Source organism: Hyla sarda, chromosome 8, assembly GCF_029499605.1.
Source record: "Hyla sarda isolate aHylSar1 chromosome 8, aHylSar1.hap1, whole genome shotgun sequence".
Classification (NCBI taxonomy): domain Eukaryota; kingdom Metazoa; phylum Chordata; class Amphibia; order Anura; family Hylidae; genus Hyla; species Hyla sarda.
Genome location: NC_079196.1, coordinates 178,562,975 through 178,635,063, shown reverse-complemented (window position 1 = coordinate 178,635,063; position 72,089 = coordinate 178,562,975). Strand labels below are relative to the sequence as shown.

The 72,089-nt window shown below is 42.5% G+C and overlaps 1 protein-coding gene across 3 annotated transcripts; it reads left to right on the top strand.

Moving 5' to 3' along the window:
• Positions 1 to 15,952: 15,952 nt before the first annotated feature.
• On the top strand, positions 15,953 to 64,702 carry LOC130285036 (uromodulin-like). 3 transcript variants are annotated; one of them, XM_056536135.1, is made up of 17 exons: positions 15,953 to 15,974; positions 17,103 to 17,147; positions 20,983 to 21,138; positions 23,475 to 23,713; positions 26,094 to 26,216; positions 27,362 to 27,539; positions 27,623 to 27,760; positions 29,663 to 29,677; positions 33,456 to 34,253; positions 38,279 to 38,383; positions 42,732 to 42,940; positions 54,691 to 54,848; positions 57,326 to 57,571; positions 61,404 to 61,566; positions 61,682 to 61,760; positions 63,197 to 63,220; positions 64,436 to 64,702. In XM_056536135.1, the coding sequence occupies exons 3-17, from the start codon at positions 21,024 to 21,026 to the stop codon at positions 64,501 to 64,503; spliced, it is 2,658 nt and encodes an 885-aa protein (XP_056392110.1). In that variant the 5' UTR covers positions 15,953 to 15,974; positions 17,103 to 17,147; positions 20,983 to 21,023; the 3' UTR covers positions 64,504 to 64,702. The 3 variants fall into 3 exon arrangements, with proteins under 3 accessions (XP_056392110.1, XP_056392111.1, XP_056392112.1); XM_056536136.1 differs by lacking the exons at positions 15,953 to 15,974; positions 17,103 to 17,147 and adding an exon at positions 20,269 to 20,361; XM_056536137.1 differs by lacking the exons at positions 15,953 to 15,974; positions 17,103 to 17,147; positions 20,983 to 21,138 and adding an exon at positions 21,481 to 21,544.
• The last annotated feature ends 7,387 nt before the right edge of the window (positions 64,703 to 72,089 follow it).

Here is a 72,089-nt window from a genome sequence, read left to right as displayed (position 1 = left end):
GCAGATGTTATTACCCTAGGGGTAGAAGGCATTAACCGCTTGTATTCGTGATGCCAGGGCGTGGTTTCCTCTGTATGGCTGCTGGATCCTTGGCTAGGCGCGGGGCAAATAATGATCACGTTACGGAACAACAGCAGCTGTACTGAGGTAGACAGAGGGAATAGTCTTTACAGCTCAGTTAGGCCCAAGGAGATGACCAGTGATTTAAGGAGACTTGAAGGCTCACTGGGACTTGTAGTTGATTTGGACTGAATTATGCAGACCCACGCTGAGTTTAGCAGACTTGACCAACTTGTCTATGACTGACTAGACTTCACCCCTGTGGTAGCTTACCAGGCTTTGACGTTCACCTGTGGGGCACTTGGTGATGGAAGCGTGGCTGCGTGACCAGGCCTTGGGTCTCTTCAGGACACCAGACACTCTCAGGTCTATATATATATATATATATATATATATACACACACCTATTCAATTAAACATCATGATTGGTTTATTACCTTGCAGCCAGTCTGGACAATTGAACGCCAGCAAACCTTACAATTCCCTGCTGGAGGTTTACTATGGGCGTGGTGTAATCATTTCCAGCCTGTGCGGCAGGTCACCCGATGCGTGTCACATGAATCATCTGATCCTACTAGATCAGTCACATGATTGCAAACTGTCACATGATTACAGGCTCTGGTTTAGTCCTATATCAATCACATGATTCCCAGCTTTGTCATATGATTCCATCACATGATTGCAAACTCTGGTTCAACCCAGTCAGACACCAAATACATACCACATGATCAGAATGGCCAGGGGACTCCAAAACCTAATTATAAACTCGGATATCTCAGTGCTGAAGGGGGTCAAATAATGATAGGTATGTACAGATTTAGGGTAATAAATCCTTTACAGTCCGGCCATTACTTTATAGCCTAAAAAGCACTGACCGGTCTGCTCTAAGCACTTTTTCTCTTTGGTGTGTTTAAAGGGGTACTCCAGTGAAAACCTTTTTCTTTTTGAATCAACTGGTGCCAGAAAGATAAACAGATTTGTAAATTACTTCTATTAAAAAATAGAAGCACTTATTAGCTGCTGAATACTACAGTGGAAATTATTTTCCGTTTGAAACCCAGAGCTGTCTGCTGACATCATGAGCACAATGCTCTCTGCTGACATCTCTGTTTAACTTTCTGGCACCAGTTGATAAAAAAAAAAAAAAAAAAAGTGTAAAGAAGAGTACCCCTTTAAGTGTCCATGTAATTAAAAAACAATTCTTTTTACATGTCACAGAGAGATGTCAAAAGTTTTGATTGGTCAGGTTCTCAGTGCTAATACCCCTCCAATCATAAGAGAGGGAAGGAGTGTGCGGTAGTGGCTCTGTGTCATGTCAAAAGTTTTTTAAATGACAGGGACACTTTAACAAATCAAGGAAATAATGTTCTTAGGACAGAAGGTTTCTGGTTGCCCTAGATATACACACTGCATTAACATCCTTGCTGTCACGATTCGGCAGGCTGGAGGTGGATCCTCTGTGCCAGAGAGGGATTGGCGTGGACCGTGCTGGTGGACCGGTTCTAAGTTGCTACTGGTATTCACCAGAGCCCGCCGCAAAGCGGGATGGTCTTGCAGCGGCGGTAGCAACCAGGTCGTATCCACCAGCAACGGCTCAACCTCTCTGACTGCTGAAGATAGGCGCGGTACAAGGGAGTAGACAAGAGCAAGGTCGGACGTAGCAGAAGGTCAGGGCAGGCAGCAAGGATCGTAGTCAGGGGCAACGGCAGGAGGTCTGGAACACAGGCTAGGAACACACAAGGAAACGCTTTCACTGGCACAATGGCAACAAGATCCGGCGAGGGAGTGCAGGGGAAGTGAGGTATAAATAGGGAGTGCACAGCTGAACACACTAATTAAGCCTGCTACGCCAATCAGTGGCGCAGTGGCCCTTTAAATAGCAGAGACCCGGCGCGCGCGCGCCCTAAGGAGCGGGGCCGCGCGCGCCGGGACAAGATTGACGGAGAGTGAGTCAGGTACGGGAGCCGGGATGCGCATCGCGAGCGGGCGCCTCCCGCATCGCGAATCGCATCCCGGCTGAGAGAGGTATTGCAGCGCACCCGGTCAGCAGGTCTGACCGGGGCGCTGCAAATGCGAGGATGTTGCGAGCGCTCCGGGGAGGAGCGGGGACCCGGAGCGCTCTGCGTAACAGTACCCCCCCCTTGGGTCTCCCCCTCTTCTTGGAGCCTGAGAACCTGAGGACAAGACTTTTGTCTAGGATGTTGTCCTCAGGTTCCCAGGATCTCTCTTCTGGGCCACAGCCTTCCCAATCCACCCAAAAAATTTTTTTTCCTCTGACCGTCTTGGAGGCCAGAATCTCCTTCACGGAGAAGACGTCAGAAGAACCGGAAACAGGAGTGGGAGAAACAAGTTTGGGAGAGAAGCGGTTAATGATGAGTGGTTTAAGGAGAGAGACATGGAAGGCATTGGGAATACGAAGAGAAGGAGGAAGAAGGAGTTTGTAAGAGACAGGGTTAATCTGGCACAAGACTTTGAAAGGACCAAGATAGCGTGGTCCCAGTTTGTAACTGGGGACACGAAAGCGGACATATTTAGCGGAGAGCCATACCTTGTCTCCGGGAGCAAAAATGGGGGGAGTTCTTCTTTTCTTATCGGCAAATCTTTTCATCCGGGATGAAGCCTGTAAAAGAGAATTTGGGGTCTCTTTCCATATGGTGGAAAGATCACGAGTCACTTCATCCACAGCGGGCAAACCAGAGGGCAAGGGGGTAGGGAGGGGGGGGAAGAGGGTGACGGCCGTACACCACGAAAAATGGGGACTTAGCAGAAGATTCGGAGATTCTGAAGTTGTATGAGAATTCGGCCCATGGTAGAAGATCTGCCCAGTCATCCTGGCGGGAGGAAACAAAATGCCGTAAATAGTCACTCAGGACCTGATTAATTCTTTCTACTTGCCCATTGGATTGGGGATGATAAGAAGAAGAGAAGTTTAATTTAATCTTGAGCTGTTTACAGAGGGCCCTCCAGAATTTAGAGACGAATTGGACGCCTCTATGCGAGACGATCTGCGTGGGCAAACCGTGAAGATGAAAAATGTGTACAAAAATTTTTTTGCCAACTGAGGCGCAGAAGGAAGACCAGGAAGAGGAATAAAATGTGCCATCTTGGAAAATTGATCAACGACCACCCAAACAACTGTGTTGCCACGGGATGGGGGTAAGTCTGTAATAAAGTCCATACCAATCAGTGACCAAGGCTGTTCGGGGACAGGCAGAGGATGAAGGAGACAAGCAGGCTTCTGGCGAGGAGTCTTATCCCGGGCACAGACAGTACAGGCCCGCACAAAATCAACAACATCCGTCTCCAGAGTCGGCCACCAATAAAAACGAGAGATGAGTTGCAAGGATTTTTTGATGCCCGCATGGCCTGCGAGGTGGGAGGAGTGTCCCCATTTGAGAATCCCGAGACGCTGGCGTGGAGAAACGAAGGTCTTCCCTGGAGGAGTTTGCCTGATGGAGGCTGGAGAAGTGGAGATCAGACAGTCAGGAGGAATGATGTGTTGCGGAGAGAGCTCTACTTCCGAGGCATCCGAGGAACGAGAGAGGGCATCGGCCCTAATGTTCTTGTCGGCAGGGCGAAAATGAATTTCAAAGTTAAAACGGGCAAAGAACAACGACCACCTGGCCTGGCGAGGGTTCAGCCGTTGGGCAGACTGGAGATAGGAGAGATTCTTGTGATCAGTGTATATGATAACTGGAAATTTTGATCCCTCCAGCAGATGCCTCCATTCCTCAAGCGCCAATTTAATGGCCAGTAGTTCTCGATCCCCGATGGAGTAGTTTCTCTCCGCCGGAGAGAAGGTCCTAGAAAAAAAACCACAAGTAACAGCATGCCCGGAAGAATTTTTTTGTAGAAGGATAGCTCCAGCTCCCACTGAGGAGGCATCTACCTCCAATAGGAAGGGTTTAGATGGGTCAGGTCTGGAGAGCACGGGAGCAGAAGAAAAGGCAGACTTGAGATGTTTAAATGCGTCTTCCACTTGGGGAGACCAGGACTTGGGATTGGCATTTTTCTTGGTTAAAGCCACGATAGGAGCCACAATAGTGGAAAAGTGTGGAATAAATTGTCTGTAATAATTGGCGAACCCCAAAAAACGTTGGATAGCACGAAGTCCGGAGGGGCGTGGCCAATCTAATACAGCAGCTAGCTTATCTGGGTCCATTTGTAGTCCCTGGCCAGAAACCAAGTATCCTAGGAAAGGAAGAGATTGACATTCAAAGAGACATTTCTCCATTTTGGCATAAAGTTGATTGTCTCGAAGTCTCTGAAGAACCATGCGGACATGCTGGCGGTGTTCTTCTAAGTTGGCAGAAAAGATCAGAATATCGTCCAGATAAACCACAACACAGGAATATAAGAGATCACGAAAAATTTCATTAACAAAGTCTTGGAAGACGGCAGGGGCGTTGCACAGGCCAAAGGGCATGACCAGATACTCAAAGTGTCCATCTCTGGTGTTAAATGCAGTCTTCCATTCGTCCCCCTCCCTGATGCGGATGAGATTATAAGCACCTCTTAAGTCCAGTTTGGTAAAGATGTGGGCACCTTGTAGGCGATCAAAGAGTTCCGAGATAAGAGGTAGGGGGTAGCGGTTCTTTACCGTGATTTTATTAAGTCCGCGGTAATCAATGCAAGGACGTAGGGAGCCATCTTTTTTGGACACAAAAAAAAATCCAGCTCCGGCAGGAGAGGAGGATTTGCGGATAAACCCCTTTTTTAAATTTTCCTGGATGTACTCTGACATGGCAAGAGTCTCTGGAGCAGACAGAGGATAGATTCTGCCCCGGGGTGGAGTAGTACCCTGGAGGAGGTCAATAGGACAGTCATAAGGCCTGTGAGGAGGTAAAGTCTCAGCTTGCTTTTTGCAAAACACGTCAGCATAGTCCATATAAGCCTTAGGAAGACCGGTTACAGGGGGAACCACAGGGTCACGGCAGGGAGTACTGGGAACCGGTTTAAGACAGTCCTTGAGACAAGAAGTACCCCAGTTCTTGATTTCTCCTGTGGACCAATCAAGGGTTGGGGAATGGCGTTGAAGCCACGGTAATCCAAGAAGAATTTCGGAAGTGCAGTTGGAGAGGACCAAAAATTAAATTTTTTCGTGATGAGGTCCGATGCACATTAGGAGAGGTTCCGTGCGGTAACGCACGGTACAGTCCAATCTTTCATTGTTAACAGAATTGATGTAGAGGGGTCTGGCGAGACTGGTCACCGGGATGTTGAACCTGTTGATGAGAGAGGCCAAAATAAAATTTCCTGCAGATCCGGAATCCAAGAAGGCCATAGTAGAGAAGGAGAAGGTAGAGGAAGATATCCGCACAGGCACAGTAAGGCGTGGAGAAGCAGAGTTGACATCAAGAACTGTCTCACCTTTGTGCGGAGTCAGAGTACGTCTTTCCAGGCGGGGAGGACGGATAGGACAATCCTTCAAGAAGTGTACAGGCACAGATTCTCCATGCGGCGTCGTGTCCTCTCTTGAGGTGTCAAGCGAGACCGGTCAACTTGCATAGCCTCCACGGCGGGAGGCACAGGAACGGATTGCAGAGGACCAGAGGAGAGAGGAGCCGGGGAGAAAAAACGCCTCGTGCGAACAAAGTCCATATCCTGGCGGAGCTCCTGACGCCTTTCGGAAAAACGCATGTCAATGCGGGTGGCCAGATGAATAAGTTCATGCAGGTTAGCAGGAATTTCTCGTGCGGCCAGCACATCTTTAATGTTGCTGGATAGGCCTTTTTTAAAGGTCGCGCAGAGGGCCTCATTATTCCAGGATAATTCGGAGGCAAGAGTACGGAATTGGATGGCGTACTCGCCAACAGAAGAATTACCCTGGACCAGGTTCAGCAGGGCAGTCTCAGCAGAAGAGGCTCGGGCAGGTTCCTCAAAGACACTTCGAATCTCCGTGAAGAAGGAGTGTACAGAGGCAGTGACGGGGTCATTGCGGTCCCAGAGCGGTGTGGCCCATGACAGAGCTTTCCCAGACAGAAGGCTGACTACGAAAGCCACCTTAGACCTTTCAGTAGGAAACTGGTCCGACATCATCTCCAAGTGCAGGGAACATTGCGAAAGAAAGCCATGGCAAAACTTAGAGTCCCCATCAAATTTATCCGGCAAGGATAATCGTAGGCCGGAAGCGGCCACTCGCTGCGGAGGAGGCGCAGGAGCTGGCGGAGGAGATTGTTGCTGGAGTTGTGGTAGTAGCTGCTGTAGCATCACGGTCAGTTGAGACAGCTGGTGGCCTTGTTGCGCTATCTGTTGCGACTGCTGGGCGACCACCGTGGTGAGGTCGGCGACAACTGGCAGTGGGACTTCAGCGGGATCCATGGCCGGATCTACTGTCACGATTCGGCAGGCTGGAGGTGGATCCTCTGTGCCAGAGAGGGATTGGCGTGGACCGTGTTGGTGGACCGGTTCTAAGTTGCTACTGGTATTCACCAGAGCCCGCCGCAAAGAGGGATGGTCTTGCAGCGGCGGTAGCAACCAGGTCGTATCCACCAGCAACGGCTCAACCTCTCTGACTGCTGAAGATAGGCGCGGTACAAGGGAGTAGACAAGAGCAAGGTCGGACGTAGCAGAAGGTCAGGGGCAACGGCAGGAGGTCTGGAACACAGGCTAGGAACACACAAGGAAACGCTTTCACTGGCACAATGGCAACAAGATCCGGCGAGGGAGTGCAGGAGAAGTGAGGTATAAATAGGGAGTGCACAGCTGAACACACTAATTAAGCCTGCTACGCCAATCAGTGGCGCAGTGGCCCTTTAAATAGCAGAGACCCGGCGCGCGCGCGCCCTAAGGAGCGGGGCCGCGCGCGCCGGGACAAGACTGACGGAGAGCGAGTCAGGTACGGGAGCATCGCGAATCGCATCCCGGCTGAGAGAGGTATTGCAGCGCACCCGGTCAGCAGGTCTGACCGGGGCGCTGCAAATGCGAGGATGTTGCGAGCGCTCCGGGGAGGAGCGGGGACCCGGAGCGCTCGGCGTAACACTTGCTATAGTGGGAAACTTTCCTTAGTGCACTACCTATCTATCTTACTGGAACTAATTAGGTGTCGGAACTGTGTATACGTCACATGCAACCTAATCCCAGGTACCCCATTGGGGCTTAAGATTTAGGGGGCTTATCTAGTCATTGCATACATGATAATCTTGCCATGTATGTGAGGCATTGGTCAGACCTCTTGGGACCCTTATTTTATGATTTTTTTTAAGTCACTGAATACGAATGATATAGGAATGCCCTTCACATGTGAAATACAAGAGCACAATCTTAGGATTTTTTTGGAGTGTGATGGAGGCATCAGTACAGAGATATATAGAAAACCCACTTCCACTAACAGCTTTTTGGAATGGAGGAGTTTCCCCCCAGGTCCACTAAAGAAAGGGATACCAGTTGGGCAATATATCTGGGAAAAATGAAATTGCTCAAATATAGAATCATTTTTGAAAGAAAGTAGTCCTCTATATCAAAGATTCTTTCGCGAGAGCCCGTGATACTCCTAGAGAATTTTTACTTAATGAAAAAATAACTTCAGAAACTAAAAAACAAGTACGATGTATCGGTACTTTTGACCAGAGTAATCATGAAGTGATGAACATCTTACGGAAATATTGGTCCCTGCTGTTAGCAGAAGATGACTTAAAGGAAGTGCTGACATCCTATCCCTCAGTAATGTACAGAAGGGGGAAAACATTAAGGAACATACAGTGAAGAGTTTTTATGTCGAAGGTGCAACTACTTTATGGTTGTGATCAACCGCCACAGGGTTTTTCCCATGTGGATGGTAGGAAATATGAGATTAGGGACTATATAAACTGCCAAACAGGGGTAATATATATTGCCCAATGCAATTGTCCTAAAATATACATAGGAAAAACAATACATCAACTACGTAGAAGGGTTTCCAAGCATTTGAGTACAATACATACAATTGGTGATACACCACTGGTGAGACATATTTTTGAATGTCACAGGGGAGATGCATCTGATTTAAAATGTTGGGGTCTGGCGAGACCCAGATTGAGGCAGAGAGGCGGAAACTTGGATAAGAAGTTACTTTGTGAAGAATTCAAGTGGATCCACAGATTACAGAGTTATCGAGGTAATACGAGTAAAGGCTCACACAGTCGCGTAAATGGAGTGTTGGGACTTTTTTGAGGAGTGATTGAGGTTGGAACTTGAGGTTATAGGGAGAGGAAAACCCCCAAATAAAATCAAAATCAGAGAGGCTGGGTGCAGTGAATAATGAATAATTCTAAGTTTAGTAATATGAAATTTGACAAGTACAATAGATGTCATTTGTTACCAGCCCTGCAAATGGGGAAATTAATCCAATGGGAACAGAACAAAGGATGGAAAATGTGGGCTATGCACATAATGGGATTAGAACTACTTACCTGTTTAAAGTGGAGAATCAGTCCCGGATCCTCTTGATAAAGCCACGGACATGGCAAAACTGTTGAGGGGGACCTTTAGTTTTTAATAAGCAGTGTAGCCCAAGCATGTCCTAGCGAACTGCAGACACTAGTGAGTGCAACATAGAGACAGTTACAATAAACAGGCCGGCTCGTCTGAAAGAGTATAACTACATTTTACTCAATGAAAACTTAGAGGCTATATCTGTTTTTTTAAATCACTTGGTGTGTGAGTTAATCAATAAAATAATAAAATATATATTTTAAGTGGTGTGGGAAATTTGTTTTTTTTTTGGACCACCGATTAGTTGGTCTATGAGTAAATTAAAGACCTCTTGGGAGATCCCCAGAAGGATCCCATCTATATTGGATATGTTTAGTTCAACTTTTTAATATAGTACTTTGTTAATTACTTTGTAAGAAATGTCATTGTTATCTGAAATACAGCATATTAACCCCTTAAGGACCCAGCCATTTTACACCTTAGGACCCGGCCATTTTTTTGCACATCTGACCACTGTCACTTTAGACATTAATAACTCTGGAATGCTTTTAGTTATCATTCTGATTCCTTGATTGTTTTTTCGTGACATATTCTACTTTAACTTAGTGGTAAATATTTTTGGTAACTTGCATGCTTTCTTGGCGAAAAATCCCAAAATTTGATGAAAAATTTGAAAATTTTGCATTTTTCTAACTTTGAAGCTCTCTGCTTGTAAGGAAAATGGATATACCAAATATTTTTTTTTATTCACATATACAATATGTCTACTGTATGTTTGCATCATAAAATTGATGAGTTTTTACTTTTGGAAGACACCAGAGGGCTTCAAAGTTCAGCAGCAATTTTCCAGTTCAGGTTTGAAGTGAATTTGAAGGGTCTTCATCTTAGAAATACCCCATAAATGACCCCATTGTAAAAACTGCACCCCCCAAAGTATTCAAAATGACATTCAGTCAGCATTTTAACCCTTTAGGTGTTTCACAGGAATAGCAGCAAAGTGAAGGAGAAAATTCACAATCTTCATTTTTTACACTCGCATGTTCTTGTAGACCCAATTTTTGAATTTTTACAAGGGGTAAAAGGAGAAAATGTATACTTACATTTGTAGCCCAATTGCTCTCGAGTAAGCACATACCTCATATGTCTATGTAAAGTGTTCGGCGGGCGCAGTAGAGGGCTCAGAAGGGAAGGAGCGACAAGGGGATTTTGGAGCGTACGTTTTTCTGAAATGGTTTTTGGGGGGCATGTTGCATTTAGGAAGCCCCTATGGTGCCACAACAGGAAAAAAAAGCCCACATGGCATACCATTTTGGAAACAAGACCCCTTGAGGAACGTAACAAGGAATAAAGTGAGCCTTAATACCCCACAGGTGTTTCACGACTTTTGCATATGTAAAAAAATGTAAAAAACATTTCAATAAAATGTGTGTTTCCCCCCAAATTTCTAATTTTTGCAAGGGTTAATAGCAGAAAATACCCCCCAAAATTTGTACCCCCATCTCTTCTGAGTATGGAGGTACCCCATAAGTTGACCTGAAGCGCACTACGGGCGAACTACAATGCTCAGAAGAGAAGGAGTCATATTTGGCTTTTTCAGAGCAAATTTTGCTCGGGGGGGCATGTAGCATTTAGGAAGAACCTATGGTGCCAGAACAGCAAATTGCAAATTGTGGATTAATTTAAATATCATGATGTTCGGGTATCACAGGTACAAAAAGATTATGAGAAAAATAATGAGTCCTCTGGTGACAAAATTTTAAATAAAAATTAGGGACTGGTGTGAATTACCAATATCTCAATAATTTGTGTAAGATGATACTAATGCCTCAATTATTATATTTATAGATTCCAGAGAAATTCTTCTGTAATATTAATAGAATTTTTAGGGATTTTATTTGGGAATCTGGCATACCAAGAAATAAATTAGAAACATTCTAAAGGGCTAAAATAGATGGAGGATTGGCAATGCCAAATGCCTGGTTATATTATATATCTGCGCAAACACAACCTCTAAGAGGATGGGGTATAGAGGACAATGTCCTAAAAAGTAGTAAGTATTAAACTGGTGCCATGAGACTAATAATCCAGTGGAGGCATTGGAAGCCTGGATATTTAAAGAACTACCCACTGTAGGGTCTATGCATAAAATATGATGGATGAGACAATTGCTGCAGATTGAGGGACATACAAGATATACACAGATATGGCAAAATAGGTTATACCCGGAAATAGGGAAAATACTAAAGGTAGAGATGTGGGAAATGAAGGAGGTTAAGGAGAATGGTATTGTTGATGGACAATGATTATTTAAAATCTTTTCTTTAGTTACAGGAAGAATTTGATTTGTCACAAGCTAGTTTTTTTTTTAGTTACTTACAAGTTATAAGTGCGATTAATGTTCAAAAACAAAAAGTGGCAGTTTATGATAAAAAATCCTTGATAATTGATATAATATCTCAAAAGGAACTATCTCAAGGATATATATTGGCTTGTTAAAAAAAAATACACAATGGAATGGAAAGAAAAATGGATAGAGGATATAGAATCAATTACAGAAGTAGTGGAGGGAAATCCTTGTAAATATTCCTAGAACCTCGATTAGTGAGGCAAAATGATTATCTAATATATATTTCATACATTGGGTCTATCGTACACCAAAAATTCTATGACGAATGGGAATAAAAGAGGATGATAAATGTCCTAGATGCCAAGGTTTGGTTCATATTATGTGGAATTGGTTCATATTATGTGGAATTGCCCCAAATTGAGAAGATATGGAGAAAGCGTACTGGACTTGATTGAAGGAATATATGATATATGTACAGATAAAGAAATGTTAATCTGCTTATTAGGATGTACATTATTACTGACGTTGTCAAAAGAAATACAACTGGCCATCTTAAGGATGTTAAAAGATGCTCGTAGGGTGATCACAGCATTTTGGAAGGATAGAGATCCCCCTAAGGTACAATAATTTATTAATAATATGAATGTTAAAATGGAAAATTATGTATACCAGAAAAACATAATAATAGGAGAGAATATTATGCCACATGGGAAGTATTTAGAATACTTTAAAATAACAAAATTCAGTTTTGTGTTAATTAGAAGAAGTGGCTAGTTGATGACCAAAGTGTCCTCGCTTTCAGTTGGGAGATGGGTAGGGATAATGAGGGGTTGATTGGAAGGGGTTAGGGTAAAGGTTTGGTTTTAGGTTTTTGTGTATCGTGTATATGTTGTTATGTCTCCTCTGGCCAGTTTGTGCATGCTACACTCTGTCTAGCTTAGTGTTAATGATTCGAGCCAATCAGAACCTAGGAAAGGTAATATCTAGCCTTCTCAGGCCTTCAGCCTGGATGCTGATTTTAACAATTGTTCTGGGTTTTACTCTGTAAGGGTGCGTTCCCACAGGGCGTATACGCAGCGTATTTGACACTCCGCAAATTTTACAGCAGCAGCGGGAAATACGCTGCGTATTCCTTGCTCACTATACACACAGGGCTTTCCTGCGGCAGCCCTATGTGTATAGTGAGTTTTGGAGTCGGGGCCGTGTGCCGGCGTGACTGGGACTAGCGGCTCCGCCTCCAAAACTCACTATACACATGGGGCTGCCGCCGGAAAGCCCTGTGTGTATAGTGAGCGAGAAATACGCAGCGTATTTCCCGCTGCTGCCGTAAATTTTGCGCAGCGTAAAATACGCTGCGTATACGCCCTGTGGGAACGCACCCTTACACTTCTATCTGTGTCTATGCACATTTTGTGTGTGCCATGGCTTTCTGCCCAATGTTAGCTTTTAGTTCTATTCTGATATTCTTGTTATTATGTGTATCTGGTCGGGTTTAGTATGTCCCCTTTGTACCTTGTTATATATTTTCTTTTGGTGTGTGTTCACCCCTACTTCTATGAGTCTTGAATCTTGACCCCTGTTCAGACCTGTTAGTGCTTTGAGACTTTTTGAATCTGTTTAGTATCTGTTCCCATGTTTAGATGTGCTTTGGATTTTAAGTTTCTCCCAAGGTAAGATATTGTCTGACACAGTGGTGTGCCCACTAAGTTGGAGTCTATTTGTATTTTGTCTCTCTCCATATTATTGGATTTTGTTGTTGTAGTTTATCTGGTTCCTCCTAGTGTTAGATTGGTTTCCTGAGGATCACTTTGTCTCTAACATAGGAATCAGTTTGCTTTGTATCTAGTTTGAATTAGTTCTGTGTATTCTGTTCTTGGCCCATGTTCAGACCAGTGGATCTTTGAGTGTTTTTGTGTCTGTTCTTGTTATCCAGTATTTGCATATCATTGAGTTATATAGCGTCTGTCTTTAGTCTGATTTTGTTAATCCCATCTGTTACCGTGTTTCCTCAATGTCTGTTTTTTGCTACTTTGTATTCCTGCTGTAATTCTGTGTTCTGGTTAATTGACTGTGTGTCCCCGACCTGTAGATTTCTTGTTTATTGTTTTGATTATGATGCCCCTGCACCTTAGTTAGCGAAGCACTGGCTCACAGTTGTGAGCTGCCATTAGGCCTCTTGTGCAATTAGGCAGGGAAAGAGGTTCAGAGTCAGCTTAGGGCACACTCTTTCCTGCCCTTCTTGACACATATTCATGACATATGTAAGCTGCATTTCTGGTTTGTTTATAGAAAAGAACAATAATAATAAAAAATATAAAATAAAAAAAGCTGGACTTCCTTCTCATGTACAATTCTGAGTGCGTAAATGGAAAACTTGGCCAATCATTTAAGATTGTTGGGGGGGGGGGGGGGGTAGTTAAATGACTGCTGCACCACCTCACAGCTGCACTCAAGGCCAGTGCCTCACAGATTCTTAGTTGTTTCTTGTTGCTGGGTTACACCCGGCTGCCTGGACTGGTCAGCTGACCTTGATTGGAGCACCTGTTCTGGCTCCATATAAGCTGGCAGTCTACTCCCAATCCTTGCCTGCTATAGAGCTTTGTGTCTCCCGACCTCCATCTGCACTGTAGATTATTATTTTGACTGGACTACCCTCACTTATTGTAAGTAGGGACCGTCACCGTGGTTACGGACCCACTACCTACGTAAGTAGGCAGGGACAGGGGGAGTGGGTGAGAATAGTGTGCAGTCCTTCCCTGCCTAGATGTGACACTAACTCGCCACACTCTAGCTACGGCCCTGCCATGATGACTTACATGGATGCCATTATACATGCATTCACCACCTACCTAGATCATACCCTGACCACTCACATAGACAGATGGGGTGGCTGGATTATGTGGCAAGCCTTGTGGGGGGTGTAGGGTAGTTAGGGTGTTGCTGTTCGGGATAATAAATGGTGCTGTTAACCCTTGTCACTCGTGACGCCAGGGTGAGAGTTAAATACTGTAATCTTGATAGGCCTATTGCCACACTTCCCAAGAGCAATAGGTGATGCAGAAATAAAGGATTGTCCACAACCACTGTTAACTGAAAACTTGCTGGAACTTTTACTGAAGAATTTCTGTACATGCAGAAATAGTAACAGTCCAAATAACAGAGTCTCTACAGATGTAGCTGAGCAGCGATTGACAGTTGGTTGGGATCAGATGAGCTCAGTTTAGCTTCTTAGGGATTTTGTAGCATAGATCCGCTGGATTTAAGGGTGCGTGTAGGTGCAGTGATCTTGCGGTGAGTAGCGGGGAATTGCTTAGTATATCCGCTATGTTATAGGCCGAGGCCGCAAGGCTTTGGCCTGGTAAATCATCTTGTAAGCTGCGGAGGTCCTACCTCTTCCAGAATCAGCAACCCAAGAGAGAAGAGAGATGCTGCTTGCTTGGCAGCACAGGAACAAGAGAGCGATTAATGGCTGCTGAGTCGTTTTGGATTGGTCCAATCAGGTGTCACTCACCGTTACATTGCATTGTGGGTGATCACCTGACTACAAGTACCAAAGGTCCTTTAGCAAAACCATAGATTTCTGAACCTAATCACATGACCCGCAGGTCCTGCTACGCTGAACAGGTAGGCATCTGAATATAAACATATTTATACTTATTTTTATATAAATTCCTATATAAACATGAACTAACTAAGGGGTGACAAGGGAATAACTATAGAAGAGGGACCCCAACATTCCTAGGGACTCTGACTATGGGGACCTCTACAAAGGTAACTTAGGAAATACGGTACCTGGACACCACAAAGACATATGCACACAATCACCACGTAGTCACACATATAACACACAACTACAGTCACACGTACAACACACAATAACCTCAGTCACACATACAACCCACAATCACCATATAGCGACACACACAACACATAATAACCACATAGTCACATATGCAAACAATAACATACATAACACACATACAACAAAGCTATAACATGCATGCAAACATACATAGTCACATATGTACACATTCCTACAGAAATTAATGGTTACTTGCTTTGCTGCTGGTGAGGCCTGGAAAACACATACAGTGACATGACAGGGGGTTGTGTGGAGATCACTTCATCATATTGTCAAGGACCTGTCCCTGTGTAAATCATGGAACTGCAGGAAGATGTAGGACAGTAATGGGTTAACTCCTCCTCTATGCTTCTCACTTCCATAAGTTCCTGTGGGTTTAGTGCAATATGCACCATTTTACTTGTTGTTGGTTCTGAGGTACCTATATTTCTTATACAGATATGTGGTTATGCACAGTGCACTTTGTATAGAGTGACCAACCTAGCAGTTTGTTATTTATTATATTTCATGCTTCTCAATAAACAATTTATATAGAATTTTTTGTTATGCATAGTCTTCTTCCTTGGTGTTTATACTTTGCTACTGGCACTCCATAAACTGGGTTTACTAGACCCTATTTAAGAGTTTAAAACTGCAGCTCTCAGCATGTCTAGACAGCTGTTGGCTGTCCATGCATGCCGGAAGTTGTAGTTTTGCATTACCTGGGGGACCACATTTTGGAGACCACTGCACTGCTGTATGGATCACTGCTCACTAGCTTGTGTTCTGACTTCTCTGGTTCCCTTGGATATTTACAGTCAATATTACAGTCAACATTACAGTTAAGATTACTATAGGCCAATAGCAGTTGACATTTAGAAAATTTAGTTTGTTCCTATAAACTATTTATAATGTATAACATTTTAACAAGACACTTCAAATGGCTGAATTTTGTTGGGAACACAGGGGACAAGGAAATGCAGTTATAAAGGGTAATTCCCATTCTAAAGTATAAAAGCAGGTCACATTGAGCTCCAGTGTTCACAGAGACTACAAAAAAAGGCGCCTACATTGAGTAGACCTTGCTGCATGCATAAATAAATTCAATGTTTCATGACAGCTAATAGGAAAAATAACCATGCATCTACTATATCTGACCTTCATCCTTCAACTCATTGCATTAGGTGAGTGCAGAATTTGGAGCTCAATTTGTTAGCACTTCAAAGATTATGATACGGCATGTGCTATGTTTTACTTTATATTTTCCATTCTTTGATGTAACAGGAGACCCTACAACAACAACCTCATATATTGGTAAGTATGAAGTCTATTATACAGATGTGCAACTGAATTGTATCAGATTAACCAAAAGAGATGGATAAATCCATAGTCATGAGTTTTATAATACTGCATTTTCAGAAGATTAACTAATTCTCAGTAAGCAAGGGCTTCTGCGCCCATTTAGGAACCAGAATGAGGTAGAACTGTTACCTCAAAGACTGCATCTGCCATGTTTGACCTTATTATTTCCATTCTATACAGTAACAGATGACGGTACAACACCACAACCAACCCCATACGTTGGTATTTATTCAAACTATAAGACAGAAGTTGAACCGAACTGTATATGTTGCCACCTATCACATTTATCAAAAGAGATGGACATATCCATAGTTGGGAGTTTTATAATACTGGTATCTTTTTATGCAGCAGAAGCTTAAAGGGGTACTCCATTGCTAGACATCTTATCCCCTATCCAAATGATAGGGATCTCATAAAACATCTTCCCTGGAAATGTGGGCTGGAACAGACACCTGATGCGACAACTTCCTGACAGAGCAGCCAGCATAATGTGTTCTGTACGGGACATAACAGAAGGCTTTGGAGTGGCTATGGTCATTACGACCCCTCCATTCTAGTCTAAGGGAGAGACAGAGATACAGAGTTCACGTATCTCTGTATCTCCCATAGAGATAAATAGAGGGGGCACGTCCACCACAGCTTTGGGCAGTGGTTGTCAGTAATCCGGGATGGAGTGGAGATTGCTTCATGCTTGTGAACTATTGGGGTGCCATGCAGAAGATTGTGAAGGGTCCCAGCGGCCGGACCCCCCGCGATCAAACACGTATCCCCTATTCTGTGCATAGGGAATAAGCTGCTTAGGGGTGGAGCATCCCTTTAATTAATTCCTAATTCTTATTAAGCAAGGGCTTTTGGGTCCCTTTAGGAACCAGGATCAGGTGGAACAGATACCTCTGCACTGTAAGCAAGAAGTTCTGTGGATAGATTCATAGACATATAGTACAGATAGGTGTTTGTGTAGATTACCAATACTACTATATTTTCTAGAGAATATTTGTACTTGTATGTCTGTGACACCGTATGTACTCAATTTAGCATCTATATCGATTAATAATTCCTGTTTTCTGAACACCTTTTCAGTTGCTGATACTTCAGATGTGGAAAGAAATTGTGCTGTAAACACAGGTAAGATGTCCTTTTTCTGACATTTTAGTCTATCTTAAAAAAAGAATTGGAGTCTTTTATTTTCTTCTTCATGCCAAGGCCCAACTGACACCTGGCCCCCTCCTTTTTACAACGCATTAGTCTCAGCAGTGACGACTCACTCAGCCAATCACCAACTGCAATGGTGTCCCGCCTCAGTTGGTGATTGACTGAGCGGGCCACCTTCCGAGGTTAGTAGGTCTCAGAAAGTGGGGGCCTGGGGGGGTTCACCAGGGAGAGTCAGGTCCTGTGGCTAGGGTATACGTTTTTAAAGGATGGACAACCCCTTTAAGAGCTGCACTCACCTCATCGTCCAGGATGTGTGTCCCTGATCCCCAGATGGTTCCCCTTGTCCTGTGACCACAAAATAAATCTGCCATGTTTACGACACCAGCATTGACATACTGTGGATTTGAAATGCACACAACTGGTCAATTTCAGCCCAGATTTATTTTTCACGATTTTCAGTCTGCAACTGTATATGGGGTGGATTAAAAATGTTAAAAAGTTCCCTGAGACTCACATGATTAGACGGATTTCTGGAACTCAAATGCCGGAGTTGCCAAAGGACCTCTGACTTCAGAGTTCTGGGAATCCGTCTACCTAGGAAGTTTAAATGTATCCTGCCACTGGAAAAAAATAATGTAAATAGTTTTCCACCGGAGTACCTCTATAACTCCTCGGGGACGGAGGGCATACCTATACGCCCTCAACCCACTCCATTTCTATAACGCAGGGCCAACCCGTGGCCCCGCATCATAGCGAGTCGGGCCTGGCCTCTAACAACAGCCGGGACAAGTGGCTAATAGCGCGCGGCACTGATCGCGATGCCACGTGCCCTTAACCCTTTAGTTTGAATCACCCCCCTTTTCCCAATCAAAAAAACAACTGTGTAAATAAAAATAAACATATGTGGTATCGCCATGTGCGGAAATGTCCAAATTATAAAAATATATCATGAATTAAATCGTACGCTCAACGACGTACGTACAAAAAAATTCCAAAGTCCAAAGCAGCGTATTTTTGGTCACTTGTCTAAGGTGTCATTTTTACCGAAAAATGTACTACGTAGAAACGGAAGCCCCCGAAAGTTACAGAATGGCATTTTTCTTTTGTCGCACAATTATTATTTTTTCTGTTTCTCCGTAGATTTTTGGGTAAAATGACTGATGTCATTACAAAGTTGAATTGGTGGCGCAAACATTAAGCCATCATAGGGAATTTTATTTGCAAAATTGAAAGGGTTATGATTTTTAAAAGGTATGGAGGAAAAAACTAAAGTGCAAAAACTGGAAAACCCTCCGTCCCCAAGGGGTTAAGCACTGACACACTGGGACATTTCATCCAAACATTATTACACTATGGGAGGCTCTCCGGTGCCAGAAAGTTAAACAGATTTTTCAATTAATTCTATTAAAAAATCTTAAACCTTAAACCAGTACTTATTAGCTGCTGAATACTACAGAGGAAATTATTTTCTTTTTGGAACACAATGCTCTCTGCTGACATCACGAGCACAGTACTCTCAACTGACATCTCTGTCCATTTTAGGAACTGTCCAGAGCAGCATATGTTTGCTATGGGGATTTTCTCCTACTCTGGACAGTTCTTAAAATGGACAGAGATGTCGGCAGAGAGCACTGTGCTCATGATCTCAGCAGAGAACACTGTGTTCCAAAAATAAATTAATTTCCTCTGTAGTATTCAGCAGTTAATAAGTACTGGAAGGATTAAGATTTTTTTACTAATTTGTTCAACTTTCTGGCACCAGTAGATTAAAAAAAAAAAAGTTTTCCACTTGAGTACCCCTTTAAAACAGCTATGTTAGCTGTGTAAGGGTGGGTTCACACTACGTTTTCTCCCATACGAGAGCGCATACGGCAGGGGGGAGCTAAAACCTCGCGCTCCCGTGTGCCTTCGTATGTGCTCCCGTATGTCATTCATTTCAATGAGCCGGCCGGAGTGAAACGTTTGGTCCGGTCGGCTCATTTTTGCGCCGTATGCGCTTATACAACCGGACCTAAAACTGTGGTCAACCACGGTTTGAGGTCCGGTTGTAAAAGCGCATACGGCGCAAAAATGAGCCGACCAGACTGAACGTTTCACTCCGGCCGGCTCATTGAAATGAATGACATACGGGAGCGCATACGAAGGCATACGGGAGCGCGAGGTTTTAGCTCCCCCCTGCCGTATGCGCTCCCGTATGGGAGAAAACGTAGTGTGAACCCAGCCTAATGTGGATGCAGCAGTTACACTCAAAGTTAAAATTGAAACACAAACATAAACAAATAATGATGCTCTTAGAACTGACTACATCATTATTTACCCGAACCAAACCATTTTGAAAAGTTCTGCAAGCCTGGTGAACCAAACTTTTGAAAAGTAACAGTGTCGCTCAGTAAGTCTTTATCTATTTTCTTGTACATGCCAGAATCTGACAAGACCTGAACTGTGACAAACATTTAGGGTGATTTATCATTTAGTCCTTTTTTTTTTTTTTGCCTGACTCCGCACAAAATGTCGCATGTGTGCCTAAGCACTTTTTTTTTTTTTGCAACTTTAGTGGGTACCCATAAAGTTGCAAACAGCCTTACCTAAGTAACTTTCAGTTTTTACTTTTCAGTGTTTGCAAATTTATGAAGTGCGAATGTCGCACGTAGGAATAAAAAAGTTGCAAAGCCAAGCCGTATCACACCTTTATGTGCAAAAAGTCACTGAGGAGAAGAGGAATCATGCAACATGGTGTTCTTAACTGGTTAATTGTTTTTTGCTTATGTGTGCCAAATTTTTCAACCCCCCTTGATAGTATGAGAAATGTGTCGCAAAAAACTAAAGCAAAAAAATAAATAAAAATGACTACGGAACTCATTTAACAAAGACAGCAATGATAAATTCCCCCATTGTGTTTTTTGGTGCTGTATCCATGTATACTAGAATGATATGCAGCATAGTGCATAATGTGTGTGTCCTTTTGGGCAATTGTAAGGGGACATTATGGGGGATATTTATCAAAACCTGTCCAGAGGAAAAGTTGACCAGTTGCCCATAGCAACCAATCAGATCGCTACTTTCATTTTAAAAAAAGTCTCTGCAAAATGAAAGAAGCAATTTCATTGGTTGCTATGGGCAACTGGGCAACTTTTCCTCTGCACTGGTTTTGATAAATATCCCCCTATATGCAGATTTTTAAACCATGGTATACATGGTATCTTGCGTTTTCCTTGCATTTAGTTTACATTCTATTATATCAGTACAAAGTGTTTGGGTGTATCTGTGATTTTTTGGGTTTCCACTAAACACGTTAAAGGGGTACTCCGGCCCTGAGACATCTTATCCCCTATCCAAAGGATAGGGGAAAAGATGTCTCATCGTGGGGGTCCCGCCGCTGGGGACCCCTGCAATCTCAAACAGGTGGGTGGTGAATACAAGATTGCGGGGGTCCCCAGCGGAAGGTCCCCCACGGAGAGACATCTTATCCCCTATCCTTTCGAGTACCCCTTTAAGTTGTACTGTTCCTGTTGAAGACTTTATCAAGAGGATGTTATAATTGAATAAAAAAACAGTAAGAAATTTTATTATACCAAAAAAAGTGCTGGACTTTTTTTCTTCATTTGGATTGAAGCACTGCCCTTGTGGAGTCTCTGTGCACTCCTGACTCTCCTCTATACACTAAGCTGCTTATACATTTGTATTCTATAAGACTGTTGTAAATTTTGAAAAAATATATTAAAATTGCCATTTCCAGGAGCCGACCAACATATCAACATCTATTTTTTGGATTTTGTATTATAATCTTACATTTCTTTGTCTCCTCTAGAATCTTCATCTCTCACTTACCTGGTGGACACAACAGGATCCATGTATGATGATTTTATAGAGCTGAAGATTGTAAATAGTTGGCTACTGGACCGTGTGACCGCCAGGTTCCCTTGTGGTGTTCGCCAGTATACTATGGTGGAGTATAATGATCCAAGTATGTTACTAGGTTTACATTGCACTGCTGGATTGACATACTTCTGGTCATAGTCATTATTGGAAATGTTTAAGCCAGACATATAGAATGTGCGCAAATATCACAATCAAAATAACTAGGGAGAATAGAGAAAAAGAAAACATTAAGGGGGAGAGAAAACCTGTCCAGAGTAAAAGTGACCAGTTGCCCATAGCAACCAATCAGATCTATTCTTTCATTTTTCAGAGGCCTTTTCAAAAATGAAAGAAGCGATCTGATTGGTTGCTATGGGCAACTCAGCAACTTATCTTCTGGACAGGTTTTGATAAATCTCCCCCTAAAAACTGAAGGGATAGACAAGCAGAAAGACAGAACAGGAACCTTAGGGGAATGAGAACCCTGGGAGGATGTCTGGTTCCAATACAGTGTACTAAATAAGTTATTCAGCATTTTAGAAAATGTCAATAGGCCAATATATCACCAAGTAAACATAAACGTAAAACCATGGCAAAAAGTAAATCTTTACATGTGATCTAATCCCACACAGGGTGACCAGATAAAAAAAAAAACAACACCCATTAACGCCCAAAAATCGCTAATATCTGCCTATTCCTCCCATACAGACTATACAGACTTACAAAGTAATAGTACCTGCTTTGTGCCCACATATAAAGCTATAGGCCCCTATATATAGTTGCAGGCCCCTCCTGTGCCACATACAGTACAGACCAAAAGTTTGGACACACCTTCTCATTCAAAGAGTTTTCTTTATTTTCATGACTATGGAAATTGTAGATTTACACTGAAGGCATCAAAACTATGAATTAACACATGTGGAATTATAGACATAACAAAAAAGTGTGAAACAACTGTAAATCTGTCATATTCTAGGTTCTTCAAAGTAGCCACCTTTTGCTTTGATTACTGCTTTGCACACTCTTGGCATTCTCTTGATGAGCTTCAAGAGGTAGTCACCTGAAATGGTCTTCCAACAGTCTTGAAGGAGTTCTCAGAGATGCTTAGCACTTCTTGGCCCTTTTGCCTTCATTGGGTTCAGGTCTGGTGACTGTGGAGGCCAGGTCATCTGGCACAGCACACCATCACTCACCTTCTTGGTTAAATAGCCCTTACACAGCCTGGAGGTGTGTTTGGGGTCATTGTCCTGTTGAAAAAAAAATGATGGGGAAACTAAACGCAAACCAGATGGAAAAGTATGCCGCTGCAAGATGCTGTGGTAGCCATGCTGGTTCAGTATGCCTTCAATTTTGAATAAATCCCCCACAGTGTCACCAGCAAAGCACCCCCACACCATCACACCTCCTCCATGCTTCACGGTGGGAACCAGGCATGTAGAGTCCATCCGTTCACCTTTTCTGCACAAAGACACAGTGGTTGGAACCAAAGATCTCAAATTTGGACTCCTCAGACCAAAGCACAGATTTCCACTGGTCTAATGTCCATTCATTGTGTTCTTTAGCCCAAACAAGTCTCTTCTGCTTGTTGCCTGTCCTTAGCAGTGGTTTCCTCGCAGATATTCTACCATGAAGGCCTGATTCACACAGTCTCCTCTTAACAGTTGTTCTAGAGATGTGTCTGCTGCTAGAACTCTGTGGGGCATTGACCTGGTCTCTAATCTGAGCTGCTGTTAACCTGCGATTTCTGAGGCTGGTGACTCGGATGAACTTATCCTCCGCAGCAGAGGTGACTCTTGGTCTTTCTTTCCTGGGGTGGTCCGGATGTGAGCCAGTTTCTTTTAGCTCTTGATGGTTTTTGTGACTGCACTTGGGGACACTTTCCCCCTAGAATATGACATATTTTCAGTTGTTTCACACTTTTCTGTTATGTCTATAATTCGACATGTGTTAATTCATAGTTTTCATGCCTTCAGTGTGAATGTACAATATTCATAGTCATGAAAATAATTAAAACTCTGAATGAGAAGGTGTGGCCAAACTTTTGGTCTGTACTGTATATAGTTGCAAATCCCTTCTGTGCCATCATATGTAGCTGTAGACTCCCTCCTAGCCCCTGTAGATAGTTGTAGTCCCCCTCTGTGCCCTCATATATAGTTGTAGGCTCCCTCTGTGCCCCCATATACAGTATCGTTGTAGGCCCCTTCTGTGCCTCCATATATAGTTGTAGAACCCCCTTTAATTCCACCATATATAGTTGTAGGCCCCCATTCTCTGCTCCCATATATAGTTGTAGGCCCCTCCCCATGCTATCTGATACTTTTTGGTTCACTGGACATCTTCTTTGAATTAATCTGTATTAGTGCAATATTCCATTGAGGGAAAAAGTAAAAGAAGATGATCCTCTTTAATGATATTCTACATTTTTCCTCATTGATTTCACAGCTTTTGGACCTGTTAGAATAACTGAATCAAAGAAACAGTTTGCAGATTTCTTCAACAGTCTGGTGGCCAATGGAGGTGGAGACTGTCCAGAGCTGGCAATGCATGGACTGGAACTGGCATTGGAAAACTCCCCACCCAATTCTTTCATCCTGGTACTAACAGATGCATCAGCTTTAGACTACCTGAATACAACCCTGATAAACCATATCTACTCACTAATCGATATTACAAAATCCCAGGTATAATATATTAATATTTATCATAAAATTGTTGTTGATGATGATGATGATGATGATGATGATAACATTCTAAACCTAATATTTTAATCAAATCACAGTTTCCCCTAAGCTGGGTATAAGATGCAGTCAGGAATACTGTGCATTCCCTGCTTAATAGTTTTTTCCTTCACATGAGCAGATTTTTGTGCAAATTTTCTCCAGCCGATCTGCTGCTGATTTTCTGCTTCTTATGTTAAAGGAGTACTATGATATTGAAACAAATGTCACCATAGAATAGGGTATCTAAATACCTTTAAATATAGGTGTTGTTCTCCAGAATCGGTCCAGCGGTTCTCTCGTTACAGCCCACGGTAATTTTGCTTACTTCCGGGTACTGTACGTCTCAAAGTGACGTCAGAATTGATGCTACCCAGCATTCCTAGCGCCTATCCCTCTGCTCTCAAGCCCTCCCTCACTGTAGCTCCCCAACCCTAATAATATTCAGCACTACGCCCCTCTCTGCCTTCTCTACACTGTACTTTATGCGTAAGTTGCTTTGTGAATATAACTGATAGATAGCCGACGTAATTATCAGTTATATTACTGGACGCAAGTAATCACATGCCCGGTCCGAGGATGCTGCTGAGTGTGCAGGTGACTCGCAGCATGATAGGAGGGAGGTAAGAGAGGCATTTCCTCAGCCGAGCGAATGCCGGCTGAGGAAACGAGGGGGGTTATGAATATTCAGACGGGGAGGGACCGACTTGGGCTTGTTGGGGCCGGCAGACTGCGGGGAGGATCCCAGAAATTATTCCGTTTCGTTACAAAGATGGCGACAGACGGCCAGAACATGCGGAACGAACGTCATAGCTCACAGACAGAGGATGAACTTCCGGATTACATGAAAAACAGGGATGCTTGCATGGAAGGTTATAGAGGTAATTTACACTATTGTATACCTTGCTAAATTATTGCTAATGGCAGTTAAATGTTTTGCTTTAGAGTACTCCTTTAACATTGACTTACCATAAAAAAGCAGCAGAAAAAAGCTGTATAAAATAAGCAGCTGAAAATCTGCAGCAAAATCTGCACTAAAATATGCAGCAAACTTTAATTGTGTGAACTAGCCCTCAAGGTGAAGTCACACGTACAATATCCTGGGCATGTTTAATGTGCAGGATTTGAAGCTGCAGATTTGATGCGGCGTTCAGTCATTTAGTTTCCATCCTTAGGGCTCGTTAACACAAGTGGATTGATTTGTGGGTGTCCCGCTGCGTGTTAGAAAAAAGGGCTGGCTTTCCGCGGCAGTCCGCAGCAGATTTTCCGCTGCTGAATTTCCGCTGTAGAAAATCCGCCACAGACCCTAATTTCGGCAGATTATTCGCATTGGAAATTCCGCAGCCGAAAATCTCCTGTGGACAGCCACAGAGAGCCCACCCCTTTTCAAACACGCAGCAGGAAACCTGCAAATAAATCCGCTCGTATGCTGCTTATGCTGCACTGTGCGCCGGCTAATGCGCTTGTTGTCGAGCTCACTGAGCTTGACGGACCCCCCTCCCCTATACAGCTCTATGGGAGAGGTGGGGATGCACGAACGCTGCCTCCCCGCCTCTCGCAAAGAACTACATGGAGGAGTTGTGTCGGCATGGAGGAGTCATTGCGTGGGAGGGGGGTCCGAGCATTCAGACCCCCCGCGATCAAGCACTTATCCCTTATCCTGTGGAAAAGTGGATACGTTTATTTTACTGCAGATTTCCTTTAAGTCAATGGGTAGCAAGATCATCTGTGTATTTAAATATACAAAGCAGTTCGGCACTACGAGGATGTTGGGGGGCGGCTGGTGGAGGTTGGTGTATTCTGCTGATGCGGGCGTGTGGTGGTGCTCAGGTTAACACAGTAATACAATCTTCTTAACCAAGCAAAGCTATAGAAAAAAACGGCAACTCACCAAATTCACGTCTTCCGACTTCTTTATTTAGAGAAATACTCACATGAATTCATAGGGAGGGGACATTTACAGGGGGGATACCAACATGCGACAAGCTCCGTTTCGCACTGATCAGTGCTTTATCCGGCCACGTTGGCCGGATGAAGCACTGATCTGTGCGAAACGGAGCTTGTGTATTTTGCTACCCATAGACTTTAATGGGTAGAAAAAAATATGCAGCAAAATTCGGCATGTGTGACCCTACCCTCAGGGTGTATTCACACGTACAGTGTCCTGCGCATATTTGGGGTGCAAGATTTGTGGCGACACACACATCGCTTCAGTGTTTGTCTGCCCGTAGCGGTGTATTTTTTTTTTTTTAGGGTCACAAAATGTTAAGTGTCTGAAAATGTATTTGAATGCACTCTAGTTAAACGATGACAGTATATATATCCTTTTACATTTCCCCCTTAGGTTTTCTTCCTTATCACCGGCCTCTGTGGAAGAATTTATGATGCAGATTTCCTTATCTATCGAGATATCGCTGCTGCCAGTTTTGGACATGTCTTTCAAGTTTCTCTTTCAGACCTCAATAAGGTAAAGTAATTGGGGGAGATTTATCAAACCTGTGTAGAAGAAGAGTGGTGCAGTTGTCCATGGCAACCAGTCAGATCGCTTATTTTCTTTTTCACAAGACCTCTGCAAAATAAAAGAAGCGATCTGATTGGTTGCTATGGGCAACTGGTCAACTTTTCCTCTGCACAAGTTTTGATAAATCTCCCCTCATTGTCCAGCTTATAAATTATATCCTATATAAATAATGATTTCATAACTATTCAGCGAGAAGTTAAAGGGGTGTCCCCGTAGCCAAGGGCATTTTTACTGATCATGGAAGTCTATAGGAGCTGGGTAGGGGATTTATTTATTATTATTTAAGTTTTTATTTAACCATGGATGTCTGCAATGACAATTATATGTACACATTATTTTTCAACATTTGTATATTGGAAATACAAAGAAGCTTAGTTTTACATGGTAATAATATTATATGTTCATTTGTAATTCATATTAGTAAAAAAATTTATAAATTTTAGAAAAAAATATGAAAAATGCCCTTACCAGCAGGGGTCCCTCCACTGTCGAGAACACTGTCTTCTCCCTGCAGATATTGCATGTGTGTCCCGCTGCCTAGACAAAATGCAGGAAGTGAGGGCAGGACAAACAGGGCTCTTTGCAGGCTCCTGGCTTGTCAATCCCCCTGCTGTGTGAGCCTGGGGCTTGTCAAAGAGCCTCAGTGCACAGAGCAGCCAGTTGTCAGCTCTGAGGAGCAAGGATGGCAGTTCCCACGTGAAATGTGAGGCCAGGATTTAAACACAAAAACTGGATCAGCACCAGTTAAAGATTAAGTGTGGTTTTTATTTTTATTTTGTGGCAGGTACACATTTTGGATGAGGTCTTAGGGCAGAATGGTGGCTCAGTAGTTAGTACTGTTGTCTTGCAGATCTGGGATCCTGGGTTTAAATGCACCCAGTTCGACATCTGCATGGAGTTTCTATGTTCTTTGCATGGGTTGCCTTTGGGTGATTTCTCCTAAAAACATACTGAGGTTAGACTGTAAACCCCCTCTAAACAGTGCTATGGAAAATGATGGTCCTATATAAATGAATAAAATAAATGACTACTAACGTTATAACCAAGCTGCCTGTACCATCCATTTGATGTTACCTATTCCTCACTTCCAGGTGTTTAACTATTTGGACTTCACCCTTTCGAGACCTGTAAACAGCTCGGTGAAGCTCTTCTCTGGGGAGTATACAGCTGGCTATAATTCTGGGAGTTTTGCTGTTGCAGACAATTTTACAGCTATAGTAATAACCACAGATGGAGTGATCTATTCCATACAAGTATTGGGGCCTAACTGTAAGTCCCCTTACTATGGACAATAACACTAACCCACCCGCTTGCTTGTTGTATAGTTACATATCTATTTCTCTTATATGCAGCTACTGAATTTCAACTAAAACAGATTGTTTCAGAACTTTGGGGCTCAATGTATCTGCTGAAAAGCCCCGGTCATGGGATATGGACTATAGTCATATATGCAGGAGATCGGTATTCTTTACGAGTGGAAGGGTTCACAGGTATTTATACTATTGACAATATCTGTCTATCTAACAAGAGAAATCCTGCAGTACTCCGAAATGCAGTGAAAAAATGGTGTGAAAAAGAGAGCTGCTTCAATTTTCTATCTATCTATCTATCTATCTATCTATCTATCTATCTATCGTTGCAACTTGCAACCCCTGGGTATTATCTGGATTTCTCCATTAACTACTAATATGCTGTCTGATTGAAGTCATTAGCACAGAAGTTTCTCCCTGAACTGTGGATGTTTACTCATGTCTTCAGTAAGTAAAAAAATCTAGCTCCAATAAGAAGACATTGTAGTGGTTAGCTTATCAAATCCCTGCTGCAGGAACCCGGTCTCCAAACAAAGTAGAAATAAAGTAGTGAGGGGCAGTAATAAAGCAATCTTCAGTCTTTATTGTAAAGTCAATAAAAGTCACAGGTAGATAACATCAGAAAAATAAAATAATCTACAGAACATGGAGAAACACAAGATATTTATCTATCTATCTATCTATCTATCTTTCTATCTAAATGTATTCAAAAAGAAAAACAGCACAACCCTTTTCTGTGGATACAAACGTCCTATGGCCGATTCTGGAGCCTGGGTCAGGGGCTACTAACTTCTGACAGAAAACAAGAATCTCTCCGCATCACACAAATTGTGAACAATGTGTGAAATTTATTCCATACTTTTTTTTTATTTTTATTTAATTATCACATTTTTCAAACACATAATCCATACATTCCAACACCAATTTTAGATTCATTAATTTTACCATATATTATTACCACGTCTAGACAGAACATACCAGTTATCCCACCAAGAACCCCAACTCCCCCTGAACACAACCAGCAGGGAGAGAGAAAAACTATCCATTGAGCCACACTAGGAGCCTCGGCAGAGAACCAATCTCTCAAGATCAAGTTCTTTGCTAAAAAGAAGAATTTAAGAAATAGCTTATTAAAGTGGCCAAAATTATTCACATCCCCATTATTCACAGAAAAAAAATTATGTAGACGGTTATTCATTGGTTGTCTCTATTTTTGTTCATAAAAATATTCTAATTAGAAAGCTCGAAAAAAAGTGTCTTTACAAAACAATGTACAAATAGAGACTACCAAACAGTTATATAAGGGTACTAATCTAGTATTTTAAGTGCATCAATCAATCTATCATAATCCTCACACAAGCGCAGTAGAAAATCTGGCACCACTAATGTAAATGAGTATATGAGAGCATAGTCAACACACAGCTAATAAATGTGTCCGTCCAGGCCGTGGTTGCTGTGGGTAACGGTGGTGCTCTTATCAAAGAAAGTCCAGAAATGCAGCACATTCATCATATGTAGAAAAGAATGAAGATAAAGCACTCACCGCAGCCGGAATTGCAACAGCAGAATGTAGATTTATTCCAATGCTTGGATACATGTAGTGAGACGGACAGACACATAGGGAGCAATGGATGGAACAGGTGGGGTGGGGGTGGAACGAAGGGGCGGCAACAGGTTTCAGTGTGGGCCTCAAGAAGCGCAGTTAGCACGAGATGGTTCTGTAGCCAGAGATTACATCCCTTTCCTATTGTCCCCCTGCACTTACTTTTGTCTGTTACCTGGAAGTCTTCAATAAAGCTGCTGCCTTTGAAACTGAATATGTGGTGAGTGCACTTGTCTACTTTCTACATATCTACATTAATAATAATAATCTTACCACTAGGTTACAGTCATAAAATATAGTACAATGTAGACCAAACACAGAGATCACAAATGATAAAATAGCCCATTGGCTTCCATTCAACTTATTTGTGATTCGGTCAAGAAATTGAGAATGATAAAATAAGTTAGTTTCTTCAATGAGGTATTTACTATTTTATCAATTGATATACCTAATATTCGTTCTTTTGTTTTGTTTTTTAGCTTTGAATATTTCAGGTAAGTATCACATCATTTATAACATTATTTATTTTTGCATGATAACATAAGCATTACACTAGTGGACACATTTTGGGGAATTTTTTATGCATTAGAATGGGTGTTTTAATAATTCAGTAAATTAAAAAAATGTAAAAATTGTGGTAAATGAAGACATCCAGCTTGGCAATGTTATTAAAAACATATAAAAAAAATGTTAATTCCAGATTCAACACGGATACACAGGATTGTGGACACGTTTCTGGTGCAGCGCACCCTTAGTCATGTACACATGTTCAGACCACACATCTTTCTAAATAAGGAAAACTTATATGGCCAGAGAACACCTCAACAGACCAGGTTTATCCCTTTACTTCTAAGACACATTTAAAAAATACTAAATGTATTAACTGCAAATAAAAAAAAAAATAATAATAATATTCCGGTAGATTTGGATTTGTATGTGATAAAATAAACAAGAGTAAGAAGCGGCTTTGTGAAATGATACATAGCAAAAATACTCACATTACAGAAAAAGAAAACTATTTGGTGTATGTATATATATATATATATATATATATATATATATATATATATATATATATAATAAACAATGAGAAAATGGCAACAACTGGATGTTGCACCACAATGAATTCTGCTTCATTAAGTTGTTGCAGTTTTCCATTCCCTTACTTTTACTTCTTTACAGGTCACAGGAATGTCTATGGGGGCCAATTTCTTCCCTCCTCTCGCCAACATATTTATGTGTTGGTGGAAGCGGGGATACTTGTTGTTCCCGTACAATCATTTTCAGCATCAAATAGTCTGGTAGGGCGACCGTACCAGACTTTTCGGATTACCTTAACAACAACACTTGTAATTTGCAGTTTACGGTTATGCACCATGATTTTTGAGTTTTGTTTTTAGACCTCAATATGGTGGTCGCATTTTCACCTTCACATTTCGCAAGAGTACCGCCGCCAACTCTATCCTTCATGCTTGGTCATATCACCCGGTACATGTTATCAAAAAATGTTCTACTTAGTGAGAGGATCAGAGCGAGACAGAATTCCACAACTGATATAGCTTTTCTAAATGAAGCTGATCAAATTGAGCATTGGTTATTAATAAAGTTCTAATTGGTCTAAAAGCATTCCTCCTATTGGATTCTCCACTGCATTTGGTGTAGAATACAAGGAGATTTGCACAAGTACATGCCGCTGGTTTTATCTGATCCAGATTTTTCTGCAGTACACAGATCTGGATATCATTGTGTACCAAAAAGAGCACCAGCTATAGCCCAGCTAGTTTCCCTTTTCCGAGATCTTGCCCCGCCATTCCCTCCTGGCTTACGTATCTGGGCTCTTACAGATGCGGCCACGGTCAGTGTATGTACTGCAGAGAAATGTATGTGATAAAAAAATTTCATCCTTTATTGCTAACAAAACTTTTTGAATTAAACAATACATCATCTGCAGCACTTCTGATGTAATCTATCATATATCGTGTACCACCTGTAGAGTCCAATACCTGGGCTTTACTGCAAATCCTCTCAAAGTTCAGCTGAGAAAACATCTCTCAGATATTTCTCATTTTAGTTCCAGAAATGTCTCAGCAGTTTCCAAACACTGGGGGAAATTTATCATTGCCTTCATGTCATTTTTATGACTGTACTTTGGCGCAAAAATGCGCGCAGTTAGTTTTTGCGCAAAAATTTTGCACAATTTAAAAATAGACACTTTCTGCAAAACTGAATCATTATTTTTTTTTTTTTATTCAAAGTTTTTTATTGGTTTTACACAGTTTATCAAACGTAAAACTGAATCATTATTGACATTGCAGTATAAGATATTTACCATGTGCGCCTTTTTTAAAAAGGGCAAAAAAAAGTGTGCAAACATTCAAGCAAACACAAATTCATACCTTGCCTTAGAAAAGTGACATCCTACAGCAAGTTGAGGTGATTTTTAATGTGAGCAGAATGTATTAAAGTCTGTGCACCTCGGGGGAGATTTATGAAAATGCCCTGAGGAAAAGTTGCTGAGTTGCCCATAGCAACCAATCAAATTGCTTCTTTCATTTTTCAGAGGCCTTTTCAAAAATGAAAGAAGCGATCTGATTGGTTGCTATGGGCAACTCAGCAACTTTTCCTATGGACAGGTTTTCATAAATCTCCCCCATTTTTTATACATTTGGCGCAAGTAAGCCAAAAACACAGCAAAAAAAAAAGGCAGGATTAATGACTGCACACAGCTACACAATGATAAATCTCTCCTACTGTGCAGAGAAACATGAAGGCAGTTTCTCTTCATTGCAAGTGTCAGGCTTTGAAAGGGTTAGCTACGAGATTTCCACAAGGTCTGAATAGACGCCACAATGTTATATACGAGTTGTGTTTTTTGTTTCTGTTTATTTAGGGTTCATGATAGGTAATCTGGGGATTTATGATTTAATCTGTATTTATTTATAATTTTTTAAAAGACCACATTGTATCATAGGTTACCGGTGTGTGTATATATATATATATATTTATTTGTGGATCAAACAGTTCCTTTTTTTCTGTAATGGGAGCATTTTTGCAATTTATCATTTCACAAAGCAGCTTCTTCCTCTTGTTTCTTTTATCATATACAATTTAAATGTGTCTTGTGTGTAAAGTCAAATCTGGAATAAACATTTCCAAGTTTTTAGTAACATTGCCAAGCTGGATTTTTTTGTTTGCCGCGATTGCTGGTGTTGTCCTGTACATACCTTAGCTGTGGCCGACCCCTGGTGGGTGAGCTGATGTGTTACCTGTTTCTGTCACATTGAAAGGGGTACTCCGCTGGAAAACGTATTTTTTTTTTTAAAGGGGTTCTCCGGTGCTTAGACATCTTATCCCTTATCCAAGGGATAGGGGATACGATGCCTGATTGCGGGAGTCCCGCTGCTGGGGACCCCCGGGATCTTGCACGCAGCACACCGTTTGTAATCAGTCCCCGGAGCGCGTTCGCTCCGGGTCTGATTACTGTTGATCACGGGGCCGGCTGCGTATGACGTCACGCCTCCGCCAAAGTGTGAAGTCACGCTCCGCCCCTCAATGCAAATCTATGGGAGGGGGCGTGACACCTATCACGCCCCCTCCCGTAGGCTTGCATTGAGGGGCGGAGCATGACATCACACGGGGGCGGTGGCGTGACGTCACACGCCGTCGGCCCTGTGGTCGCCGGTAATCAGACCCAGAGTAACATGCTCCGGGGACTGATTACAAACAGGGTGCCGCGTGCAAGATCACGGGGGTCCCCAGCGGCGGGACCCCCGCGATCAGGCATCTTATCCCCTATCCTTCGGATAGGGGATAAGATGTCTAAGTACCGGAAAACCCCTTTAAGTCAACTGGTGCCAGAAAGTTAATCAGATTTGTAAATCATTTCTATTAAAAAATCTTAATCCTTCTAGTACTTATTAGCTGCTGAATATTAAAGAGGAAATTATTTTCTTTTTGGAACACAGTGCTCTCTGCTGACATCAAGAGCACAGGGCTCTCTGCTGACATCTCTGTCCATCTTAGGAACTGTCCAGAGCAGCATATGTTTGCTATGGGGATTTTCTCCTACAATCGACAGAGATGTCAGCAGAGAGCACTGTGCTCGTGATGTCAGCAGAGAGCTTGTGTTCCAAAAAGAAAATAATTTCCTCTGTAGTATTCAGCAGCTAATAAGTACTGGAAGGATTAAGATTTTTTAATTGAAGTAATTTACAAAAAAAAAAAATTCCACAGGAGTACCCTTTTAAAAAAAAACATCATTTTTTGTTTCAGCTGCAAGAGGTTGCTCGGAATGTCATCCAAATGCTACCTGTGAAGAGTCTTTTGACTATGTGGAATGCACCTGCAAGGAAGGATTCATTGGAGATGGTTCCACCTGTTCTGATATAGATGAATGTGCCTACTCTTGGTCAAATAATTGCTCTTATGGCATTTGCCATAATACTTTTGGCTCCTACATTTGTGACTGTCCAAGTGGTTATACCAACTCAGCAGGCACCTGTGTTGACATAAATGAATGTGCCAGCCCTGAACTAAACAGATGCCATTCATCTGCATCGTGTATCAATTACAATGGCTTCTATTCCTGTGTCTGCCCCTATGGGTATCTTGGTGATGGTTTCCATTGTGAAGTTAATGAATGCACATATGGAGTATGTGGTCTGGGGACTGAGTGCATAAAATCACTTGGGTCTTACAGATGTTCTGATCCATGTTCAAACTACACTGTTCTCAATGAACCCTGGAGAAGTGCATCCAATATGTATGACTATCGATATAATTGTGACTCTGACAAAAATGGATGGTATCGCTTTATTGGCAGCGGGGGTGTTCGCATGCCAGAAAGTTGCTCACCAGAATCCGGTTGTGGTACACATGCCTCAATATGGTTGAGTGGCACACATCCAATTCTAAGTGATGGGATTGTGACTCGTACAGTTTGTGCCAGCTGGATTGGATACTGCTGTTCATGGTCATCAACTGTCCAAATAAAAGCCTGTCCTGGGGGATATCCTTTATATAAACTGAATGGAACCCCAAATAATTATTGCTCTTTGTCCTATTGCACAGGTAAGTTAAAGCTTTCCTCTTCATTACAGACTGTAAGTCCTTGCTAAAGTCTCCTAGTGTCCTCCACACCATCTAGCACCCACAGGGTGAGATATGGGGAATTATTTTCATAGGGTCCTCACACTGAAGAGTTGCTGATAATCCTCTTTTACTAAGAACATTTTGTCTCTCCATTGTCAAAAACCCAATATGACAAATGTCAAACCTAGAAATGAAGGATAACATTAGAAAGTTACATTTGCCATCACTTTAAATTTTGAATTTTCTACATGTTCCTTAAATAAAACAAACATTCTAAGGTGCCTATGCACCCTATATGAAGGTTGGCAGAACCTGCCCCGGCCTGTGTGTTTGGCCAACTTTTTACGGTGTATTGTGACTTCACGATTAGTTAGTGACAGTTGGAGTAATAATTGCCAGTGCTGTCTGGCTGCAGCTCACCACTCCCCAGAGAGAAAGCATGAACATTCATTCATGTTTATGGGGAGGTTGAGAGAGAATTGCTGACCGCCAATTATTGAAAATGCATGACCTTCTTTAGGATATTCTCTTGATATCCACTTTTAACTAGAGGGAAAGAAGGTAGTTGGGGCTTGTGTAAGGCGGGGGCTTTAAACATTTTTCTCCCCTTGCTGTTAGAGCAGTGAGGAAAGGCTCTTTGAGCAGTCATGCGTTTTACAATGAGACACAGGTTAAAGGTATGGAAACTTGGCTGACCTGGGATATTCAAAGAAAAATGTTTCATAGATTTGTGACTTTTGATGAAAAAAATAAATAAATAAACCCACACAAAATAAGATCAAAAGAAATTATGTATTTTTAAGTAATTTTTTTTTAAAGTATTTTATATGTTCCTTTAAAAAAGTATTTAGGGATTTTGATTTGTTATGCTTATATAGAACAGCTAGGCTATTATTAGAGAATAATGCAGACATTCTTTTGCATGTCTTCTGCTCACCTATTTTTGCTGATGTTGCATGCATGGTATCAGCATCATCCTTGTGTAATGCAGCCTATATTTCCTATGAATCCACTGGCTTTGGGTGGTGAGTTTCATCACTGCACCTGTATCAGTTCACACTACATACAGTTTGCATTTTCTTTGCTATGTATTTGCTCCTACTTAAGACAGTTCCCGACATGGACAGAGGTGGCAGCAGAGAGCACTGTGGTCAGACAGAAAATAACTATACAGCTCCCTCTGTAGTATACAGCAGCTGATAAGTACTGGAAGGAGTAAGATTTTTTTTAATAGAAGTAATTTACAAACCTATGTAACTTTCCAGTTGATATGACATTTTTTTTCCGACAGAGTACCCCTTTAAGAGGAAGTGTTCAGACTAATCACAGTTGAGGTGTTTTATGAAGATATTTAGTCTGTAGGCTGTGTTAACACATTGACATTTTACTGCATTTTTCATACATTTTATTACATTTTGTCTGTTTTGAAAAATCTCAGTATAAACAAGGAAAATGCAGTAAAGATGTGTGAAAAAGACCTGTTTTTACCGTAATTTGCACAATCACAATACAATATCACTATTTTTGCCACAATGATGGGAAATTCGTGGCATAAACAGAAAAAAACAATGTGTGAAAAATAAAAAAAAACTGCCAATGCACAATACATTATAGTTATATTGGGAACTAGATACATTGTAAGTAGCTAATGCAAATTAGAGAGGTGTCAGCAGAGAGCACTGTGGTCAAACTGGAAAGAACTACATAACTTCCTGTGGAGAATACAGCAGGTTCTAAGAATGGAAAGGATTAAGATTTTTACATAGAAGTAATTACCGTATATACTCGAGTATAAGCCGAGTTTTTCAGCACGATTTTTCGTGCTGAAAACACCCCCCTCGGCTTATACTCGAGTGAACTCTCCACCCGCAGTGGTCTTCAACCTGCGGACCTCCAGAGGTTTCAAAACTACAACTCCCAGCAAGCCCGGGCAGCCATCGGCTGTCCGGGCTTGCTGGGAGTTGTAGTTTTGAAACCTCTGGAGGTCCGCAGGTTGAAGACCACTGTGGCCTTCGACATCATCCAGCCCCCTCTCACCCCCTTTAGTTCTGTACAGTACTCACCTCCGCTCGGCGCTGGTCCGGTGCTGCAGGACTGTCCGGAGAGGAGGTCGTCCGGTGGGATAGTGGTTCCGGGCTGCTATCTTCACCGGGGAGGCCTCTTCTAAGCGCTTCGGGCCCGGCCCCAGAATAGTCACGTTGCCTTGACGATGACGCAGAGGTACGTTCATTACCAACGTACTTCTGCGTCATCGGCAAGGCAACGCCTCTATTCTGGGCCCGAAGCACGGAGAAGAGGCACCCCCGGTGAAGATAGCAGCCCGGGGGTCTGGATGATGACAGGGGGGGGATGATGTATTTCCCACCCTAGGCTTATACCCGCGTCAATAACTTTTCCTGGGATTTTGGGTTGAAATTAGGGGCCTCGGCTTATACTCGAGTATATACGGTATAGATCTGTATAACTTTCTGGCTCCAGCTGATTTCAAAGCAGTTTTTTTTCCCTCTAGAGTACCCCTTTAAGTGGTGCTTAGCTGCAATACTAGACTCAATCTATGAACAGATGTGGTGTCTTTAACTCTTTCCTGACCCATGACCTACAGGTACATCATGGAGAGGGTCAGGGACTATGGTGCAGGCTTGGGAGTCGGGTCTGCCCCATAACCAGCACATGCCCACGTCTATTGTATGATGAACTGGGAAAAATGATTTTAAAAAAAAAATTGCAATTTTAATTTTGCTTAAAATTTTGTCTTACAAATAATTTGTTTTCTGGCTTTGAAATACATTATATGATAAAATAAAGGGTGCTAGTGAAAAGTAAAATTTTTCCTGCAAAAAAAAAATAAATAAAAAAAGTTAGGGGTCTTGGAAAGTGAAGAAAAAAAATTTGTGTGTGTGTGGGGGGAGGGGGGGTCAGAAAGGGGCAATGCAAGAATTTAGATGCACTACTGTGGTAGATGTAAACAATGACATTGGCTAACCCTCAAAACTGATGTTAAAATTGAGACATTCACCAGTATATCCTTAATACTATGAAGAACATACCTGAGCCCGCACGCCAATGCCAAGGTTTCTCAAGTGGTACGGGACCTAACACTAACCTACCTGTTAAGCAAAGGTCCCGTACCACTTGAGAAACCTTGGCGTGGTGTGTGGGCTCAGGAATGTCCTTCATATAAGGATATACTGGCTAATTTCTCAATTTTAACATCAGTGTTGAGGGATAGCCAATGTCACTGTATACATCTACCACAGTAATGCACCTAAATTACTGTATTATTCTAATTGTTACACATCCACTTCGTCTATCTGGTGTAGGATCCTATTGGTGCACTTGTAGTCCGCTGCAGGCATCCTCCATTGTATGCATTTTTATGCTGGGGATCGCCCTAAGCAACAGACCACAAGGGCAGGATCTGCTTCCCCCGCATGAATGCATAACTGCATTTGGGGTTGAGCACCACCGGCCATTTGAGACCTCGTCTTTGTTGTTGGGTCAGAAAGGGGCAAAGGGTCATTCCACAGAAAACAATATCTCTACTTGTCATTTTCCTATTTGATAGAATCTCCCTAATGCCCAGAGTTCAGTGACTTAAGAATTCAGGCACTTTGGGCTATGTTCACAAGGCTGAATTTTTGAGCAGAATGCCGTCGAAATATTCCACTCAACAATTCCACTGCAGCAAATTTCAATAGGATTCTGCTGCCCGTGCACGCTGTGGAATCATCTGCCGTGGAAATGCCGATTTTGGCATCCACACAAGCAATTAAAATGTTCACTGTTTCTCTGGATTCTTCTCAAAAATACATTGCTGTCTATGGAGATGGTGCATATACAAGTGGGCCTAGCTCTGACAGAACATATATGCGGAATGTCTGTTCGTGTTTTTCGGGCTGATATTTTACAAATTTTCCGCTGTGTGAACTAGATGGTGTGATTTAAAAGTCCCCACCAGTCACCATCCCGAGATTAAGGCAGGATTTCATGTTTCTGTTCTTCAGATCCATTCACAGGAAATAATTCATTGACATGTGCAGCAGATGAAGAATGGAAGCCGAAAGATGGAAATTATGGATGTTACTGCATAGACCAATATGAAGTTGCTAGTAAGTCTCATTGTGAATATGATACAAGGGCTTCCTGGAGAAACATTTACTCTTGGAAAGTAGCAGCCCCAATATGGAAAAAGAACATCGAAATGTAACATTCTAAGAGACCTGGGTCCATGATAATGATTTTACTAACCTTAGTAAAAGTTTTCCCAGAAGGTAAATCCTTGGTTAAGAGTACATTTCAAGGCTCTTCATGGCATTGTCAGGGACCCCTATTCCCTGCTATGACTTGTAGCCAATAAACATCTCAGATAGAAAATAATATTCAGTACACCATCCCTACAAATCACATACAGTATACACCTGTGGATCTCCAGCTATGTCCCTGACCCTCCATTGCTTGTGCTTTGAAAACATTATTTTATGCACTTTAAACAATCCCTTTTTCTTAGTGCAGACCACGATGTCTATAGTGTTAAGGGGCGCACATATGATTTTCTCAAGGGTTGGGGTTTAGAAACAATAAATAATTCCTCCAAACCACAGGGCCGATTCTTCCTATAGGCGAAGTAGGCCATCACCTATAGCGCACTTTCGAGGGGTGCGCGCTGCCGCCGGTGTCAGCAAACTAAAGCTTCATTCATTCACTGAGCGATTCGCATCACCCCTCTGTGTGGCGCTGCGGCACCCCTGTCACTCACACTGACAGTACACTAAGCGATCCAACCTTACACTGAGCAAAGCGCTGGCCTGTCATCAGCACCCCCCCCAGCACATATCCCGCTCTGAATCCCCGCCCCCCTGCTACAGCATTAGGGCCGTGCAAACCCCTCCCAACCGCGCTACTGTGCTAGCAGCGCGCAAAATCCCCAAATCCCCATCCAACACCCCCCTCCCCAGCACCGTTTGGAACTGTGTTAGGGTGCATTCACACCACGTTTTTGCAATACACTATGTGAAAACCGTATTGAAAACCGCATGTATTGACTCTCCATTGAAAACCTTATGCCAAAAGATGCATCAGGTTGTGTCCAATTTGCATCCTGTCGGTTTTGTCCGTTTTTTTCCCATACCCAAAACTGTAGCCTACCACAATGGTCCGGGTGAAAAACTGCATTAAACCGTATATATATATATATATATATATATATATATATATTTTTTTTTAACATGGGAGTCAATGGGAACTGTACAGAACTGTATGTGCAGACGGTTCCATCCGGTTTTCACCACACGGATTTTGACTTTGCACAGTTTTGTTCTTGGAATTTCAATCAAACAAGTGAAACCTTATTCATAATGGAGTGAAAAGTTAAAAACGAATACATTTTTTTCCTAAAAAACAGATGCAACCGGACATCATTTTTTTAAACCGTATACGGTTTTTAACTGTATACGGGTTAAGATTTGTACACGTTTTGATACAGTTTAGTCCAGTTTTGAGGAATCAGTTTTTCATCAAAAACCTGATACGGGAACTGTATTGCAAAAACGTGGTGTGAATGCACCCTTAGCGGCGCACAAGAAACAGCCTCCCACCATCTCTTTACTGTTCTGTCCAGCAGACTCCCTACTGGCGCTCCCTGTAAGTACCTCAGCGGCCCTGTATGTGAGGGATTGGGTGGGAATTAAATGTGTAAAAATATATATACACCATGCTGATATATATATATATATACACACACACACACACACACCAGTGTTTCCCAGGGTGCCTCCAGCTGTTGCAAAACTGCAATTGGGCATGTTGGGAGTTGTAGTTTTGCAACAGCTGGAAGCACCATGGTTGGAAAACGCTGATATATAATATATCTACCATGTATGTGTGAGAAATAAATCCTGCATGGGTATGGGTTATTGCAGTGTTAGTCAAGGTACGGCGGTATTGTTGTGTTCTGTTATGGTCTTGTTAATCAGTCACTGTGTGGCGGTATTGTTCTGTTTTGTTATTGCAGTGTTGTTCAGTCACTGTACGGTGGTATGTTTCTGGTATGGCGCTTTTATAAAGTCACTGTATGGTGGTGTAGTTCATGTATGGTGGTGTTATTTAGTCACGGTATGGGGGTATTGTTCTGTTATGGTATGGCAGTATTGTCCTCTTCTGGTATGTTGGTGTTATTCAGTCACGGTATGGAGGTTCTTATCTAGTATTGTAGTGTTAATTAGTCACGGTATGGCGGTATTGTTCTGTTCTGGTATGGTGGTGTTATTCCCTCACGCTATGGCGGTATTGTTCTGTTCTGGTATGTTGGTGTTATTCAGTCACGGTATGGCGATATTGTTATTATCTAGTATTGTAGTGTTAATTAGTCATGATATGGTAGTATTGTTCTGTTCTGGTATGGCGTTGTTATTCAGTCATTGTATGATGGTATTGTTCACAAATGGGGGAACACTAGTTTACAGATCGGACAAAAATAAACAAAATTAGGTTTTGCCTAGGGAGGCAAAAATCCTTGCACCAGCCCCAGGATGACAAATAACTCCTGCGAGGGATAATATCATCATATTGTTATGAAATAGAAACCACCATTAACACCAATGTATAAAGGACAAATAATTCTGCCACACCATGACCCCTATTATTACCACCATACTGATACTAAATAAAAACTACTATAAACAGACCCATACAGTGCCCATATAATGGTAGATACCAGTGACCAGTTACACCCAGTGGTGTCTTCCTGGAGTATTTCCCTTCTTTTTTTTCTTCTCTATTTGGCTCAGTCTGCCATGAATATATTTTCAACCATGACTTGTCTCTGCAGGATCTGCCAGAAAAACACTTTGGCCGAGCCTAGTAATTCTAAACTATTAGGTAGAAAACCCTAGTAGGTTGGTAGGTAGGAAATTTTATCCCCACCCCAATTAGGTAGATGCTCCCAGTAGGTAGGTACATTGATGGGTAGGGATTCCCCAGTAGGTAGGTAGGAAGGTTATCTCCAATTATTCCCCTCCAAAGAATTAAACAAAAGAACAGAAATTTTAAAAAGTGTAGTTTATTAGCACAAAATTGCATACAATAAATGGTAAAACATATTATTTAAAAGAAAAGAAAAAGGAAGGTGACATCAATGCTTAGTGTAGGTACCTAAAACATTGTTGGCAAATGGCTAGATCTAAGCCTACATAGTGAATAATTTACTTAGTAAGAAAACACATGCTTTGGATTTACCATGGTATGTTAATGTACTAGTGCACTACTTACTGAGTAAAGTTCACACTATGTAGGCTTAGATCTAGCTTTACGCAACAATGATTTAGATATCTACACTAAGTATGGGACGTCACCTTCCTTTACCCCTGAGAAGGAACCCTCTCTTTTTAATAATACATTGCTTTCCTATTAATTGTACGCAATTTTGTTTTAATAAGTAAACTTTATGTATGTTTCAATACACAGTTGTTAAGTGACTCCAATTTCTTATTTTTTGTTTATCTGTTTAGGGAGTTTACATATATGCTACCATTTGTGAGTAAATAATAGTGATTGCATATAGGAACAGTGTAAAGATTACTGAATAAAACTGGGACATCTAATGTGGCGCTTCTCTAGTGAGAAAGATAATAAGCCCATTTATATGATGAAGTAAAAAACTCATGTAATGCACTCATTAATTAAAAAATATATAGTAATGTATAAATAATTTGTTACTACATGGACCTACGATCTTAGCACTCATAATAAAATACTGACTAGAACGAGCAGCTCAAGATATAGATCAGATAAAACATTAATGGAACGAGCATTATAAATAATATGCTAATTGTAGTACTGTACTGAAGGATGCAGAATGCCTAAAAATAACAGAGTACCTGTGACGCGTGCTGCTAATGATAAAAACTGCGGTGCACTGATCTCACACCATGAGCGGGTGCCGCTATAGAAGTAGCCATAGTAATGCATCTCTCTCTCTGGGCGTAAAGTACCTTATAATGGGTCACACACTTATTGGTAATGCAGACCTAAAACTACAGATCCATATAGAGCTGTAGGAGAAGTTTATTAGAGAATCACGGTTGAAGAGCATGTCTGGATGATTGACCGCAGGATATTCCCTGCACTGTATGGTAAGATTCACAGTATTACTACCAACAGAATATGTACAGAAGCAATTTTTAAAATGGCTCAAGGTTTGCTTTAAAAAGGCTCAAGGGACTGAATTAGGTGGCCGTAACACCTCTTTGAGCGAGAGGCCTTAGGCGGTTAACTAGCCTACCTAAGAGTAGGGCCGCTTTTGCCCTGCAGCACGTGTCATTGTTTGCAGTGCCCCCACGGGAAAGATGAAGCACTGCAGTTGGTACTGAAAATGTTAATTGAGGAGCCATGTTGTGTCCTTTAGAAAGTTTTTAATGGTTAAATGGAAAGTAAATAACATTTATATATTCCCTATTGTAGATGTTGCAGACATACGTCCCGAACTGACCTGTGATGTCTACGACATGAAAGCTGCTTTTCGTAAATGTCAGCTGAAGAGTCTGAACTTCAATGCCGATAGTGTTACTCTGAAAGACAGCGGCTGCTTTGGATTTTATGATAATCCGAGCACAAACACATTTACTGTGATGGCTTCCCTTCAAACAGGAAGATGTGGACTTCATATAACTGTAGGTGACATTAAATGTTTATTCTTTTTACAGAATGGGCAAATGGTTTATGCATATGTTCTCAGCGAAATGAGAAGGAAAATGACACAGAAACTCCTATGTTAAATCTTATTTATTGCTTTTCTGTTGAATACAATGGCAAACAGTCTATTGTCTCCCATTGTATTCAGCAGAAGAGAAATACGATTGAACAAACAAGATGCCCTGTTATTTTCCTTCCCCCTTTTTTTTTTGTATTGTTTACACTGTATACTGTGAAACACAGAGCACCATGGTGTCCGGAGATTCCATAACTATTGAAGAAGGCATAACATAGCAGAGAGTGTCGATCACCTTTCTCTTATATGGATATTTATACACTGCCCAAAAAAATAAAGGGAACACTAAGATAACACATCCTAGATATGAATGAACTAATCATATTAAATACTTTCGTCTTTACATAGTTGAATGTGCTGACAACAAAATCACACAAAAATTATCAATTGTAATCAAATTTATCAACCCATAGAGGTCTGGAAATGGAGTCACACTCAAAATCAAAATGGAAAACAACACTACAGGCTGACCCAACTTTGCTATAATGTCCTTAAAACAAGTCAAAATGAGGCTCAGTAGTGTGTGTGGCCTCCATGTGCCCGTATGACCTCCCTACAATGCCTGGTCATGCTCCTGATGAGATGGCAGATGGTCTCCTGAGGGATGTCTTCCCAGACTTGGACTAAAGCATTTGCCAACTCCTGGACAGTCTGTGGTGCAACGTGGCGTTGGTGGATGGAGCGACACATGATGTCCCAGATGTGCTCCATCTGATTCAGGTCTGGGGAACGGGCGGGCCAGTCCATAGCATCAATGCCTTCCTCTTGCAGGAACTGCTGACACACTCCAGCCACATGAGGTCTAGCATTGTCTTGCATTAGGAGGAACCTAGGGCCAACCGCATCAGCATATGGTCTCACAAGGGGAGTGAGGATCTCATCTCGGTACCTAATGGCAGTCAGGCTACCTCTGGCGAGCACATGGAAGGCTGTGCAGCCCCCCAAAGAAATGCCACCCCACACCATTACTGGGCCACCGCCAAACTGGTCATGCTGGAGGATGTTGCAGGCAGCAGAATGTTTTCCACGGCGTCTCCAGACTCTGTCACGTCTGTCAGATATGCACTTGTTTACCTGCTATCATCTGTGAAGAGCACAGGGCGAAAGTGGCAAATTTGCCAATCTTGGTGTTCTCTGTCAAATGCCAAACGTCCTGCACGGTGTTGAGCTGTAAGCACAACTCCCACCTGTGGATATCAGGCCCTCACACCACCCTCATGGAGTCTGTTTCTGACTGTTTAAGTGGACATATGCACATTTGTGGCCTGCTGGAGGTCATTTTGCAGGACTCTGGCAGTGTTCCTCCTGCTCCTCCTTGCGCAAAGGCGGAGGTAGAGGTCCTGCTGCTGGGTTGTTGCCCTCCTACGGCCTCCTCCACGTCTCTTGATGTACTGGCCTGTCTCCTTGTAGGGTCTCCATGCTCTGGACACTATGCTGACAGACACAGCAACCCTTCTTGCAACAGCTCGCATTGATGTGCCATCCTGTATGAGCTGAACTACCTGAGCCACTTGTGGATTGTACACTCTGTCTCATGCTACCACTAGAGTGAAAGCACCGCCAGCATTCAAAAGTGACCAAAACATCAGCCAGGAAGAATAGGAACTGAGAAGTGGCCTGTGGTCACCACCTGCAGAACCACTCCTTTATTGGGGGTGTCTTGCTATTTGCCTATAATTTCCATCTGTTGTCTGTTCTATTTGCACAACAGCATGTGAAATTGATTGTCAATCAGTGTTGCTTCCTGAGTGGAGAGTGAAATTTCACATTGTGTTGTTTAAAGGGGTACTCCGGTGAAAACTTTTTTTCTTTTAAATCAACTGTGGCAGAAAGTTAAACATATTTGTAAATTACTTCTATAAAAAAATATTAATCCTTCCTGTACTTATTAGCTGCTGAATACTACAGAGGATATTCTTTTCTTTCTGGAATGCTCTCTGATGACATCACAAGCACAATTCTCTCTGCTGACATTATTATAATAATAATAACACTTTATTTATTGTTGTCCTTAGTGGGATTTGAATCCAAGTCCCCAGCACTGCAAGGCAGCAGTGCTAACCACTAAGCCACCATGCTGCCCTTAGCATACATCTGCTATGCATGGTTGCTAAAATGGACAGAGATGTCAGCAGAGAGCACTGTTGTTACGCCTAGCGCTCCGGGTCCCCGCTCCTCCCCGGAGCGCTCACGGCGTCTTTCTCCCTGCAGCTCCCCGGTCAGTCCCGCTGACCGGGAGCGCTGCACTGTCATGGCCGTTGGGGACGCGATTCGCACAGCGGGACGCGCCCGCTCGCGAATCGCGTCCCAGGTCACTTACCCGTTCCCGTCCCCTGGTGTCATGTGCTGGCGCGCGCGGCTCCGCTCTCTAGGGCGCGCGCGCGCCAGCTCCCTGAGACTTAAAGGGCCAGTGCACCAATGATTGGTGCCTGGCCCAATTAGCTTAATTGGCTTCCACCTGGTCCCTGACTATATCTAACCTCCTCCCATGCACTTCCTTGCCGGATCTTGTTGCCCTTGTGCCTAGTGAAAGCGTATAGTGTGTCTAAAGCCTGTGTACCAGAACTTCTGCTATCCACCCTGACTACGAACCTTGCCGCCTGCCCCCGACCTTCTGCTACGTCCGACCTTGCTTCTGTCTACTCCCTTGTACCTCGCCTATCATCAGCAGTCAGAGAGGTGACCCGTTGCTAGTGGATACGACCTGGTCACTACCGCCGCAGCAAGACCATCCCGCTTTGCGGCGGGCTCTGGTGAAAACCAGTAGTGTCTTAGAACCGGTCCACTAGCGCGGTCCTCGCCAATCCCTCTCTGGCACAGAGGATCCACTACCTGCCAGCCGGCATCGTGACAGTAGATCCGGCCATGGATCCCGCTGACGTCCCTCTGCCTTATATCTCTGATATCACCACGGTGGTCGCCCAGCAATCCCGACAGATCGCCCATCTAACCCACCAGCTGTCGGAAGTATTCACCATTGTGCAACAACTTCAGTCGCAACTTCAGCAGCAATCATCTCCTCCGCCAGCTCCTGCACCCCTTCCGCAGCGAGTGGCCACTCCTAGCCTCCGCCTGTCCTTGCCGGACAAATTTAATGGGGACTCTAAGTTTTGCCGTGGCTTCCTTTCGCAATGTTCTCTGCACTTGGAGATGATGTCGGACCAGTTTCCTACTGAAAGGTCTAAGGTGGCTTTCGTAGTCAGCCTTCTGTCTGGAAAAGCTCTGTCATGGGCCACACCGCTCTGGGACCGCAATGACCCCGTCACTGCCTCTGTACACTCCTTCTTCTCGGAAATTCGAAGTGTCTTTGAGGAACCTGCCTGAGCCTCTTCTGCTGAGACTGCCCTGCTGAACCTGGTCCAGGGTAATTCTTCCGTTGGCGAGTACGCCATACAATTCCGTACTCTTGCTTCTGAACTTTCCTGGAATAATGAGGCCCTCTGCGCGACCTTTAAAAAAGGCCTATCCAGCAACATTAAAGATGTTCTGGCCGCACGAGAAACTCCTGCTAATCTACATGAACTCATTCATCTAGCCACTCGCATTGACATGCGTTTTTCTGAGAGACATCAAGAGCTCCGCCAGGAAAAAGACTTAGATCTCTGGACACCTCTCCCACAGTCTCCACTGCAATCTGCGCCTAGGCCTCCCGCCGAGGAAGCCATGCAAGTGGATCGGTCTCGCCTGACCCTGGAAGAGAGGAATCGCCGTAAGCAAGAGAATCTTTGTCTGTACTGTGCCAGTACCGAACATTTTTTGGTGGATTGCCCTATCCGTCCTCCACGTCTGGGAAACGCACGCTCGCACCCAGCTCTCGTGGGTGTGGCGTCTCTGGATGCTAAGTCGGCTTCTCCACGTCTCACGGTGCCTGTACGGATTTCTACTTCAGCCAGCTCTTCCCTCTCAGCCGTGGCCTGCCTGGACTCTGGTGCTTCTGGGAATTTTATTCGGGAGTCCTTGGTGAATAAATTCCGCATTCCGGTGACCCGTCTTGTCAAGCCACTCCACATTTCCGCGGTCAACGGAGCCAGGTTGGATTGCACCGTGCGTTACCGCACGGAGCCCCTCCTAATGTGCATCGGATCTCATCACGAGAAAATTGAATTTTTTGTCCTTCCCAATTGCACTTCCGAAGTTCTCCTTGGACTACCCTGGCTTCTACACCATTCCCCAACCCTGGACTGGTCCACTGGGGGGATCAAGAGTTGGGGTCCCTCTTGTTCCAAGGACTGCCTTAAACCAGTTCCCAGTACTCCCTGCCGTGACCCTGTGGTTCCTCCTGTATCCGGTCCCCCTAAAGTCGTTAGGGACTCTGCCTGCCACAGAAAATGCCTCTCCCCCCCTCCCAGTCCCTTCAGGCAAGCCTCTGTGGCCCCTCATGGCTCCCGTCCTTGTGTCTCCCTGCCCCGTGCCAAGCTTCACCCTCTGCCCTCCCTCCCCATTCCTACTCCTGCTGTACTGCCTGCCATTGAGGAAACCATCCATTCCTTCCCGGTGTCCTCATCCCAGGGGAGGCAGTCACCGGACAAAAAAAAGGGGAGACCTAAGGGGGGGGGTACTGTTACGCCTAGCGCTCCGGGTCCCCGCTCCTCCCCGGAGCGCTCACGGCGTCTTTCTCCCTGCAGCTCCCCGGTCAGTCCCGCTGACCGGGAGCGCTGCACTGTCATGGCCGTTGGGGACGCGATTCGCACAGCGGGACGCGCCCGCTCGCGAATCGCGTCCCAGGTCACTTACCCGTTCCCGTCCCCTGGTGTCATGTGCTGGCGCGCGCGGCTCCGCTCTCTAGGGCGCGCGCGCGCCAGCTCCCTGAGACTTAAAGGGCCAGTGCACCAATGATTGGTGCCTGGCCCAATTAGCTTAATTGGCTTCCACCTGGTCCCTGACTATATCTAACCTCCTCCCATGCACTTCCTTGCCGGATCTTGTTGCCCTTGTGCCTAGTGAAAGCGTATAGTGTGTCTAAAGCCTGTGTACCAGAACTTCTGCTATCCACCCTGACTACGAACCTTGCCGCCTGCCCCCGACCTTCTGCTACGTCCGACCTTGCTTCTGTCTACTCCCTTGTACCTCGCCTATCATCAGCAGTCAGAGAGGTGACCCGTTGCTAGTGGATACGACCTGGTCACTACCGCCGCAGCAAGACCATCCCGCTTTGCGGCGGGCTCTGGTGAAAACCAGTAGTGTCTTAGAACCGGTCCACTAGCGCGGTCCTCGCCAATCCCTCTCTGGCACAGAGGATCCACTACCTGCCAGCCGGCATCGTGACAACTGTGCTCGTGATGACATCAGTGTTCCAAGAAGAAAGGAATTTCCTCTGTAGCATTCAGCAGCTAATGATTACTGGAAGGATTAAGATTTTTTAATAGAAGTAATTTACAAATATGTTTAACTTTCTGCCACCAGTTGATTTAAAAGAAAAAAGGTTTTCACCGGAGTACCCCTTTTAAGTTTTCCCTTTATTTTTTGAGCAGTGTATATATCCTGTGAATTCAAACAAAGAGAAAGGTGTATAGCCAGCTCACCGTTTGTGATGATTTGATCCTGACACTCGTAGGAATTGGTTCGGAAGCCCGGAGTAGAAGCCAAGCCGTTGTCCTGGTATAGATAGACCATAGAAGAAAGGGTTTCAGCTCCCGAAAAATTATAGGTTCTAAAAGTCCAAAATTTATTCAGTCCATATTAAAATCAAAAGGAAAAACACCCTGTGTGGTTAAAAAACCCCACGCCGACGCGTTTCGGACGGTCTAGTCCTTAGTCATGGCACAGAAAAGGAATAGTAACTGACCTTATATATCCTTTGTGAGTAACTGATACATTCAGTAACCACCTGGTTCACTCCCGGGATCTGGCGTCTGCCGTCACTTCCTGGGTGTAACCTCGGAACTTTCCCAACAAATTAACCCCTTAGTATATAGATGAATGAAAAGCCATATTCATTCTAGACTGCAATTCAGACCACAAGGGAAGAGAAATAATGTTTCACAATTCTCCCAAGAATACAGAAAAGAATCATCAATAAAAGTATGAAAGATCGTTACGGGAATTTAAACCCTGTGGCTGACGTGAGTCAAGCCTTAGTATCCAAAAAGCCTCCCTTTTGAAAACCTTATGTGACCAGTCACCCCCTCTTGGGGGGCGGGGTGCCCGTTCTATCGCCGTTACTTGAATGGTCTGTGGGTCACCCGCATGCATCTCCACTATATGTCTGCTAAGACCAGATAAAGTGCGGCTGCCTGCCCCATGTTTAACATAGAAATGCTCGTAAAAACGTTTTTTTAGTTTTCTAGAGGTGCAGCCTATATACTGCAGATTGCACTGAGTACAGATTGCTGAGTAGACTACATGAGTAGTATCACAGTTAATAAAAGAATTAATGTCAAATAATTTACCATTTGCTGGTGAATAAAACTGCTTACTGTGTACCATATGTTTACAAAGGCTGCATCTCGCATGTGAGCATCTATAATTACCTTTAGTGCTCAACCAACTGTCTTTCTTGGGCATTCTATAATCACTATTTGACAATCTCCCTTGTAATGATTTGCCTTTTTTCGCAACAATTCGTACTCCATTGTTTAAGATCTTACAGTTCTCCTCATTATCAAGAAGAACAGGGAGATGTTTGTTTATGATATTCTTGATTTGGCTGAACTGAACACTATAAGGTGTAGAGAAAGTTACAGGATGGTTAGTTTTTCCCTTATTATGACTCTTCAATACAGTCGACTCAGTTTCAAGGTACTTATTCCGACTTTTGCTATCCACTATACCCTTGGCTCTACATAAAATGTTGTTATGATAACCCCTTTTACGTAGTCTCATTATGATATCTCTGCATGATTCTTCATAAGCATCATTGTTGGACAAGGCCCTTTTAGCCCTCACAAATTCTCCTATAGGGAGATTTCGTGTCACATGCTTTGGGTGACAACTTGTGGCAGACAAAACACTGTTTCCCGATGTCGGTTTGCGAAAGAGGTTTGTATGGATATCACCTGTAATGGGGTCCCCCAAACGTGTAATATCTAAAAAATTAATACAATTACCTCCCCACTCCAAAGTAAATTTTAAGTTCATTGTATTATTGTTAATATACATCAAGAAATCTTCCGCCAATTGTCTGTCCCCCGACCATACCAGGAGGAGGTCATCCATATATCTGCCATACCATCCTATATAGGATGAGTATGGATTCATGGCAGAATATAGATGACACTCCTCTCAGTACGCCATAAAAAGATTGGCTAAGGTCGGTGAGAATTTAGCACCCATAGGGCAACCTGATATCTGAATGAAAAAGTCATCATCAAAACGAAAATAGTTGTTTGTGAGTAAAAAATTTAACACATCCAAAATGTAATGGCAAATATTATCATCATACGTACTATATTTTCTTATGTGGTATTCTACAGCAGACAGAGCTTGTATATGTGGTATACAAGAGTATAAGGATGCCACATCACATGACATCCATGCATATTTCTGTTCCCATGTCATCTTTTCGACCGCTGTTAAAAGAGACTTAGTATCAACAATGATGCTTATGAAGCATCATGCAGAGATATCATAATGAGACTACGTAAAAGGGGTTATCATAACAACATTTTATGTAGAGCCAAGGGTATAGTGGATAGCAAAAGTCGGAATAAGTACCTTGAAACTGAGTCGACTGTATTGAAGAGTCATAATAAGGGAAAAACTAACCATCCTGTAACTTTCTCTACACCTTATAGTGTTCAGTTCAACCAAATCAAGAATATCATAAACAAACATCTCCCTGTTCTTCTTGATAATGAGGAGAACTGTAAGATCTTAAACAATGGAGTACGAATTGTTGCGAAAAAAGGCAAATCATTACAAGGGAGATTGTCAAATAGTGATTATAGAATGCCCAAGAAAGACAGTTGGTTGAGCACTAAAGGTAATTATAGATGCTCACATGCGAGATGCAGCCTTTGTAAACCTATGGTACACAGTAAGCAGTTTTATTCACCAGCAAATGGTAAATTATTTGACATTAATTCTTTTATTAACTGTGATACTACTCATGTAGTCTACTCAGCAATCTGTACTCAGTGCAATCTGCAGTATATAGGCTGCACCTCTAGAAAACTAAAAAAACGTTTTTACGAGCATTTCTATGTTAAACAAGGGGCAGGCAGCCGCACTTTATCTGGTCTTAGCAGACATATAGTGGAGATGCATGCGGGTGACCCACAGACCATACAAGTAACGGGGATAGAACGGGTACCCCACCCCCCAAGAGGGGGTGACTGGTCACATAAGGTTTTCAAAAGGGAGGCTTTTTGGATACTAAGGCTTGACTCACGTCAGCCACAGGGTTTAAATTCCCGTAACGATCTTTCATACTTTTATTGATGATTCTTTTCTGTATTCTCGGGAGAATTGTGAAACATTATTTTTCTTCCCTTGTGGTCTGAATTGCAGTCTAGAATGAATATGGCTTTTCATTCATCTATATACTAAGGGGTTAATTTGTTGGGAAAGTTCCGAGGTTACACCCAGGAAGTGACGGCAGACGCCAGATCCCGGGAGTGAACCAGGTGGTTACTCAATGTATCAGTTACTCACAAAGGATATATAAGGTCAGTTACTATTCCTTTCCTGTGCGATGACTAAGGACTAGACAGTCCGAAACGCGTCGGCGTGGGGTTTTTTAACCACACAGGGTGTTTTTCCTTTTCATTTTAATATGGACTGAATAAATTTTGGACTTTTAGAACCTATAATTTTTCGGGAGCTGGAACCCTTTCTTCTATAGTTTATATCCTGTCCTGATTCAGACCAGGGGAGGCTTGGTGTATGTTAACATCCCTACTGTTTCCATCTTATGTAGAAGAGAAGGCAGTGTGACATTTGGTCATGTCCCTCTCTCCCTTACTTGGTCCTGATTAACCCCTTAATGACCGAGGGTTTTTCTGTTTTTGCATTTTCATTTTTTCCTCCTTGCCTTTAAAAATCATAACTCTTTCAATTTTGCACCTAAAAATCCATATGATGGCTTATTTTTTGCGCCACCAATTCTACTTTGTAATGACATCAGTCATTTTGCCCAAAAAGCTACGGCGAAACGGAAAAAAAAATCATTGTGAGACAAAATTGAAAAATAAACGCTGTTTTGTAATTTTTGGGGGCTTCCGTTTCTATGTAGTAAATTTCTCAGTAAAAATTACACCTTATCTTTATTCAGTAGGTCCATACAATTAAAATGATATCCTGCTTATATAGGTTTGATTTTGTCGTACTTCTGGAAAAAATCATAACTACATGCAGGAAAATTAATACGTTTAAAATTGTCATTAAAATTGTCATTGTAATTGACCCCTATAACTTTTTTATTTTTCCGCGTATGGGGCGGTATGAGGGCTCATTTTTTGATCTGAAGTTTTTAGTGGTACCATTTTTGCATTGATAGGATTTATTGATTTATTTTTATTCATTTTCTCATGATATAAAAAGTGACCAAAAATGCACTATTTTGGACTTTGGAATTTTTTTTCCCCGTACGCCATTGACCGTGCAGTTTAATTAACGATATATTTTTATAATTCGGACATTTCCGGACATTTTTGATACCATATATGTTTATTTTTATTTACACTGTGTTTTTTTTTTTATGGGAAAAGGGGGGTGATTCAAACTTTTAATAGGGAATAGGGACCTATAACACTGCACACACTTATCTATTACATTGATCACTAGTTTCTCATAGGAAACCAGTGATCAATGATTCTGCTGCTTGACTGCTCATGCCTGGATCTCAGGCACTGAGCAGTCATTCGGCGATGGGACAGCGAGGAGGCAGGTAGGGATCCTCCAGCTGTCCTGTAAGCTGTTCGGGATGCCGCGATTTCGCTGCGGCTATCCCGAACAGCTCCCTGAGCTAACCGGCATGCTAACCGGCATGCTTTCGCGTTCAAAGTCGAACGCCGCGTCTAAAGGGTTAATAGCACGCGGCACCGCGATCAATGCCGCGTGCTAATAGCCACGGGACCCAGCCGTTGTTAGAGGCTGGGCCCAACCCGCGATGATGTGGGGCCACGCCGTGGCCCTGCGTTATAGATCGGGAGCGGACACATGACATACCGGTACGTCATATGTCCTTAAGGAGTTAAAGAAGCACTCCAGGAATTTTCTTTATTGCTTATATAATATAGAATAGGCTATTATTAGAGAATAATAGTCCCCTGTGGGGAATAAAAAAAAGTTTAAGAAAAATAAAGTAAACAAAGTTTTAATAAAAGTGAATAAGCCCCTGTTTTTCCATTTTACAAAAAAGTCAAAAATAAAAATGCATCAACATATTTGGTATCACCACGTGTGAGACTGGCCGATCCATTAAAAATGATGATCTGTACGGTGAACGGTGTAAAGGTTAAAAAAATTCCAAAGTCCAAAATTGCTGATATTCATTCACATCACATCCCAGAAAAATATAAAAATAAAAAGTCATCAAAAAGTCATGTATACACAAAAGTTGTACCAAAGAAAACTACAGATCATGTGTAATGTCCGTTTATCTGTATTTTGCATTTTTCTGCTTTAGGTCCTGTTCAGACATTATTTTAAGGCTGAACAGTTTCTGTGTTTATTCTCCCTGGTCGGGGAAGAGTTAACCTTTCAGCTCTTCAACATTGGGAGTGTATATAAGGCCTCTTCAGGTGCTACTCTGGGCTGGTTATTACACCTGCTACTCTGACCATGTTTGCATTATGTTCACTATGTCTGACCGAGTGCATGAATCTTGAGTTTTAACAATGGTTATCTGTCCTGTCTAATATCTAGATTTTAGCCCGTCTTTGTTTGAGTACTTTGTCGGGTTTTAGTATTCTTGTATTGTTCTGCATATGCTTTGTGTTTCCTGAGTCTGTATTCACATTGTGCGATTGTCAGTCCTGTTTTGACCTTATTTGATCCTGGATCTCCTAGGATAGAATCCTGTTCGGAGCCTTGGTCTAATCCGTCTATCTAGGAGTATGTTAGTCTTGTGGCTGTACCTGTGTTTGCTTGTATATAGGATTTTTGTTCCCTCTTAGGCTAGTATCCTGTTCACACTGGTGAGAGTGCCCGCTAGCTAGGATCCTATTTGGCTTTAGTATTGATGTCCCTCTATGATTAGAGTGGGGTGTCCAGTGTCCAGTGTCCTCTTGATTTCCTGACCCATTTAGTGTTCTAACATTCAGTTAACCTGTTCATCCCCTGCATTTTCTGGTTTTGTTTGCTGTATACTTATCCTCATATCTAGTCTTGTTCATATTATAATATCTGCCATTAAACTTGATCCTGGTTCTTGAGCTGTTTGTTAGTATGCTAAAAATAGCTTTTCTTATTTTTCCAATGTTGTACAATAATAGAAAAAGGTGTAAAAATGGGGATGATTTTAGTCATATTGACCCACAGAATACAGGGAACATACTAAAATGTAAAAATGATAATTTGCTGTGTCCTCAAGGCCAAAATGGGCGGTGTACTCAAGGGATTAACTGCTAGTCAGTTATCAATTTAATGTTTTTGACTTTAGTGGAAAATTTGGGTTAAATATGGGTTAAAGGTTATTAGTTTATGTGGTGTGCTTCAGCTGCATACACCCCTGATACAGTTTTTAAGTATGTATATCTTATATTTATTCAGAACAATGGAACACATGCAATTTATGAAGATACACTAACTTTGGTTATGGAATCTACTGGGTTAATCGCAAGAGAAGAAGAGCTGGCTGTGACAATGTCTTGTGCATACCCACTGGACATGATGGTCAGTCTGAATATAGCTGTGAATCCAATATATAGGTAACCCATTTATTTACATTCTTTCTTCCTCTAACCAATTCACCTTTTCAGTTGTGGTTGGCTTGCTGTAGGGCAAAGGTACCACCAGACTAGATGCCATCTGAAATGAGCGATTGTACATGTTAAGCATTTTATACAATATGGTTCACTGACTCCAACATAGAGTTTAAAGAGGTTTTCTGATCTCATAAAAGGAAAATGATTGATGTGCCATCACTATTTGATCAGTGGAGGTACCACTTCTTGACTGGAAAAGTTGACCAGTTGCTCATAGCAGCCAATCAGATTGCTTATTTTATTTTTCAGAGGCCTTCTAAAAATGAAAGAAGAAATTTGATTGGTTGCTTTGGACAACTGGCCAATTTCTCCTCTGCACAAGTTTTCATTAGGGCTGGGTGAATTTTTAAAAAATTCTTTTGATACAAACATATTCGCGGTGAATCGCTATTTCCGGGCTACAGATACCCTCAATAGAAGTGTAGAACACTTTGCCTTGCCGTAACTCGCATAGTGAGTTTGCTGGGGTAGTGAAATAATACTGTTATTCAGTATGACATGCAGATTACAGGCATCGCTATTTGTAGAGATGAGCGAACTTACAGTAAATTCGATTTGCCACAAACTTCTCGGCTCGGCAGTTGATAACTTTTCCTGCATAAATTAGTTCAGCCTACAGGTGCTCCGGTGGGCTGGAAAAGGTGGATACATTCCTAGGAAAGAGTCTCCTAGGACTGTATCCACCTTTTCCAGCCCACCGGAGCACCTGAAAGCTGAACTAATTTATGCAGGAAAAGTTATCAACTGCCGAGCCGAGAAGTTTGTGGCAAATCGAATTTACTGTAAGTTCGCTCATCTCTAGCTATTAGAATCACTGCCGCAGAGCGTCACAATGAAAATCTTGAATGGGGAGTGCTTGCTGTGGTGATCTCAATTGGCAGACTATGAAACAACTTCTAAACTCTCCCTGCCTGCAGTGATGCGGGCTTGAGGTCAATGGATTCCCCTGTGCTGATCTGTATTGTCAGTAAGGCTGATTAGTGACCACACAGTGTCTGCTCTCTCTGTAGCCAAAACGAATGCGGGCTTGAGGTGAATGGATTCACAGCTTTAAAGGAAATCTGTCATCAGAATCACCCGCACTAAACCTGTTACACAGGTTTAATCAGTGATCCTGATTAAAACGCTTCTTACCTCATTAAAAACTGTGCAGTGGTTCGCCAGATATCTTCATTTTTAGTTATATGGTATTCCCAGGCTTGGGGCTCAGTGGGAGGTCTGCAGCATCAGCGCAGACTCGCTTACGTCATTTTCGCCGGGCAGAGCGGCTGCCCGGCACATGAATATTCATGGCTGCCTCATCGCAGTCTTCCTTCTGGTGTAGGTCACGTGGGTAGCGCCGCGCATGCGCCACGTGCCGTACACCCGGAAGCGGCGTTCTCCTGCATAGATAGATATGCAGGAGAATGCCGCTTCCGGGTGTACGGCGCGCGGCGCTACCCACGTGACCTACACCAGGAGGAAGACTGCGATGAGGCAGCCATGAATATTTATGAGCAGGGCAGCCGTTCCGCCCAGCGAAAATTACGTAAGCAAGTCCGCGCTGATGCTGCGGACCTCCCACTGAGCCCCAAGCCTGGGAATGCCATATAACTAAAAATGAAGATATCTGGCGAACTGCTGCAGTAATCTCAGTAATGGAGATTAGTGCGCACACACAGTCTCTGTTCTTGGAAATGTCTGTCTTCGGCAATGGCTGCCAAATATATAGAACTGTGATATCACAGGGCTGGCTGGCTGCTGATAGGCTGCATGCCGCCATGTGATTCAGGGTGATCCCGCCTACCCACCTTCCCAGACTTCCTTGCCCCATATGTTGCCGCTATTTTTAGCCCCCCGGCCTGCACAAAGTATAGTGAATGAAGCAATTTGTTACCATGAAGCTTGAGGAAATTTGATTTTCATGAAATTCGGAACAAATTCGACTTTGTCAGATTCGATTCGTCCATCTCTAGTTTTGATAAATTACCCCTGTAAGATTGGGGCTGACTCCAGTTCTATGCACAGCTGAGTGGTTGGGATGCTGCACTACACCAATGCTGTATCCTCTTCATTCTCATGATCTGTGAGGGTCCCAAAAGTCACACCCCCACCAATCATTTAGTCATAGCATTTCCTAGAGATATATGCCTTATAAGATGAGACAACTTTTTAAATCCAAAATCCTTTCAACCAGGGAAAATAGGATCATGTTGAAATCCAAAACAATGTTTCTTTCCCCATCTATTGTCAGGGGACAATAGTCACCTTACACATTAGATCCTTTTGTCTGATCTGTATGGCCAACTCTGGGATCAGCTGAACAGCAAGTGCAAAAACTGTCTGTGAATAAATCCTAGTTTTGGTATTTCAGACTATATTTTAGGTTGCAATTCTGACATATGGTAAAATTATACATATTAACCTTTTTATATCTACAGCTCCATAAATATCAGTGTTGGAGGGACCGGCCAATTCACAGCATACATGGCTCTTTATAAAGACAGCAGTTATCTGACTCCATATGAAGGTACTGAAGTTGCCCTTCCAACTAAGTCTACGCTGTACGTTGGTGTGTTCGTTCAGGGAGGAGACCCTTCTCAGTATGTTTTAGTAATGAAGAACTGCTATGCAACACCTACAGGAAACCCAAACGATGCTGTGAAATATTACATCATAAAAGACAGGTATAGTCTTTTTTGACTAGTTTGCTTGTGGCTTTAAGAGGCACAAATTATTTTTTTTATTTTTTATTACCTGATGTTGAAGACAGAAGTATCAGTTTTAGGTCCTATAGCAGGACCCCTACCTACTTTGTATAATACTAATGTCTTCTTATACTAATTGTCCCTTAGACAATATGGCCTTGAATGTTTCTATGAGTAGGTTCCGTTCAATTCAAAATAATTTTTGTTTCACACAGTGTTTCAGTTATCAGCTGCAATCTTTAGGGACACCTGACATTAAGTGTTTAATTATTTTGCCTTAATACTACAAGGAAAATTCTTTGTGGCATAGATTTTGCTACACATTGAAATCATTCTTTAGTAATATAGACATGCAGACTTCCCACTTGCTGCAGATTAGATGGAATTATGCTCTATAGTATTAAAATCTAGGAACTGTGGTTCCAGGAACATGACAGAATGTTTTCCTTGCATTCCTGGTCTCTTATTTTTGACTATACAACCTTTTTGGAATGGTGCACTGTTCCGCTAAAAGTCTGCTTCTGCTGGGGTCAACAGCTGCCATAAACTGAACTTGATTAAATATACTCTAATGTCTCAACATCCATCTAGGGGCGTCAAAGGACCTAGAGTGTGCCTAGAAAACGTTCTTCACACTGTTACACTACCACCACCAGCCTAAACTGTTGACATATGTCAGGTCCATGAAAAGGAGCAGAGCAGCCCAGCCACTGTTCCTACTTGTACGATCCACTCTAAATGGTGCTCCCCAACAAGTCAACGGTCCCAACACTGGACAAAGGTGCAACGGCGTCAAGATTAGTCAGACAGTCCTAGTCAGCAATGGTCGGGCAGAAAAGTACCAAGTCAGCAAACAAAGGGTTAATCAGGGACTGGCCAAAGGTCAGAAATCCAGAGGACAGCTAAAGCACACAAAATGTAGGGCAGGGGAGAGTCAGTTAAAAGGCAAAAGGTAAGAAAAACAGATAAGTCTGCAGAAAAGAATACAAATGCTAGTGCAGGGAAGATACAGTGAGACAGTGAGGATTTTAAGTAGCCCATCTGTGGGAGTCACAGCAGCTAGTTCCACAGCTGATTGGCCCGGCACCTGTGCCTCCTCATTGGCCAGGCCATACATGTCACTTAGTGACCAGCAGCCCTGAGACACAGGACTGCTGACATTATAAAGTGCAATGCCACGGCTAGAGCAAACGGGAGACAGACCCAGCGCTGGAACCAGGTACAGTACAGGTATGTATTTTACAGTACCCTCCATTTTATTAGGGGTCCCAGGACCCTTTCCCATTGGTTAGGGTTTGTCTGGGTAAGAGTCATTAATATTTTTTTTTTTTTTACAAGAATGTGAGCATGCATAGATTCTGCTGGTACTCAGGATCTCTCATTTGAATCATAACCTTTCTAGTAAACCAGAAACGGCAAAGAGTTCTAAACCTTACGGCAATTCAAACTACTGGAAACCTCATATCAAGTTCAAGCTCTCCCCAGACCTTGATGGAAGCTGGAGGTTTTCGAGTGGGAACTGATGTCAAAATAGATTCTTTCAATAAGGATCTATAGAATGTGTTATAAATTCTGAAAGAGGTTTGGAATTTGAGGTGGTAAGACACTGGATTAATAACCTCTGTGACCTCAAAAGGTCTGATAAAACTGTGGTACGCCTCGGGGGTGTAGGGTAGTTGGGGTGTTGCTGTTCTGAATAATAAAGGGTGCTGTTAACCCTTGTCACTCATGACGCCAGGGTGAGGGTTAAATACTGTAATGGTGCTGGGCCTATCGCCACCCTTCCCAAGAGCGATAGGTGAGTGCGTAATAAATGGATTGTCCACAATCACTGTTTAACTGAAAACTTGCAAGAACTTTTACTGAAGATTTTCTGTAGCAGGCAATATCAATAACAGTCCAGATAACAGAGTCTATTTACAGTTGAGCAGCGATTGACAGTTGGGTGGGATCAGATAAGCTCAGTTTAGCTTTTAAAAGATTCCGTAGCATAGATCTGCTGGATTTAGGGGTGCATTTAGGTCCAGTGATCTTGCGGAGAGCAGCGGGGAATTGTAGAAGTACAACAGCTTTGGTATAGGCCGAGGCCGCATGGCTTTGGCCTAGTAAACATACTCGTTCAGTGACTGCAACCCAAGAGAGCGAATAATGTCCGCAGCTCCCTTATATGGGCAGGGGCTGAGCCGTTTTGGATTGGTCCATAACATCTGTCACTCACCGTCACACGGCATTGTGAGTGAACACGTGACACAAGAACCACCTAAGGTCCTTCAACATACCATAGAGTTCTGAGTGACGGGTCACATGACCTAAGGTCCTGCGACGCCAAACAAGTGAGTAATGCAATACACATATTTACAATGATAATTTTTTATAAATATTTACTTACTAAGGAGTGACTAGGGGCTAACTAGGGAAGCGGACCCCCACAGTCCTAGGGACTCTGACTTTGGGGACCCCCCCCACCAAGGCACAATATGAAATACGGTGCCGGGACACCACAAAACCTAGGGGCTAGCTTCCCAGAAAAAACTTTTAAATGCACCTTCTTGGACTAAAACCAGACTATTTCCACAACCATAAACCCAGGACTACAAGTGTGTCTTCTGTTGTTATTCTTAGACATGATGCTTTGGATTTTTCTCAGGTTCAGTTGCACCTGAGCCCAATCTGTGCACAAATCACTTATGATGGCATCCACCCTGGGGTTTTCCAAAGCATATTCTGAAATAGAACAATATCAAGGATGAAACCCATAATTGCATAAAACGGTAATATTCCGGTGGAAGAACGATCACGATTATTGACAGCAAATTTGGCAAGAATGATACCCAGTCAGCCTGTCTATCAGATACATAACACCTAAGGTTTTGCACTACTGACTGGTTAACTCTTCAACTCTTATAAAAGGTTCTCCAAAACCTAGAGATAAACTAAACCCTTTCAATCAAAAACAACATCAACAGGAACACCATGCGGTTTTACAATTTTCCGAAAGAACAGTTTGGGTAATTGATAGGCAGAGGGTAATTGACTAAGCAGAACCAGATGGCACATCTTTCTAAAATGGTCTACTGATACCCAAAGTACAGTCTTACCCTGGGACAGGGGATAGCTGTCAGGCCCCCTCCCATAGGCTTGCATTTAGGGGGCGGAGTGTGATGTCACACGGGGGCGGATCGCCAGTCATCAGTCCCGGAGCGAACATGCTCCGGGGGCTGATGGTAACGGGGTGCTGCGTGAAAGATCAGGCATTTTATCCCCTATCCTTTGGATAGGGGATAAGATGTCTTAGCGCCGGAGTACCCCTTTAAGCTGAAAGGCATAACAAGGTACTCGAAATGCCCCTCGGGTGGCTTAAACACTGTCTTCCATTTGTCACTCTCACGGATGCGAAAACCGCACAAGGTTTGCAGTTTGCCCCTGGATAGTCTAGTATTGGTGACCATGCCTCATTTAAAGTTTCTCATATCACTAGATGTTCCCATTACAAGGTGGAGTTATACTAAAACTGACCCATAGAAAACGTACTCACTTGATTTTATCCTACAATCTGCAATGCACTCAAGCTGTGTAAGGGCAGATTAAGTGGCCATTAAGTGTAGGCCAAAGTTTAAAATGAGCTAGGAGCCAAATCAGGACACTTTAAACAGGGGCTAATTTCAATTTCAATAGTTCTGGTCCTGTTTGTATATCATAGTTATTCTAGTAAAAGTTCCGGAAAGCACATTTGTGTAGACACTTGGCATTGGCTTTTGTAGGAATTTACTATATTAATGTAAATAGTGTTTATACTGTTTTTTCCTTCTAGCTGTCCCAATAAGCAGGACTCAACCATTAGCGTACTGGAAAATGCCGTCTCAAGGAAAGGTCGTCTCTCCCTTCAAGTGTTTAAGTTTGTTGGCAATTACAACTCTGTCTATATGCACTGTGCTGTGAGCCTGTGTGACCCCACTGCTGGATTGTGCTCCCCTGTAAGTACCTGTGCATTACTCTGCTTTATTCTGTTTAGATTCTCCGCACAGTACATATTTTGCATGTGTTTACTATCTAAAATCCCCTTTTCATAATACTTTTTAATTATTTCAGTCATGTTCTGGCATTGGGTCCCGAAGTGCAACAGTTGAGGCAAGCTACCAACTAAAAGTGGGTCCAATTGTTCATAGAGGTGAGAATCCTAACCGTGTGATCAGAAATGCAAGTCAGTTGTATCTTGATGCAGAATTCAGTAAAGGTTAATGCATCCTATGTAATGCATTTTGGCCAAATCCACTTACCGTATATACACGAGTATAATCCGAGTTTTTCAGCTTGATTTTTCATGCTGAAATCGCCCCCCTCGGCTTATACTCGAGTGAACTCTCCGCCTGTCAATCCCTTCTCAGTGGTCTTACAACCTGCGGACCTCCAGATGTTGCAAAACTACAACTCCCAGCAGTTTTCTACTCACCTCCCCTCGGTGGGAAGGAAGGGTGAGCTGGTCTGGGCCATCTATGCTGCAGGGGCCGGCCCCAGACTAGTGACGTTGCCTTGATCACGACGCACAAGGTCGTCCCTGTGCGTCGTCGTCAAGGCAACGTCACTAGTCCGGGGCTGGCCCGAAGCGGAGAAGAGGGGCTCCCGGTGAAGATGGACAGCCCGGAATGACTAACCCTCCCCACCGGACGGTCCTTGCAGCATAGATGGCCCAGACCAGCTCACCCTTCCTTCCCACTGAGAGGAGGTGAGTAGAAAACTAAAGGGGGGGGGTCTGGATGATGACAAAGGCCACAGTGGTCTTCAACCTGAGGACCTCCAGATGTTTCAAAACTACAACTCCCAGCATGCTGGGAGTTGCAGTTTTGCAACATCTGGAGGTCCGCAGGTTGAAGACCACGGAAAGGGATTGACAGGCGGTGCTGATGAAGGGGGGGGGTGATGATGAGGGGATGATGACAGGGGGTGTTAATGACGGGGGTCTGGATGATGACATGGGCTTATAGGCTTATAGTCGAGTCAATAACTTTTCCTGGGTTTTTGGGGGGGAAATTAGGGGCCTCGGCTTATATTTGGGTCGGCTTATACTCGAGTATACAATATAGTATTATTACAACAATTTTCTTTTTTTTTTCCTTTCTTATATCCCTTCCAAGAGCCATATGTGTGTGTGTGTGTGTGTGTGTGTATGTATATATATATATATATATATATATATATATATATATATATATATATAATTTATTTTTTTGCAGTGCTATGAGTTTATATTTTTAAGGGGTACTCCAATCTCAACATGTGATCCTTTATCCACCAGATAAGGGATAATAACTTGATTGGTTGGGTTCCAACAACTGGGATCCCCACTAATCCTGAGAACGGGAAAAAATTGTCCTAAGAATGAACTGTGGTTATTGATTTCATATGAATTTTGATAGAAAGTGTACTCATTTAAAAAGAAATTTTTACTATGTTAAATTAAATAATGGAAGGAGAAGGGTGGTCAGCTTCTCAAGTCACCTTCTTTAAGACTTGTCTTTTGCAATTTTAGGTTTTTTAAATCATAGCCTTAACTTTATAATTTTTTTGCTATAATAATAACTTTTCTACATATGTATTTTCTTACAGATATTTCAACTTCAGGCTGTATTGGTAAGTACTGTATGTGATTTAAAGGTCAATATTCATTAAAATAGTATGTGTTCATTTGCTAATAGTTTCCATTATTGCTCTAAAAGAGTACATCTGAAAAAAAAAAAAAAAACTAAAACACTTTATTCTATATTAAAAATATCCTAATAAGTCCTGAAAGGATTAAAGGAAATCTGTCACCAGTATCACCTGCACTAACCTGTTGGTACCGACAGGTAGTGCAAGTGACACTGATGACAACAGTACTTACCTTGTCCCGTTCCGTGCAGGGTATCTCTGGTAATCTCCTCTGTAAGCTTCAGCTCCGCCCCGACTTGGGGCTTGGGCGGAGCTTAGTGATGTTCTCTAGCAGCGGGACTCAGCAGAGGTGACGTCACTAAGCTCCGCCCATGCCCCAAACTGCTGCTGCTCTCTGCTGGGTACCGGTGCTAGAGAACAGCAGTGGTGACATCACTAAGCTCCGCCCATGCCCCAAGCTGGGCTGGAACTGAAGCTAACTGAGTAGATTACCGGAGATCCCCTGCATGGAACAGGACAAGGTAAGAACCATTGTCATCAGTGTCACCTGCATCTTTTGGTACCAACAGGTTAGGGCAGGTTACACTGGGGAGATTTCCTTTTAAGATTTTTAAATAGAAGTAATTTACAAATCTGTTTAACTTTCTGGTAGCAGTTGATTTAAAAAAATGTTTTCCAGTTTTAAAGGGGTACTCCGCTGCTCTGCTTTCGGAGCTCAGCTCCCCAGCGTCCGGAAGTTTATTCTTTCGAACGGCTGTGTGCGGGCTTCCGTGTTCAGGGCCGCCCCTCGTGACGTCACGCCCGCCCCCTCGTGATGTCATGCCCGCCCCCTCGTGACGTCATGCCTGCCCCCTCAACAAAAGTCTATGGTCAGACCAGCTGAAAGGGAAGAACACTTGATTGCCATATTAGACTACACACCTGGCTTGTTTTTCAGTCTGTTAACATGGAAATGCACATATAGAAATAGGAGCTGTGAACACAAAAGAACGTCTTTAAACAAGAATATTTGCGTTATACAGTATCACTTGCATTGGAGCATAAACAAAGATAGCTTTAAAAGTAGATGCTAATTATCTATGTAATAGCTATAATTATAATATATGATATTACAGATAGGCAAACAATGTTTTAATGGAAAATTCCCTCGAATGCTGAAATTCATATCACTAAAGAAAATATCTTCTTCTTTTCCAGGCACCCATGCACCTTTTGCCCTCTTCAGCTTTGTTCTACTTTTGATGTCTCAGGTTTTATTAGTTTAGACCTTCAGTTTAACCATTGATTGAAATTCTAATAGTTTTGTAACTACTTCGATATTCTACAGCCCTGTGGTGTGAACTATTTCTATTGTTATCTTGTTCTTGGAAATGACTATGCAGTAAATTGTTGGATTCTGAATGGGTTTATAATTTGACATTATTTTTAAAATGTGAATAAATTTTAGCTTAAGCAATGAGCTTATCCAACTATTCATTTTTTTGTACAGCGTTTATGTTTATACATATACACATGACTCCTGCTTTAACTTACTGTACATACTGGTAATTTCTTAAATATTGTAGAATCCTTTGAATTCAACCAATCCTAGGGAAAGCTACTTATGTAAACTTACCTTTTCACATAGTTATCTTTTTGGACACCTCTTCCTGAAGATACTATTAGATGGGTATAGGCATGGCATTGTGCATGACTCAGTCAGCTTAGAGCACCATTAAAGGGGTATTCCACTGCTGAGCGTTTTGAACAAACTGTTCCATATTTCTTTAATGGCAAATTTTCTACACCCTAATCCTTGTGCGTGGTTTATAATGTGGACTACTAAGAATAGTGCCTTAAAGGGGTACTCTGCTGCTCAGCGTTTTGAACAAACAGTTCCAAATGCTGGAGCCGGTGCCGGGAACTTGTGACATCACAACCCCGCCCCCTCACAAAGTCACGCCCCACCCCCTCAATGCAAGTCTATGGGAAGGGGGCATGACGTGTCACGCCCCCTCCCATAGACTTGCATTGAGGGGGTGGGGCGTGACTTTGTGAGGGGGCGGGGTTATGACTTCACAAGCTCCTGGCACTGGCTCCAGCATTTGGAACTGTTTGTTCAAAACGCTGAGCAGCAGAGTACCCCTTTAAGGCACTATTCTTAGTAGTCCACATTATAAACCACGCACAAGGATTAGGGTATAGAAAATTTGCCATTAAAGAAATAGGTGTCCAGCCCTCCACTATACTCTCTATGACAGCAGCTTTTTGTAAGTCAGGTAAGTTTTTTTCGGCCATCTGTAACTGTGCTACTGATACGATTTGAACATTTTACCACTCATTAAACAAGTCATCAAGTTAACACATTATGGATTTCAACACTTTTGTTTGAAGGATCCTCTTTCAACAATCAGCCATCCTGATATTGAGATCCCAGTAATCAGCTGTAATTTGTGTGGGGACCTATCAGCAAATGTTCAAGTCTCCTGCAGCACCACCATAGAAAAAGTTAAGCATTATGCTGTCCATGCACTATGCAAAGTAGCTCTTCTCCAGAAGGAAGAAAACTGGCCTCTAGTGCCCCTATTGGAGGTAGCTAGCCTATAAATCAATGCTCTACCCCTAAACGGACCTTGAAACACAACTAGGGATTATCAGCTAAACCATAATCTAATCCAAGAGGAAGAAGACTCATTTATAGATGATATAGCTTTTTGATAGAATTTTTTTTATTAACTCTTCAATGACGCAGAGTGTTTTGGCCTTAAAGGGGTTATCCACCATAAGGTGATTTTAGTATGTACCTGGCAGACAATAATGGACATGCTTAGGAAGGCTCTACACTTTTCTTGGGGCTAAATGGCTATGTTGTGAGATTACCATAACACAGTGGGTAGCTTTTTGTGAACTGGTTTTTCTTATTTCAGTTTTCTTCTTTTGCCTACAAATCCCATAATTCCATTTTCCTCCCTCCCACACATCAGCCACCCCACCCATTGAAACATAAATGAGCTGCATCCATTCAAAAGACCTGTGGCTTTCAATCAGGGTACCTACAGCTGTTGCATTAGTTGCAGATTGATCTCTCTCCCACCAAGTGATCCCTCCACCCATTGAAGCAGACTGGCTCCCTGTCATCAGCTGACTAGGGAGTCAAGTCTCGGCCACATTGCAACCTGGGAAAAATCTGAGACAAGTCATTTTGTATGGGGTTAAAAATAAATATTGGGGTGAAAATCATAGAAGAATTGTGAGAAAACTGTCACACACATGTACAGACACTATATTATGAACTAGAAGAAACAGGTATGTCCAGCTCACCACCAACAACGCTGTGTCTCGGACACATATAGACCAACACGTACTCGTCAATAGGGAAAGAAGAAGGCGTCCAGCACTTGGCAACGGTAAAAACGATAGCTTTATTCTTCACAGTTTAGTCACACAATGCTGCGGTAAGGACAACAGTGACGCGTTTCAGCAGAACATGTCCACCTTAGTCATACAAAGAAACAAGAGGCTGACGCCATTTTTATGTGCCCACTCCAGGGCCACACCACCTCCAGGTGAATCAAGTTCAGCTGGTGGGTGTTACCTGTGTGAGCACAGAAAAAAAGGGAAACTCAGCTAAGACCAAGTTCACATTCAAACAATATCTCAAAAAAACATACATAGATGTATAAAGGAGTATTGAAAACAATGTAAACATGAGTCTATATCCGATAATATTATATAGTAAATATGTCAATTGTATATAAATATGATAGATTATCCAATATATAATGTGACAAAAAAATACTATACAAATATTATACTAGAAAAATGGAGGAAAATGATAGCAGCAAAAGGACAGATGATATAATAATAATAATTTGTCAATTGTAATAAATAAATATATAAACCAGACTATCCTTTTGTAACTAATCTTGCAAAAAAGTATGGAAAGGAGGGGGGTGGGAAAACAAGTTTATATGTTTAACTGTTGTATTTATTTCTTTGTTTCAATTATTGCCAATATTATTGTACCATTGGCTCCTTATATTGTGGACCAAAAAATGTACTGTGTGATATGTAGAGTGACTCAAAAAAAAAATATTTTTTCTCTCTCATATAAATACTGTAATTTATATTTATCATCGCATTATAATAGAGTCATTTCTACATGTCGAAAGTACAGGAAGTAAGATTAAGATCCGAACAAGGACCTTGTAAGTAGAAAACCTGGTCAAGGTGAAACAAAATGAAATAAAATAGCGAGGAAGGGAGGGTGTGAACAGAAGGCAAGACGCCCATAAGGAGGAAAATTTCAATAATGTAAGATGACGTCTTGCCTCCTGTTTAGACCCTCCGGATATCTAGTCCCCAACTGCATGATCCAGTAGACCTCACGATCTAAAAGTTTTCTCCTATGGTCAACTCCTCTCACAGGGGCAAGTATTTTTCAATCCCTGTAAGCTGAGGGTCCCATAGTTTCCACCATGGCGGTCTGCACAGTGCTTACTCACCATCGACACGTGCCGCGAGTTGAAGTGGGGGATGTCAGAAAGATGCTTACGTATACGGGTCTTAAGGGTATTGGTTGTACACCCTATATACTGCACTTCACACTTGTGGCACGTTATGAGGTAAATTACATAGGGGGTATTGCAATTCACAAAGTGTTTCATCTGATGAATTTCCCCATTCGATGTAGATTTAAACTCCTTGCTATTCTGCATAATACCGCAGCAGACACAGCGGGTGTGTCCACATTTGAAAGAACCATTCTGAGACAGCAATTTGTTTTACCCATTCTTTGGGTGAAAAACAGACTGGGGGAAATTTTGGATGCAATTTTAGCAGCACGTCTAGAAACACATTTAAACCCATGTTCAAAAATCTCTGAATAAGCTGGGTCGCCACTGATCATAGGTAGATATTTATTGATAATCTTTTTAATGCTCAAAAAATCATCACTATATTGTGTAGAAAAAATAATAGGACGATTCTCTTTAGCTGACACATTATCTCCATTCTCATTTTTGTGTCTTGAGGTATCTAGGAGAGCACATCTCTCTTTCTTGCTGGCTATCTCAAGGCCTCTCTTGATGTGCTCCGCTCTATAACCCCTGGACTGCAGGCGTGAAGCAATATGAAATGCCTCACGTCTGAAGTCAGAATCCAAACAACAGTTTCGTCTAATCATCTCCCCCACGGGTAAATTTTTAGTCACGTGGGGGGGGGGGGGGGATGACAAGAGGACGCATGAAGAACAGAGTGGACTGCAGTCTCCTTGCGAAACGTCATGGTAGTGACTTTCCCATGTATAGTATCACTGACAAGTTTTAGATAAAGAAAAGGCATAACATTTTTCTCTCAGGTGGCAGTAAACCTCAAACATAAATCATTATCATTTAAGAAATCAGAAAATCCAGGTACGGCCGCTAGACTCGAATCCCATATAAATATGAGATCGTCTATGTAGCGGCCGTACCATCGGATGGAATTGAAATAGGAATTGTGGGGAGCAAAAAGTGTCCCCCTCTACCACCAACACATATATATGTTAGCGAGAGAGGGGGAGAATTTTTCCCCCATCGAAGCTCCCGTCACCTGTAAGAAAAATCTCCTGCCAAACATAAAAAAATTGTGAGTTAGAAGGTAATGAACTACTCAACGATATATTCGAGATTTACAACTGTACATGTGGAATATGTAGTCAGAAACCACTCCAAGGCAAGTAACGCCTTGGAATGGGATATTACAGAATATAAGGATGTAACATCCGCCGTGATCCACATGTATTCAGGTTGCCACACAATGTTACATCATGGCCAGTACATGGGTGGTATCCTTAATATATCCTGGCATCTTGCCGATCAATGGTTGTAATAGGTTATCCACCCATGCACATAGCCTTTCGTTTAGGGAAAAAATTCCTGCGAATTGGTCGCATGGGCGGAGGAACGGTATTCTTGTGTACCTTGGGAAGGGAGTGGAAAATGGCCACCTGGGGATGTTGGATAAGTATGTAATCCTTTTTGTTTTTGAGTAAGGTGGCTATGTTCCACTCCCATATCAACCAAGGCACTCAGTTTACGTGAGAAGGGGACAGAGGGGTCACCGGGCAGGGGCCTGTATGTATTCAAATCAGACAACATGGCTATATTAAGATTATAGTACAGACTCCTGTCCAGGACCACCACTGTGCCCCCCTTGTCCGCCTGGCGGACGATGATGTCGTCCGCTTCTTCCATTGCTTTTAATGCTGCTCGTTCAGAGGATGACAAATTATGTTTGTGTTTAATGTTAGTCTTGGAAAGCGATACAAGTTTGCGTTCCACTGCCTCTTGAAACAAGTCAAGTACGGGGGTCCTAGACATCACTGGATAGAAGGTAGGGTTAGTAGTATTAAAAGACGGTACACACAGATTTGTGTCTTTTTCTTGTAATTGTTGGAGTTCCGAAAGCGTCCGGAGGTCTCGAAAAGAGAACCCCAGGGCACCTCCAGATCCCACAGACCCTACATCGTGTATTGGAGAATCAGACATGATAGCTGAACCATTATGCAAATTACGTGTATTTAAATCAGAAGCATCACCATCATGTACAATGTATTACCCCCAGTCTAGAATGTCCTCCCCATCGTCATGGGCAATATGTAAGAAATGTTTCTTGATGGTAATATTGCGTACAAGCTTGTTTACATCGAGTAAAGTCTTAAATAAGTCAAATCGAGTACTAGGAGAAAAGGAAAGTCTATTTGATAACAGAGACAGTTCAGCAAAGGATAATATTTTTGAAGGTAGGTTGAAAATCGATATTGTTCTCACCTCTTTTTCTTCTGCCTGGCGTCCTGCCACTGGCCTCCTGTGTTTCCTCCCTGCCCGGCGTTTTTTAAAGACGTAAAAGCACGGGTACTCACTAAGCCAGATGACGTAGGCATAGGGGAGGAGGATGCAGTTGGAGCACCAGCAGCAGAGATAGCAGATCCGTCACAGACATCAGTGGCGGAATCGGCCGATTCCGGATCTGTCAAGGTGAAGCTAACTTTGGAATCTTTATGAGAAATGTTTTTATAGCGACGGCCGCGGTTCTTCAGTATTGATCTCGGGGTTGAGCGAGTATTGGTTTAGGGCCACTGATAAACTGTTTTTGTCTGGTAGTCCTGCATATCCCTTAGGAATGTTGTTTGTTTTGTTTCAGTTATAGTGGTTTCTCAATCTTACTTCCTGTACTTTCGACATGTAGAAATGACTCTATGTATTATAATACGATGATAAATAAATATAAATTACAGTATGTATATGAGAAAAAAATATATATCTTTTTTTGAGTCACTCTACATATCAGACAGTAAATTTTTTGGTCCACAATATAAGGAGCCAATGGTACAATAATAATGGTAATAATTGAAACAAAGAAATAAATACAACAGTTCAACATATAAACTTGTTTTCCCACCCCCCTCCTTTCCATACTTTTTTGCAAGATTAGTTACAAAAGGATAGTTTGGTTTATATATTTATTTATTACAATTAACATATTATTATTATTATTATATCATCTGTCCTTTTGCTGCTATAATTTTCCTCCATTTTTCTAGTATAATATTTGTATAGTATATATATGTTGTGTAATCTATCATATTTATATACAATTGACATATTTACTATATAATATTATCGGATATAGACTCATGTTTACATTGTTTTTAATACTCCTTTATACATCTATGTATGTTTTTTTGAGATATTGTTTGAATGTGAACTTGGTCTTAGCTGAGTTTCCCTTTTTTTTCTGTGCTCACACAGGTAACACCCACCATCTGAACTTGATTCACCTGGAGGTGGTGTGGCCCTGGAGTGGGCACAAAAAAATCAGTCAGCCACTTGTTTCTTTGTATGACTAAGGTGGACATGTTCCGCTGAAACGCGTCACTGTTGTCCTTACCGCAGCATTGTGTGTCTAAACAGTGAAGAATAAAGCAATAATTTTTACCGTTGCCAAGTGCTGGATGGCTCCTTCTTTCCCTATTGATGAGTATGTGTTGGTCTACACGTGTCCGAGACACGGCGGTGTTGGTGGTGAGCAGGACATACCTGTTTCTTCTATTGCATTGTTTGGACCCCTGCCGCGTCTCCCACCACGTCAACTGGTAAGACACCAAATATTGTTATGAAGTCTGCAAGCAATTGTCTAAAACCAGTTACTGACGACCGCCAGGCACGGACGGAACGATTACAGCTACTGTTTAATATGAAAGACACATCTGCAAAGTCGGTATTGGACATCCAGATATTAATGGAGGAACTGGAGCGGGCTCTCATGAATGAGACCAGAATTTGGTGGGATGTTTCCACACTTAAACAATATGTTGAAAACTGCATGGTTCCAAGAGGACTGAGGATTAAAAAGTTTCCAACAACTATCTTCTGTGACCAATTCAGAACTGATTGGGAAGCTCTTCTAACTGACTCTTCTATAAGATTCATGAACTTGATTATTTCTTATGAAGAGAAAGCACTATTGGAAGCGAGCGATAATATAACAAAACTGCAAAATTCACTCAGAGTATGAATTGCATCTGACGTTCATCGAGTATGATGTAAAAATCAAGAAGAATTTTGCCAAATTGGAAACCACTATAACTGAAACAAAACAAACAAAATTCCTAAGGGGGTATGCAGGACTACCAGACAAAAACAGTTTATCAGTGGCCCCAAACCAATACTCGCTCAACCCCGAGATCAATACTGAAGAACCGCGGACGTCGCTATAAAAACATTTCTCATAAAGATTCCAAAGTTAGCTTCACCTTGACAGATCCGGGATCGGCTGATTCTGCCACTGATGTCTGTGACGGATCTGCTTTCTCTGCCGCTGGTGCTCC

Bases quoted from the DNA above. Each gene is read 5' to 3' on its own strand.
- LOC130285036 (XM_056536135.1), top strand. From the start codon at position 21,024: ATGTATGATGATTTTATAGAGCTGAAGATTGTAAATAGTTGGCTACTG. The intron at 27,540-27,622 runs GTAAGTCCCCTT...TCTTATATGCAG, and splicing joins ACAAGTATTGGGGCCTAACT to CTACTGAATTTCAACTAAAA. The intron at 63,221-64,435 runs GTAAGTACTGTA...CTTCTTTTCCAG, and splicing joins TTCAACTTCAGGCTGTATTG to GCACCCATGCACCTTTTGCC.